This window comes from Dermacentor silvarum, chromosome 2 (genome assembly GCF_013339745.2).
Source record: "Dermacentor silvarum isolate Dsil-2018 chromosome 2, BIME_Dsil_1.4, whole genome shotgun sequence".
Taxonomy (NCBI): domain Eukaryota; kingdom Metazoa; phylum Arthropoda; class Arachnida; order Ixodida; family Ixodidae; genus Dermacentor; species Dermacentor silvarum.
The window spans coordinates 85,394,523-85,466,611 of record NC_051155.1 but is presented as its reverse complement, the minus strand read 5'-3'; the positions used below and the strand labels follow the sequence as shown (position 1 = coordinate 85,466,611).

Sequence of the window (72,089 nt, the reverse complement as noted above, 5' to 3'; positions counted from 1 at the left end):
CTGCCGCAAACTCAAGAAAGTAACGATTCCTGTACCAGATATTTCCCTACGCACGGCAAGCTCACAGCAAGTCAAGCCTTCGGCCGCATGCACCGCTTGTGTTATGATTCAGGATGAACTATATTTTGTAGAATTCGTCGTTCTATGCCGTGCTTCGCGTGACGTTATTCTGGGTTGGGACTTCCTTTCCGCACATCAGGCTGTTGTCGACTGCGCTCGCGCGCAGCTGGCTTTGTCTCCATTCCGTGACACTACCGTCGACCTCCCGAACCGTTCTCCTAAAGTGATCGTCACCGCTGACGTCATTATCGCTTCTTTTGCTGCCGCCTTGGTGCCCGTCTCTTGTGACTCTTAGAGCACTGCACGGGCCGATTTTTGCGGCCCGGGCCCGTTTTCACATTGGGCGGCCCACCCGAGCCCGATCAAAACTTTTATGGCAAGACCCGGGCCCGGAAATAATCTACGTTACCCGCCCGGCCCGCCTCGCCGCCCCTTTACGTTAAGCCCGAGCCCGGCCCGAGCCCGACTTGAAACCGGCCCGAACCCGGCCCGATACCGAAAAATACATGTTTTTCAGAGTTGAGAAGCCCGAGAATAACTCGCAGAAAGCCCGAGCCCGGCCCGGGCCCGCGTCAAAAAACCCGAGCCCGGCCCGGGCCCGGGTCAAAAAGCCCACGCCGTGCCCGAGCCGGTGAAAAAACTCCTCTACCCGGCCCGGCCCGGCCCACGGGCCGGGCCGGGCCCGGGCTTTCGGGTAAGCCCGAGCCCGTGCAGTGCTCTAGTGACTCTGCCCCCGCCACGACAGCTATTTTTACACCATCTGAAGATTGTGCGCGTCGACGGAACCTTCTACTCCCGTTTGCAGTCGTCACACTCACCGATGGTTCCGCTGCCATTTATGCGTGCAATCCATTTCCATGTCCTTCAACTCTCTTACACAGTGAATGTGTGGGGCGTCTAGACACTGTTGACGTCATTAGTCCATTTGACCTACCTTCCGATAAGTCGCCACTGCCTATCGGTGCCATCACTTCTGCTGCTGCACCAGCCTCGCGTTTCCCCTGATGTTTTCTTGCATACCATCGACGACGCGCTTACGCCCGCTCAACGCAGTGAAGTTGTTGAACTTCTTGAACCTTTTCGTGCTTCTTTCGACCTCGGCCAACCTTCCTTGGGGCGCACGACAGCGGTTGTTCACCGTATTGACACCGGTCACCATGCTCCGCTGCGCCAACGTCCATACCGTGTTTCCGCAGCCGAACGCCGTGTCATTGACGAACATGTTGACGACATGCTGAAACGAGGTGTGATCCAGCCCTCCCACAGTCCTTGGGCGTCTCCGGTCGTGCTGGTGCGGAAAAAGGATGGCTCAATCAGGTTTTGCGTCGATTACAGCCGACTCAACAAGATTACCCGCAAGGATGTTTATCCCCTACCACGCATCGACGACGTCCTAGATTGCCTACAGGGAGCTGAGTTCTTCTCTTCACTGGATCTGTGCTCCGGGTACTGGCAAGTGCCGATGGCTGAAGCCGACCGTCCAAAAACGGCTTTTGTAACTCCTGATGGATTATACGAGTTCAATGTAATGCCTTTCGGCCTTTGCAACGCGCCTGCAACTTTCGAGAGAATGATGGATGCTATTCTCAGGGGTCTTAAATGGCACACATGCCTTTGCTACTTAGACGACATTGTGGTCTTTTCTACGGATTTTGATACGCATCTCGCCCGCCTTGAGCAAGTTCTTGCCTGTCTCACGTCAGCTGGGTTGCAACTCAATTTGAAAAAATGTCATTTTGGTGCCCGTAAGCTTACGATCCTAGGCCACGTCGTCTCCAACGAGGGAATTCTGCCTGATCCTGCCAAACTTCGCGCCGTTGCTGAGTACCCCAAGCCCACTACTCTAAAGGAACTACGGAGCTTCATTGGTTTGTCTTCCTATTTCCGGCGTTTCATCCGTAATTTTGCCTCGATCATCGCTCCCTTGACGCAGCTTCTTAATGGCACGTCAGACCTGGCGGCTTGGAACTCGGAGTGTGACGAATCATTTATGAGGCTCCGCCGGCTCCTCACGTCCCCTCCAGTACTGCGCCACTTCGACCCCAATGCGCCTACTGAGATACATACGGATGCTAGCAGTGTCGGACTTGGCGCCATTCTCGTCCAACGAAAAGATGGCTTTGGCGAGTACGTTGTCGCATATGCCAGCCGCACCCTAACGAAGGCAGAATCAAACTATTCTGGGACGGAAAAAGAATGTTTGGCGACTGTTTGGGCAATCAGCAAATTTCGTACTTATCTTTACGGCCGTCAGTTTGACGTTGTCACTGATCACCATGCCTTATGCTGGTTATCGACCTTGAAAGATCCGAGTGGCCGCCTCGCTCGTTGGGCCTTACGGCTTCAAGAGTATGACATACGTGTCATTTATCGCTCTGGACGCCAACATTCAGATGCGGACGCCCTATCCCGTTCTCCGCTACCTCCTGCCTCTGTTTGCTCCTTAACTCCCTCCTGCGATTTGTCAGCTCATAGCTTCAACGACATACCGGCCGAGCAGCGTAAAGATCCCTGGATCTCTCTACTGCTGGACTTCCTGTCTCACCGCTCACCTGCGTCTCTCTCACGCGCCGTGCGTCGTCAAGCACACCACTTTGCCATCCGCGACGACCTTTTACCTCACCGACGGCCGTCGATGGCTGCTCGTTATTATCCGTCACCTGCACTCACACATCTGCACCGCTTTCCACGATGACCCCCAATGTGGCCACGCCGGCGTCTTCAAAACGTATTCCCGTCTTCGTCTTCGATTCTACTGGCGAGCCATGTACAGATTCGTTCGCCAGTAGGTCCGTTCATGTGCAACGTGTCAACGCCGCAAGACCCCTCCTCAGAGTTCTGCAGGTCCCCTGCAACCTTTACCCTGCCCTGCTCGACCATTCGACCGTGTTGGAATTCATCTTTACGGCCCCCTTCCAAGCACTCCGGACGGTAACCGGTGGATCATTGTTGCCGTAGACCACCTCACACGGTACGCTGAAACATCTGCGCTGCCGGCGTCCACCGCGACAGATGTCGCTTGCTTCCTTCTTCGCCACCTCATTCTGCGACATGGTGCTCCACGTGAATTATTAAGTGACCGTGGGCGCGTCTTTCTCTCCAATGTCATCGAGGCCCTGCTAAAGGAGTGCAACATCGTTCATCGCACCGCTTCCGCCTACCATCCACAAACTAACGGCATGACGGAACGTTTCAATCGTACGCTTGGCGACATGATTGCAAAGTATGTGTCTGGCGATCACTCCAATTGGAACCGGGTTCTTCCTTTTGTCACTTACGCCTATAACTCTGCCCCGCAAACTACCACCGGCTTCTCTCCTTTCTTTCTTCTCTATGGCCGAGAACCTCCCTGCCTCTTGGACACCATTCTCACCTACCGTCCTGACGCTTCTGAAGTGACACCTGTTTCAGAAGCAGCTGCTTATGCTGAAGAATGTCGCCAACTAGCCCGCTCGTTCACCTCCCAAGATCGGTGGCGCCAAAAATCCCGCCATGACGCATCCGTTCCTAGTGCCCGCTATTCTCCCGGAATGCTTGTTTGGCTTCGGGTCCCGGGTACTTCCCCCGGCCAATCCACTAAGTTTTTGTCCAACTACCACGGTCCCTACCGCGTACTGCAGCAAGCATCACCTGTGAACTATGTCATCGAGCCGCCCGCGCCGTCTTCTGATCGCCGTTGCCGAGGGCGCGAAATAGTTCATGTAGCATGGCTTAAACCGTGTTATGACCCGCCGATGCTGTCCTTTCCCTAGGTCGCCAGGATGGCTTCTTTCTGTGCGGGGGGTGATTGTACTGGAGATTATCGGTGCCGGCACGGTGAAGTGTGAAAGAGGAAGTCGACGAACTAGGAGTGCGCGCTCGATCGGTGTCCAGCTGAGACTGCTCCGTCTTCTTGTACTTCAGTCAGACGCCCTGTGGACTTGCAAGGACATCCCGTGACATTATATATATATATATATATATATATATATATATATATATAGGGATAGATAGATAGATAAATAGATAGATAGATAGATAGATAGTATCTACTTCTCTAACCATTTTCCGTCAAATTCGGTCACCCTGTAGCCCATAGTCAAATAGATATAGAATACGGCTGGTCGTGTTGAGGGCCACCCTCGCATATTGCGCGACTGTGTCCACAGCCTAGTCACCCCTGGTGGTCCAGATCGTGATGGCATTGTCTATCTAGCTCCATGGCTAGCTTTCTCATCCCCGCATAAAATATCAGTCCAGAGTACAGCTCCCTGACGGGTGCCTCTGTCGGGAGAGCTGAAGCTGTCGCACCTCGAGAAGCCTAGTCCGATTGTGGCCATGCGGTCACTAAGGAACCAGTTCACCTAGTTATAAATGTGTGCTCCGCAGTGTACCACTTCCAGTCCCTCCAAAATGGGAGATGGTGTCGAAGACCGTTCTGATGTCGAATGCCAAAACAAATTTTTCTTCCGACTCTCTGTTAGGGGACAGGACTTCGTAATTTAGTTGTTCGAAAACGTCCTGCACCGACACGTAGGGTCGGAAACCGAACATGTGGGATGGCAATATGTTCTTTAGTTCTATGTGGTTTCAGAGCGGCGCCTGAAGAAAGTTTTCAAAAAGCTTCCACGCCCACGACGTTAGGGAGATGTGTCCAAGCTTGCTAATGTCACACGGCTTGCCCGGTTTCAGAATGAGGATAGTTTTGGCTTCCCTCCATTCTTTGAGAAGGATGCCGTCGTCGGTCAAGACCATGTAGTTAAATATTTCGGTCAAGCTTCCTAGCGTCTTGTCACTTAGATTGCGAATCATTGCATTCGTGAACTGATATACCCCTGGAACCGCGTAAAACTCAAAGATTACGGCAGCGTCTAGCTCTGGTTGTTCCTGACTTCCGTAAACGGGCTTGGTGGCTTGCCCGGTCGAGACCATTCTTACGTATATCTGTTAAGCTTTATCTATCATGCACTGCCTTCAAACTCGTTTTCCGGCAGTTTTAGTGTGCGTGGCTGCTTTGGTTCCTGCCGAATAGATCATACATCGAAGAATGCGCCATTTTAGGATTGTAGTGAACGTGCCCCGAAGCGAGTCGCTGAACTGACACCAGTTGCTGTCGCTTAACGTTTCTGCGTATTCGTTAGCTTCTTGTACCTGCTGGGCTCTGCGAATCTGAAGTTTGCGATTAAGCCTTTTCTATGTTTTTGTGAGGCCTCTCCGGGCTTTCCAGAGTTACAAGAGGTGACCTCCCACGGCTGTAGCCTCCGTTTACGTTTTAATCATTTTCGTGACCCCAGCATGGATACCTTTGATTCACTCGGCTCAGTCTCCCATTTATGTTATACTTACGATCGTTTTCTCTTTTTCGTTGAAGTTGGTCCAGTCGGATAGTCTTGCCTTGCCAATAGCTCTTAGAATCCTGGCTCCATTAGCCGATTTGCTTAAAATATAGTGATTGCTCACTAGGTACTTTCCTAAGTTCGTCCATCGCGTCTCACTTTCATTGGTGGGGAACGTGAGGCCCGGCGACGTGTCCTTGAACACGCTGTTCGCGATCGCCCCTCCTCACTCCACCCCTCTTGACAGCGGTTTTTCGGCGCGTGGAATTTTTAGGCCGGTGCGGCGAACATTGCTGTCCGCGGCGAGTAAATCATCCCTCACTTTGACATCTTTGTTAGGTGCGATGCTGGCTAATGCAACCACCGCACTTGTGGAAGCGAGCTAATCGCTTGATTCCCTTCTCCTATTTATACCCTTGAGAGAGTAGAAGGTCGTTTAACTCCTTCCATACCGTGGGTAAAATGGGTCTTTTTTGTAGGTTATGTCAGACGTTTTTTTTTCTGAAGGAACTACTGCACTCAATATTCTATGTTATACATAAACAAAAAGCAGAATGAATGCGCTTTTTACGCCTGAAAGTTTTATAACAAGATGTATGTCATAACAAAGATATAAATATCCAGAATCAAGATTGGTGGATAAAAGTGAACAAAGTTTGTAAAGACACGTCATGTCTGGTATCGAGCACCCTAATGTAAGCATTAGTTCAACGAACACTTAGTCTGAATGCAACTTCTTCATGCCTAGAGCTGGAAGCTTTGCATTCAGTGCTGCACAGCACATTTTACATTTTTACTATGAGACAACGCTGTGTTTATTAGCCTAGTAAAAAGTAATACCAAGCATTTTGTTGACAAATGATGGCGAGTGACAATTAATAATCCATATCACCTGATGTTATCGTTTATTTTTCAGCCGGACATAAGGTTCTTGATCCACAACAGACTCGTCAAGACGTAGCGAACGTCTCGAAGGATGTAAAGCCGGGCGCAACTCTGAACAAAAAATATACCAGGTGCTTCTTTTTATCGTTAAGAGAAATTTGAAAGATCGCCCTGTGGCATATGACACAAATCGACTCCATGAGCTGAATTGTTCGGATAGCCCTATATTAATTATACGGGAAATCAAACTGAATCTTTAAATAACTAGCAAAATTGTACCAATCAACGTCTTAAATACTTACTTTAGCGCACCTGCTGCAACATATTGTCATTTTCGGTTTCAGGAGCTAAAGTTTCTCGGACACGTAGCCAGCCACCGCGGTGTTCGGCCATACCCCGAGAAGCTAGCTGCCGTCGCTGAATTCCCGCGTCCAACAGACAAGGCAGTTCAGCGATGCTTAGGTCTCTGCGCTTACTGCCGTCGTTTTGTCGAAGGATTTTAAAGGACCGCTGAACCATTAACGAGACTAACACGCCAGGATGTACCCTTCGAGTGGATGGAAGAACAACAGGAAGCCTTTACAGAATTGCGGAAGCGACTGCAAACAGCCCCCGTACTCGCGCATTTCGACGACAAGGCTGACACATAAATCCACACAGACGCCAGCAACGTGGGGCTCGGTGCTATTCTCGTTCAGTGGCAAGACGGCGCCGAACCAGTACTAGCCTACGCGAGCCGCAGTCTCACAAAGGCGGAGGGTCAACTATTCCACGACTGAAAAGGAGTGTCTAGCTGTCGTTTGGGCCATCGGCAAGTTCCGACCCTACATTTACGGCCGCCCTTTTCGCGTAGTAAGTGACCACTACTCACTGTGTTGGCTTGCGAGTCTTAGGGACCCTTCAGGCCACCTCTCTCCTTGGAGCCTCCGCCTTCAGGAGTACGACGTCACAGTGGTATATCGATCCGGACAAGAAGCACGGCGACGCTGACTGTCTCTCACGTGCACTGATACCTTGCAAGCCCAGTCACTTAGAACAAGATTTCCCATTTCTTGGTCTAGTAGACACTGTCGAGATGGCTGGCCTCCAACGTGCAGACAGTACATTGCTTCCCCTCATCAGATACCTTCAGGGAGCTGACGTTGTTGTTCCACGACCGATGTCACGAGGTCTGACTTCTTACTGCCTCCGGAACGACGTGCTCTACAAAAAAACTTCGAAAACAGTCAAGAAACGTTCCTTCTTGTCGTCCCAGTTTCACTGCGCGAAGTAGTACTGCAGGCGAGTCATGATGACCCGTGTGCCGGACACTTAGGCTTCGCCAGGACGTTAGCGCGCATACGCCAGAAGTATTACTGGCCACAACTGTTCTCGGCCGTTCAGCGCTACGTGAGAAGCGGCCGTGTTTGCCAACGACGCAAGGTTCCACCTTTGAAACCTGCTGGTCTTCTGCAACCCCTAGACCTTCCTGCAGCACCATTTCAAAATGTGGGCATGGGTCTCCTCGGTCCGTTCCCTACGCCATCCGCAGAAAACAAATGGATAGTCGTCGCAACGGACTACCTAACGCGGTACGCAGAAACCAAAGCTGTGCCCCGCGGAACCGCTACAGAAGTCGCGATGTTTTTTGTCTATGAAGTCGTGCTACGTCACGGGGCCCCTTCCATCTTAATAACCGATCGAAGAACTGCGTTTACTGCTGACTTAATGCAGGAGATCGTCACGCTGACCCACACCAACCATCGGAAAACCACGGCCTATCACCAACAAACTAATGGACTAACCGAGCGCCTCTACAGAACTATGGACGATATGATTTCGATGTACGTTGACCTAGGGCACAAGTCCTGGGACCAAATTCTACCTTACGTGACATTCGCATACAATACGGCTGTGCAGGAAACCACCTGATTCACAACATTTGAACCGGTTTATGGGCGCTGCGTAACAACACCTTTAGACGCCATGCTTCCGGTAGACAACGGAACAACAAGAAGTGACAATGCTGACGACATCGTCCAGAAAGCCGAAGAAGCTCGACAGCTTGCTCGCAACCGCAACCACAACCAGCAGAGTGTCGACGCCCGCCGTTACAACAGTGGCCGAAGGAACATTCAGTACGAACCCTGCGACTACGTTTGGGTGTGGACACCCGTCCGTCACCAGGGGCTGTCGCAAAAATTGCGCAGATACTTTGGCCCGTACAAGATCGTCCGCGGCTCAGCGACGTTAACTACGAGGTCATCCCTCCGAGTACTAATAGGAGCTCTAGCCGACGGCGGCCACAAGCCAAAATTGTTCACGTAGTACGGATGAAGCCGTACTACACCCGCGAAGAAGTGCCCCTCTGATCCACTCTCTCCCACGCCCTCTGTCGCTCTTTACTCTCTCCGACCGGTGACCGGGACGATCGCTTTTCACGTGGGGAGTACTGACGCGAAGTAAGCTGCCCACTACAGACACCGATCGTCAGAAGTCAGCTGCCCACTACAGGCACAATATCGCCAGAGAGAAGACGACGAAGGGCGCAGGCGTGCGCGCGTTCTCTTGAGTGTCGGCCATTATTAAAGAAAGCTGTTCTCGTTCAGCGAGCCCCGAATAATTATCTTCGTGACAATATGAATTGAAGCCAATAATTTCACAAAGCACATCTACTTCGAATCAACATTGAGACAAGCGCCAGTCTTCACATGAGCATTTTCAAACTGGCCATATAATTGTAGTGTTGTTCTGCTTACTGTCTTTAACAAGATGCTTTATTATGCATTTAACCTCAGAAAATGGTTGAAACACCAACGCATATTGTCGCAAACGTCGCAAGCGTATATCTCAAAAGGGGCCCAATCCACACAATTCTGTTAGCGTGGAAATGAGTTTCAAGGTCACCGGCTGCAATTGCAATACAGGTTTAAGTAAATAATTTCAGATAAATGGGGAAACTTAGGTAATTTGTCAATATTCTTTCTGATTCCTCGTCCAAATAAAATCTGCCTTTGAGAGTTTCAAAGTAGAAATGTTCTACATGCCACTGGTTATTTTTCAAATTTTGTTAACACTAAAAAGTAATAGCCTGTATTTTATTAGACGCATTTCATGAATTCTATTGCTTTTTATTCTGTCCTTTACCTAAACCTTCCAAAAACACATGTAGTGATGTAGGGACAATATCACATGGAGACATGATAATGTATATATATAATGTCAAGGTGTTTATTGACAGAATTGAGAGGTCGAACTCAGTGCAGCAGTCAGAACCCTGCGAGCAGTCAGGACAAGCCCCGTGCGTAAAAGCGCTGGTGATGCGCCTGACTGACCGGCACTTCTTCTTCGTCGTATTTCATACACCGGAGATGCACCTGGCTAACCGGCACTTCGTTACATTTTTCCCCCGGAGAAAAAGACGCCATCCTGGCGATCTAAGCAGACGCTAACACAGAGGGATCGTAGAAGGGCTTGAGCCTATCTAGGTGAACAGTTTCGCGACCGTGACGGCGCTCAATAACAGGAATCTGGGACATCGCCGAACAGCGCCTCTAGCGGCCGCCTCTGAAAACATGTGCGTTTTCTATGGGAGAGCGTCATTTTCCCCAAATAACTAATCATAGAAGCCATCTTTCAAAATATTACCGTGAAAATAGGCTCTAGGACCTTTGCCCAACATCTCATGCAAGCGGTAGCATACAAAACAATTTGCGATGAGCCTATTGCATCGATCGACGTATTACCGGGGATTTATCAACTTCAATGACTCAGCTTTCAGCTAGTTGCAGCAGCAGCTCTTGAAATGGCAAAAAAATCGTTCCGAAATCACAGTTTTCATAACGAGGTCCCAGAATTTATTGTTGTACGTATATAAACGTAGTTTTTGCCTCCAGCAACACGTGGAACCGATAGCAGAGCGTTCTGAGTGACCACAGATTAGGATCACTGACACCACGATTGTGAGTTCGCAGGTTCGAAGCCAGCGGCGCCGCTATTTTTTTATCTCTTTGTCGCTGCTAGTTTGGCGGTTTCCCGCCAGATGGCATATTCCGAAATGCAGGTCATTTAGTTACGGTTCTTGTTTCGTTTCCTTTACTGTACCAACGTCTTCGTAAAAAATAGCTGGCTGGTTTCGTGAACATGCTAACGTGCTGCCAAACTTCTTTTGCACTTTAGGTGTAATGTATTTTAGACAATAAACCCAGGTTACGTGTTTTCAAAGTTTCTTTCTTTCTTAAGGCAAACATTTATGAAGACATTACTAAGAAATATTTTTGGGCGTCTTCAGTTATGTCACGGAAAAGGCGTGTTTGTGCGATTCTTGTGCAGCTTCAAACGTACCACAAAAATAATAGTGTCCAGTGTGTGCAATTAAAAGACACAGAAGTAGAAAACTTGAATGCAGCGACAGACGTAGAATTTTTACAAAGGAATACACAAGCTATTTGACTGAGTATATCAACGCAGAATTTTTGCGTACCGGATCTTCGGTGCAAATGAAGGCTGTCCGAGTTATTTCACAAGCTTTTTTGCTTAGTACAAACCAATACCTCGAAACATAAACATTCTATCCTCAATATGCAGCGCACGTGTCTTATCGTTTGAGCCATTCCCATATACCTTCACGAAATTCCAGAAATACTGAAGGTCTTCATATCGTTTTACCACGACGCACGCAGAGGAGTATTCGAAATAATTTGAAAAGACACCGGGAGGTGTTAATGTAGTTTGTCGTGTAAAAATAGAGAACGATTCCAATCGCAGACCACACCCTTTTTGAGTTATACCCACAAAGTGCTGCAAGAAGACCTTGTTTTCGGCTAGAATCACCAAAGTTACTATGGCATTCTGCTGTTCTGTTCTTAACTAACTCTATTGCTGAATCAGATAGCAGCACCATCATATAATTACTGGTACAATTCTTCAGTAATTCTGTGATAATATTCTCCTACCCTAAATTTAACGTGTTTGAACAATTGAAGAAACATGAGCAAGGACCGTGAGGGTTTGCAGAAATGTTCCCTTATTAGAATCGTTTATGACCCATATCGGTACGGTGGCATTGTCAAGATTACGCCAGCGTCCACTGACACCATTTATCACTTTACTGCCTGTAAATAAAATACAAAAGTGTCGTTCCTTGTGTGTAAGTCGCATAATCGCAGCTGATCCTTTCATATGGGATCACTAAGCCCCACCTTCCATTTTCTGCCATGGTGCCACAAGAGATGTCAATTTCACCCTTGAATTTCTCCATTTCAGTTTCCTAGAAGGTATAGGGACGTACACAAGACGAACAGGCGAAGCTTTGAAGTAGTCCTGAGATTTTAGTAAAATTTCATAGGCAATGTTATTATCCTCTATTTGTTTACATATTTATTACACCTGATTGAATTAATGAAGGTCCTTTATTTAGAAATGGGGAGGCACAGGTCCTTGTGGGGTAAATGGGGCGTTAATGTCGTCACTCTTCAAATAATTCACTGTCTCAAGAAATAGGCATTCTGATGTAGAAGTATGCACCCGTACTGAGGCGGTGCGTGACCAGTGCTGTGGTGTGTCGGTCCCCCTAAACCACCCTGATCAGGTCGCTCCGGCTAGCATATGTTGCAAATAATAACTGCGTATCAGGATCCATGAGCAGTGCTTCACGGTAGCTAGTAAACTGTAATGGCTGTATGGCCATTCTGCCTTTGTCGAACGCGGAACATTGCCACAGCAAATGGTGAAGGTCTGCACGGTGAAGGTCTGCAGTGCGTGCACGTAACAGTCGTAATGCCGGGATGTCGCCATTTTGCCACAGAGTATGGTGTGTAGGCCTAGTTTGCGAATACCTTATTTACAAAAACCTCCTGACCGCGTGAAAGTGAAGACTTGCTCGAGAAACAGGCAGGCGGGGTAACCTGCTTGAGGCGTTGTTTGCTTGCACTCCGCAGGGACGTTCTTATATAGTGAATGGTGGTTACCGAGGGAGCCATTTGGCTTAGGAGGTCATACGGGTTCACCCTGAGGGGTGGGGGCTGAGAAAAATTGGTCGACCCACCTGCGGAAGCAGCAGCGGTGTGTGCCGCAGTATTGCCCCCGGGCACACCCGTACGCCCCGGCGTCCAGATGATTTCTATCGGACTATTTGCCTTCTCGTGCCTACGAAGGATAGCTTGAATAGCAGAAGCTGCAGCATCTTCCGAGGCTGGGCGAAATGTTTCAGAGTAGGCTGTGTGCGAATCCGTATAAACGCGAACAGATTTCCGGATGGTATATGGGAGGCTTGTGGTGGCTCCCCAGATGGCCAGGAGTTCAGCATGCGCTGGGGTACCACACGGGAGATGGCAGCTATAGGCTCCTGAGTAAGCGGTCGTCTGCGTGCAAACCCATGCCATGTAGGCCCGGTCATTTGAGATACCAGCATCAGTATAGATTTCGATTGTGTCCAAGCTCAATTCCTTGAGTTGACGTGTGGCAAGAAGTTGGCGAGCAGGAACGTTGTTCCGAGATATAGGACGGCGAATACGTCGAGAAGCAATCGGGGTTTCCTAAGGGGGTAAAGACATATTAAGAGGAGGTGCGTCGTCATGTTGCTGGCCATCCCAGGCCAGAAGGCGACGACCTTGCGGAGTATTTTCCATGCGAATATGGTGTCGGGTGTGGGCCTCACGGATGACGTCTTGCAGTGGAGGCAAGCCTGCAGCGCGTTCAAGTGCAGGTATCTTAGTGTGTTTGGGGAGCCCCGCGACAGTGCGCAGGGTGGCCCTGTGAAGGCGTTCCAGATTCCGGATGTCCATGTGAGAGAACGTGTATATGGGTGCACCGTACAAGATTTTACCCATTGCCACAGCCTTGGCGAGGGTACAACACGCCTGTTTTCGCGCTCCCCCATATTTGTTAGAGAGTCGACGTATCATGTGCAACATGGTTGGCCATGCCTGTCGGAGGCTACCTACCCACTACACCTGATTGGTGATAATAATGACGTACTACATAATAGTTCAGTTTTTCTACTTAATAAGTCATGTCTGAGATGGCTGTCCTGAAAATTAACCAGGTGTAAGCACTGCATGACGTTGGCTGGAAGGCCATTCATTAAAGAAAATTGTGTGCAGAATAAAGAAAATGCAGGTGTTCAATCGCATAGTGGCCGCCAAAAGTTTACGTGGCCGAGGTTCCGCGAATAAGTTCATTTTCAACGCAGCTACGCCCGCAGCCAGTAAAACTATGCAAAACTTTTGTTTTGTTTAATCTACACCAGTATACGCTGTAAATCCGAATACTACGATGCGTGACTAAGGCGTAGAAATATAAATATTTTTCACCTTCCGGGGTACGAAAGCTTTTGACGCTGACTATACGTTCTGAAGGCGAGGTTGCTTTTTAGCTTATTCGTGATGACAAGCGCGAACTCTTGATGATGGAATATTGGAGCGTAGAATTGTAGAACTTGTGCAAGCTCAGGCGACTTCACGACGCAAACATAGCGATGAGGGGACGTCTAGACTTGCCTCGCCGCTGCCTTACGGGCGTGCTGGGTCGCCCAGGTTTGGTCGTCGAGGACGGAGCTTTGCAGAGCCTCACGCAACCTCGACGAGAGGGTCGTGGTGTGAATGTGAGTGTACTGTGCTGGGCACTCCCACAGCTATGCGGAAGCGTAGCCGGGTGAGTGCCACAGCACCGGCAGTTGGGGGTACTGTAAACTTCAGGGAATATAAGGTGGAGGCGGGCGGGTGAAGGGTACGTATTTGTTTGTAGCAGACGCAGGGTGGTAGCCTGCGCCCAACTGAATTTGGGGTGAGGTAGGGGGAAAGATCGGCACAGCACGCGTTTTGTTTATTAACACTGATGATAAATAAATAGCCAAAGTAAATCAATGTTACCGTCCGATTCTGGACAGACTCGAGTGTAATGCATACGTTCTATATCACGGTAGGTTCCATACTAATTCCATACTACGCATTCCTATTCGAATTTTGGCCTCTCTTAACCCTAGCGAGTTTCAAGTAATCAAAATGGGTAGGCAATTGCTTCTTGGGATGTAGCCGAGGCCATTGGTAGATGTGATTAGTAATGTGGTATATGTGAGAAGACTGACTGGGATTACTACATGAAGTGCGCCAACATACCTACGTAAAGTCACGGTGGAAATTACAGAGCCCTTTATTGTATATATATTGAAGTCATCGGAGAGTGTCTCTGCTAAAAAGTAATAAGTTTAATAATATGAGGACTGATTAGCCTTCTGTTAAACTGTTAGGAAAAATACCATGTACGAAGATCTATTGTGGTTTAAATTACAACGTTATCAGAGCTTCCAAAAGAAAGTGACCTTCAAGTCCATCTTTCTCGGGCGTTAATGTCACCTAGGTACGACCGCCTGACACATGACCTTTATATTTTAAAATCTGCCCCGATGATGTAAGTTACGTTGCGGCAAAAAATAAATACTCTTTCTAAAGAATGAACCAAAACAGCTTCCGGACAAAGCGCCGTATGTTGGCGCAAGTCGTCATTTGTGATAACGATAAGAGCGACAGCCCATCGTTAAAAATGACTTGTCACTCCCCGGTTTTTCTTTTTTGCTCAAGGACTTGACTAACCCGTAGAAGGGTAATCCCTCCCTTCGCATGATGCTTGCGACCTTTCTGGTTCTGGACGAGCGCGTTGTTTGTGTATATTTCAGGCGCGCTTGGCATCGAAGGGCTTAAAGCTTTAAACAACGAAAGGCTGTCACAGTCACTTCGGTAGCTATACGAAAAGCGCAGATAATCAGTCCACTTTCAGCAAACGCGCTCTCAACCAAGAGCCCCTTTTTTGTGAGAAAGGGGCTCCTATATTACACATAGCGAGAAATGTATCCAGAAATTACACCTCATTATCACGATGTGTTTATGAGCCGCACTCTGCGGCCTGTATTCCGTATTATGACAAAAATATAGTTTGTGCAGTGTCAGTATAGCCTAAACATAAAACAGGAAATTGAAGTCATCACATGAACTATCATATATCATAAATTGAAAGAAATAAAACTGAAACTGTGCTTCATAATACTCGCACTGCAAATTTTGATGCATGTGATCCATTTCAATTTCTTATCTGTTCCAGGGTAGATATCTGCTGTTCAGTTGGTAAACACAGATTATTTTGCAAAATTTGATAAGAATTTTTGCCTCCAACATATGTTCCTATTGGTCATGCACATTTCTCTCTATCGAATAATATGGTCGAAACATCACAAAGTCGAATTGTCAATCATTTAATAGTTAAACTAGCTTCTCCACATAGGGGAAATGCCGGAGGAATTTGAGAATGTAATAATACACAATCATTTGGTTGCATAAAGTTCCTGGCTATAGGCATGTAATGAAAAGCTTAAATGTATTACACGGCTTTTTCTTTTCGCGGCGATTTCATCCACTGCATTTATAAAGCAACGTACGTTTTTTTTTTATTTTAGCGCGAGTCCAAAAACACATGGCAACTTATTTACCAAAGTGATATGAGTTTCAAGAGCTCGTTAATTAGGTTGTCATTTGAGCAAATAAGATGAGAGACTTTCATGCACAGATAAACTAAGCGGCTAAGAGGAACAACTGACTAGTTATTTCAGAAGAATAACGGAGTTTAGCTATGTAGTGGTAAACTATGTAGCTTTAAATAATGCACATAATTTATCCATCGCCGGATAGGGGTCATTGGACATCGCTGGGCGAGGCCTTCGTCCTGCCATGGACATACATATAGTCTGATGATGAAACATCGCCGGAGGTGACCACTCCTCATCCAAGAAATATTTTTACAGTTTAATAATATATTTATTTGCTCCGTCAGCACTCGAAGGCATTACGGAAGAAGTGGGTTGAGCAGGCTCAACAAATAATGCAACTATTAAAAAGTAACTTTCCAATGATATATTTGTAGCTGGTGGTACGTGGAAAAACTTCAGTGCGCACGACGAAGGCATGTTTACAATTATACCATATTACCTGACCTTACAAAGAATTTAAAAAGAACATAGTAAGTAATTAACAAATTCAGATTACACAACGTACGCTAGTTGATGTTGCATGAAACTTGCGTTTATTAGTACTCTTTAGGATTTCTTTGAGGAGGCGATACCATTAAAGGGCTGTGCGAGGCCAGAAAGAGCTGAAGGAAGGTAATGTGACTAAATCTGATACGTATATTGTACAGCTGAACAATACGATGCCATATATGTGGTGACGGAGATACAGTCGTACGCGGATATATCAAGCCAACCTATAACGAATTTTTCTGCATATCGAACAGCTGTAAAATCCCCTTGAAAATTCTATGCAAATGTATCGGGCTGGTGCACGCGTATAAAGAACGCTCGTTCACTAGCACATTCGATATATCGAACGCGGCGCCACGCAGAAGACCTCATAGTGCACTTCTTTGTACACTTTGAGGTATTCTGGCGCCCGGAGGTGGCGAAGAGATAGTGCATTCAGTTGAGCCCCGTCAGGCTGTTCGGCTAGCCCTCATGCTACCTCGGGCGTCAACATTCCTTCTATACGATTTTCGAGGCGTCGTCTTGTGGGTTGAGTGCCTATTCATTAGTTTATTTTCCGCAAGCGATGGCCGCTACAAGTGTAAAGAAAAGAATCAGCTTGAACTTTTCAATGAAGTTGAAAGTGAACCAGCAATTTTTTTTGCAGGTAAATAAAGTGTGCTTGCTCTTTTTCCCCGAGCTGCGTGCAGTAAATTAGCGGCTCTCGGATGCACTAATCGGTAAGCCACCGTTTACCTGAGCGCATATTATTTTATATATCGAATTACCTATATAACAAACTTTTTGTGATCCCCTTCACATTCGATATATCCGGGTTCGACTGTATCAGTTTATGGGTTCGAAATTCAAGTTTAGTTTTATTTGGGGTTAGAGTAGCTATTCGATCATAAGTTGAACATATAAAACGAGTGGAGTAATTTTGAGTTCTAATGAGGTAATAAATACAATAGAATTTCAGACATTGGATGTATACTCAAATTTTATTCCTATTAGTGTTTTCTATAGTAGTAACATGAGAGAGGATGGTGGCATTATAAGTGTACAGGAGCCAATAATCCAACGTTCGATCCGCATTGTTACTAATCTCGATATGCCAGGTAAGATTAGCCCTTCTATGAACATGTGAATACTTTTATGAATATACAGGCTGTAACTCCGTGTTGTTAAGTAAGTACGTCGAAGAGCTGTTTTTAATGGGAGTTGCTCAGATGATGTTACTGCTACGTCTGGTGTGCCACAAGGCTCCGTGTTGTGGCCGATTCCTTTTAATTTTTTTAATGCGAAAGCATTATATGCCCCATTACGCGAAAACCCGTAGTTGTAGTCGGTGACGCTACCAAAAATTGCCGACGGCAAAGAGTAAAAACGAGTAAAAAATGCTTGAATTGATGATAAATTAAGCAGGCAGGTTCATGTAAACAAAGTAAACTAATCCTTTTGAAATAAATAATAGGTGAATTTTCATCTGGGCGGGAATCGAAACCGCGCCTCCGGGGCGCGGAGGAGACCCGACTTCGTCCCCTACGACCGGATAAACTCATCCTAGCTCGACTCGCAACTCCCGCCCCACCACTTTCCTTCGGACCGTGAACAGCGTTGCGCTTCGCGATGCCATTCTGCAAGGAGCCCGCCTCGGACACCAAAAAGACAAGCCAGACACCGTAATCATCAACACCCTCCAAAACGTCGTCCTCATCAACACTCCCGACCCGCAACGCCGGCACCACTACCTCGCCATCAAGTCCGTACTCATCAATGACATTGCATACGACTACTCCTATCAAGCGGCCCCGGAAAACTGCGCCCGCGGTGCGGTTCACGGGTTTTTCTCGCCCAGTCTTACGAAGACATTCAGGATTGTCTCAATCGCGAGCAGAACCCTCCCATCCTCGACTTTATACGCATGGGCTCCACGGAGTCCATCATCATTCTTTTCGAACAAGACTGGGTGCCCAAGCACATCTACCTCTCCTCCGTACTCTATAGGTGCTCCCTCCTCAAAAAGAATATCGAGCACTGCCCTAACCGCGGCGCACTCGGCCACCGCATGGATGTGTGCCCGGCTCCCAAGCAACGCCGTTGCTCCGGCTGTGACCAAGTAGAGCCCCCCCCCCCCCCCCAAGGACCACGCCTGCACGCCGCTCTGCAAGATCTGCAGCAAAGCACACCTGATGGCGGACGGAACCTGCAAGGCCCGCTACCGCACCCCATACCTCGTCAAGAAGTGTACTGCGACGCCAGGTGGGCCGCCGAGGCAACCGCCAACCAGGCTCTCACCAATCAAGCTCCACCCCAATTTCGCAGCTGCTCCATGACCCGCAAGCCTCAGGCCCTGCAGCTCACCCTGGAATCCCTCCCGGTGCCGCAGCCTGCCGCACTGAAACAGCCCTCCAACCGTACCAAGCCCATGGCCTGATCCCACTCCTGGACCGGACTCAGGCAACCCCCACTTCCAGTCCCCCCAAAACCACCTGCACAGGAACCCGGCCGCCACACCAGTGAGGTGAGCTGGGCAGGCGTAGTCTCCCAGGACTCCGCCAACCCCCTCTATAAGGAAATGGTGCATGTCCGCACACAGCTGTCCCCTCCACACCACCAACGCCTTCAGTCACAGCTGCATGCCTTCCTGCAGGTCCACACCCCTACCCCGGTGACAATGATCTCGGCCGCTCATAAACTCCCCCCCCTACCACCTTCTCCTCCTACTGGCGAACCGCCGGCCAAGAAGAGGGCCGCAACTCCCACTACCCCCTCGGCCACACCAACATCGGCCGCGGCAACCCCGGCCCCCCCCCCCCCCCCAATTCGAACAACTCGTGGAGGCCAAAATTCAGGCCGCGGTGCAGACGGCCATCGAAGCCTTCACCCAACAATTCTCCAACCTCACTATCCGTCTAGACGAATTTGCTCACCAAATTGACGAGCGATTTAAGGAGCATGAGGCCCTCCACGCGACAGCCTGTGCTGCCGCGTGGTCGAAAAAGAAGGCCAAGCTCCACACCCTCTCCACCCCTCCGCTGCACACTATATCCTGAGTAATGGCTAGACCTCGCACTAGCCTCATCATCTGGAACTGAAACTGTCGATGCTTTGGCTCCAAGCGGGGGCTGGTTCACCAGTTCCTAGCTCTGGCAGACGGCCCCGACGTGATCGCGCTTCAAGAGCCCTCCAATCCTCTCACCCTACGAAGCTACGTGCCCACTATCCCCATTTCTCCTACGTCCCCTCGGGTCGCATTCCTCGTACGCCGTGCGCTCACTACCACCTGCCTCCCACTAGACGTCCCCGATATAGATAATCTCTTAATCAAACTCGTGCCGCTGTGCACTCGAGATACCCTCTTCATCCTTAACATATTGACCCTTTTCACCGAGCACTTTGTTTTACAGAAACGAGATGGCGCTCACGGCGGCGTGCCATAAGTCTCCTCAACGACCGCGCACGAATACGAAACCATTACCGCTTCTACCTTACTTCTGTGCGATCAGCTGTCGGAAATGCAACTGAGTTTTTGCTAACACACTGTGCTCCAATCATACTAGATTGAATCATGTGGACTGAAGACGTGTGCAGTAGCTGGCTGCAAAAATAGTGAGTGGCATGTTAAGGAATGGAATGAATCTGTGTGGCCAAGTTCGCGAACCACTGCTGCAACTGTCCGAACGTGTTACCGGCACTTCGGGATGTACCGCTTTCCTCGAGGATACAGAAATTTGCTCATCCGCCAGCCTTGTATTGCTAACCTTCAAAGAAAGGGCTTCATCCCCAGAACGTCGGCAAGAGTGAGTACCACTCGTTAAACAATGACAATGGGAGTAGCGCCGCTTCCTGCCATATTAAGTTTCGCGCACGTTATCTATACACATCTGACTCAAATGGCAGGAAAACTTACGCCCGCTCTATCGCCGACGTATCAAGAATAAGTGAATGGGCGCACACTTGAATATATGCGCGCTGTATACACACAATAAATGACGGACTACACTGATGGCGCACGAATGGTCGAAGCTGAATGTTCCGTGACGGTCCATAACGGTAAGCAAGTTACTAGCTGCCATATGTATTTGCTACAAGGTATTACAATGTACAAAACAGCTACGTTTCAAGCCTTGTGCGCAGCAAGAACAAATTTATCGGAACTGAGCACACCGACGAGCGATTAGGCAGAAAATAATTAGATAGTGGCCGCACCAAGAACTTCACTGAGTCAGAATTTGACAAGCCACTGCTTTAAAATATTTGCCGAATAAAGAACAAAGAGCAAAACACACTAACCCTGACTGAATTTATGAGCGGAATGTTTGGATAGCTTGGAATACATATTTAGCCCCGCTTTTAGAACAAGCACCATATACGCTGCTTGTGCCCTTTGGACATAGCTTAATCAGCTCCGAAAGCGCTTTTGCATGTTCTCTGAAGCTGTGATCAAAGCTTCGTGCCGTCGACCTGGTCACCGTCTACGATATCTTCAAAAACAGAGGTTTTCTAGGTCGCGGCGGCGTCATACATTTCCATTGTAAACAAGGAGGCAACGGAGGCAGTTGAGACAAGCAATGGACGCGTCACTACGTGATCAAACATGGCAGCGCCCACGGGATCGCCGCGAAAAGGGTCAATACAGCCACCCGAAGTGCCTGCGGCAACTACTTCGACCGACTCTTCACGCTCGCCAAGCGCGTCGCTCACAAGAGCCCCGGGTACGGCCCGGGGTAGCGCCGGGTACGGCCCGAAGCTCAGCAGGCCGGCTTCTCCCTTCTCACAAATCCCACCAACCCTACACGCACCGCAAACAGTGTCTGCGCAGACACTACTCCCTACCTCACATTTACCCACCGCATACCTCAAGCTGGTGGTCTAACACCCGGGAGAATCTGGGTAGTGATCATTACATTATTGAGATTCTCCTACAAGCAGGCCCAGCACGCAGACCCGCTCGTGGTGCTGCCATCACGAAGTGGGGCACGTTCCGCACTTTCCGAGCAGCCCGCACTCTACACACCATCTCAGACATAGCTACTTGGGCCGACCAGCTTTATTGCGACGTCCGCGCCGTGACTCGCCCCCTCCCAGAGGACTGCCCTGCGGACGCGATGGATTCCCATCTCCAGCAGCTCTGGAAAGCCAAGGTGGGAATCGAGCGGAGGCGGCAGCGCCAGCGCTGGAATGCAACATTCAGGCGCCGGCTGACCCAGCTCAACAAGGAGACTGAGACGCATGCTGCGATTCTCTCTCGCGAAAATTGGGGATACCTCTGTAACAGGCTGGAGCACAACATGAGCCTGCCCCAGACATGGAACCTATTCCGCCATCTCATTGATTCGACTCAGTCCAAGACACACCGGAAACAGATCATGACGAGGCTCATACACGCATCCGAAGCCTCCCCGCAGGAACTTCTCCAGACGCTTCGTGGTCTACACTTCCCCGCATATCCTCCCGGAGACCACCCACTATACAGGCTCCCCCAACGACCTCCTCGACAAAATCATCAGAGAGGCAAAAGTCAGGGCAGAACTTCAGCGCCTAAATACGTCCTCAGCTCCCGGTGCCGACGGAGTGCACAACAAGGCACTACGCAACCTCGATTCCCCCTCCATCACAGCCCTAATCGACTACTCCAATGAATGTTGGGCGCGCGGTGCCCTCCCAACCCCAAGTAAAGGACGCTAAGGTATAGTTTTCATTCCCAAATCAGGCAAACCACTTCGACCCGCTAATCTCCGTCCCATATTCCTTACGTCCTGTGTGGGCAAGCTTATGGAGCACGTTCTCCAGACCCGGCTGAGCCGGTGTCTGACAGATGCCAAAAGCTCCGTCTCCGTTTACGTGAAAAAAAAAATGACTATCTCCGTCATCTCCTCATGTTAGCTGCGGTAAAAACTGCATTTCATTGTTTAAACGCTGAGATGAAGATGGAACTACGTGTAGTACATTGCCATATTGCTGCCACGTACGGTATTTTCATGAAATCTCGGTGACTTCGAAATACGCCTCGAAGTCTTTCGGCCGTGTGGGACGACACAGAGGTCTAGACCAATTTATTGTCAAATTTCTCGAAAGCGGATGACAAGAATATGAGTAAACCACTTCTTTACAGTAGTTAGACATGCACCGTACTTCAAACCCAGAGTGAATATTTTGCGTAATCACTTCCGAGTGAATTTCGAAAAAAAAACTGGAAGGCAATGTGCAATGTATTGTACAAGGGGTTTAAATGTTTGCACAAGAAACCGCATCGAAAGGAACAATACTTAGGCGTTTAATTAATGCTGATTCAATATTGCAGCATGAGTTGAAGATGAGGAGGGGATCTAGTCAAACAAAAGGAGTCCGGAACATTAAATCAGTTTTAATTGATGAAGTATTCTTCCAATACAATTTGCTACTTAGTTTCGTGTTAATGAACTGAGTAATAAAAATGCAGGTCAATGTAATTATTATTTTGTTCCAATTTCGCTCCGGGGCTTGAGTGCCCGAAGTGTCTCTACTTCACGCGATGCCACATATTACAAATTATTTTTTGATATTTAAACCCCGTGGCTGAAAACTTGAGAATGCTTTAGTGCATTAAAAAATTTGGGTCGCGAAGACTGGGCAAACGGCGAAGCTGGTGGCCCTTCCCTAGCTTTAACTTTGCTTTCCTTTGCTTTCATTTGTTCTCATGGAGTGGGCGTCTCCCACGAAGGGAACCGGTAGGTTGAGTTTCCTGGCGGCGTCGTGGACCTGCTGGACGGCCCAGAGTTGGGGAGCAAGTTCCTCACTCGGGATTGCTTCTTCAATCTTGCGTTTGTCCGGTTCGGAATTTATGTGAGCTTGCGAGCAATGCCAGAGTAAATGACAGACGTTAAGTGATGTATTGCTTTTGGTGCAATAAGACTTGTCGTAGAGCTGAGGCATAGAGTGGTGTAGTCTGTTTTGCATGTGGTATGTGTCTGTTTGTAGCATTCTGAGTGTAACCGATTGAGCTCGAGTGAGCGTGCGGTGCGGCGTGCTATACTCTCTACGTTCTAGGCAGTATTGTTAAGTGTGGTTACCTCGCCGAGCGATGACGTAACACGTGTCGGGAGGGAGAGGAGGCCAAGCACACGCCGCTCCGCGAGGTGGTTCCTAGGCAACGCGCGGTGACATCTTCACCAGGCGCACTTTTTTGTTCGCACTACGCGGCCTAACCAAGAGCTTAAACAGCTCTGCTGTTAAAACAATTGGCTCATTTTCATCAACAAAGAATATAAGTAGGCGCGAACAGACGCCATACAATTATATGACGGCACGGTGCACTGAAGCAGGAAATGAAACGCTGTGTCTTCATTCGCCCGTTGCTTCTGTGTCTATTAACTCAGCCTCTTCTCACAGTAAAAGCTTGTCGTATTTTTGTATTTTACAAACGTAATGTGATGTGATAGCTAAAAGAATTTTCCATTTAGCGTCACTTTGACACTCCCATAGAAACATTTCAATATTAGCGCAAAAGACAACGTGAAAAAAACTAGATGTCTTTAGGCTACCGTAGTCATGCGCAGAGTGGCATATTTTCACAGAAGCCGCATTTGAGAAGCGTTTCAATGCTCCTTACCTTCGTCAAAGATGTTTCCTTACGCTAAGGACCCAACATATACATTGGTGTTACTACGTATCAGTCATATCCCTAACGTCCCAAATAAGAAGTTAGTCGACGCGCTCACCTGAGAAAATTGCCAAATGTATTATTGAGAACGGACGCGCCAGGCCAGCTACCGAGCTTCCCAATATGAGCATTCGCCCTTTAAGGAACACTTAGTCTGATTGCAAGTTCTTTCAAGCCCAATGCAGGAAGCTATGCAGTTCAGTGTTGGACAACGCATTTTAAATTCATAGTATGAGACAACTCCGCGTTTATGAGCCTAGTAAAAAAGTAATACCAAGCATTTTATTGATAAATGATGGCAAATGACACCCAATAATCCATATCACCTGATGCTGTCGTTGCTCTTTCAACCTGACATGAGGTCCTTCATCCACATAAATCCCGCCAAGAGGTAGCGAGAATCTTTAGGAAGGTAAGGCCGGGCGCACCTCTGCAAAAAAAAAAAAAAGATGCGCGGTTGTTTTTATTGTTGACACAATTTGGTAAAATCGCCCTGTGGCATACGGCACAAATAGCATCTTTGAGCTGGATTACTCGAAGAGGTGTGTAATTATATACGCTGGAAACCATAATGAATATTTGAATAATTCGGAAGCTTCTAGTAATCAACGCTTTTAATATTTACTCTGGGGCAGCTATTCCAATTTACGAATTCAAGCCTATCATTTCACAAAGAACACCCACTTCGAAAAAATTCGAAATTTGCGCCAGTCTTCAGATACGTGCTCGCAAACTGGCAGTATAATTGTACGGTTGTTCTATACTTACCTTTTCACCAAAATGGCTTTTTTTGCATTGAACCTCAAAAAATGTTTGAAACCCCAATGCCTATGGCCGCAAACTTCGGAAACGCATATCTCAAAAGTGGCGCCATCCTCAGAATTCGGTCTACGTTGATATGTTTTAAAGTCACTGGGTGCAATTGCAATAAAGGCTTAAGTAAATAGCCTAAAATGGATAGAGAAACGTAGTTCATTTGTCAAATATTCATGTTGATTCCTCTTGCAAATATTGCGTGCCTGAGGAGGTAATCTAGCCAAAGAAGCGAAATTGTGCTGCATCCCACGGGTTATATCTAAAATTCGTGAACGACAAAATGAAACACCCCGTAGATTAGCAGACGCATGTACTGAACTGTACTGCTTGGTCTACTGTCTTTTCTTTAAAACCTTGCACAAACACATAGTGATGTCAAGACAATATCACATGGATACATATTATATACATGAAGCATTAGCAAGTTATTCCAGTGTGGTCGGGGTTTCTGAATTTTTCTTACTTGTGCATTGGCTCTGCCTTGCTTCTGTGTACATATAACAATGAAAAACCCGAAAAGAACATAATTCCAATCCCTTCCTTATTTTTGAATAACGCTTCAATAACTTCCTTGGCAAAACGAAGAAAGAAAGAGAAAAACGAAGGAAGAAGAGGACGACGGACCTTTGGTGCGGAGCGCAGAACGAAACTCGTGCTGGAATGTATTCTTAGACTCTTATCCATCATCTGTAAGTAAACACGCCTCATCCTTAACAGTTTTGTGGTGGAGGTACTGGGTACTCAGGCAAGCAACACAATTCTGCAACCACCTGATCTACGCCGAAGGCGCCGCTGGAGGTATAGATGTCTCGCTATGAAGACGGAACCCAGAATGTACCAGTTCCTGCAGCTGCAGCCCCTGCCCTGGTTACAATGGCCCCTTCGGTACCAACTTGAGCCGCGGCTCGTCCCTGGTACCGTCAGTGCAGGATAGAGCCTCGCACGTTCGGATGCACATCTGGCGAGGACGTGGATGAAGGGCTCACACACTATCGAATGGGTGAAAAAATATTACAATTGGGAAGCGGCAACTGAAAAGAACTGAAACCTGAAAGGAACATAATTCCGATAACGTCCTTATTTTGTAAAACACTTGAATAACTTACTTGCCAAAATGGCTTAATATATATGTTCTGGGGCATTACTTTTAACCACCTGGGGGGATATTTCTCTTTGGCCAACTGGGGGGATATTTTCATGCTGCCTGCTCTGTGTGCCGACCTGACGCCAGACCGGTGCCGACAGCTGCGCCTCGCAGCGATCTCTATTCCCCTCCCAGATACCGCAACCCTATAGATTGGAGAACTCCGGACGACAAGCCACTCTGCTTCCGTTGTCTCCGAATTGGCCACGTCGCTCGCCACTGCCGCACGACCTGGACGCCCCCGTATTCGAGCTACTTTTCCCCGTCTCCTCGCCCATATGCCAACCCTCGCCGCTACTCGCCTCGCCGTATGCCTGTTACCTCTGACGTATCCGTCCATGACAGCGGTCCCGCTCACTCGCCGTCACCTCAGCGCTGTCGGTCCTCATCGCCCCAGCTACGACGCTATTCGTCGCCGACCAATTATGGCCCCTGCCGGACGGAAAACTAGACCATGCAGTTCCTAGGGGTAGTGCTGCATTATCTTCATCCTCGGTGCGGTCCATGCTGCAGCTGTACCGAACAGCGTTTCTGCACTTTTTACGATACAGCTTGCCGGTTTTAGCGAACACATGCAAAACAAATATTCGTACCCTCCAAAGTTTGCAAGGCCAGGCTCTGCGGACATGTCTTGGACTTCCACGATGCGCCTCGACTCATGCAACAATCGTGATTGCTAGAGACTACTTGATTCCAACATACATGACGGTTGACAACCTCACAGCACACATTCGACACCTGTGTCGCGTACCCAGTCATCACATTGCTGCTTTGCCAGCACAAAGACCTCAGGCCACGTTTTTGAGACTTGTTGCGACCCATAGAGGCTGCCTTCCATTGGGATTTACACCAGTAGCAAGACCACTGTCACCCCCGTGGTGTCTACGACAGCCACAAGTACACCTCACGATTCCGGGAATTACGAAAAAGCTCCGTCATTCCACGGTAGCTCTACGACAGTTGACGTTGTCATTACTTAACGATGCATATGAACTAAGAACGCAGATTTAACCGATGGATGTGTCTCAGCCACAAACTCCACAGGCACTTTTACCATCCCGACCTTACAAGTCACAAGGAAGTTCAAAGTGTCCAACATAAGGACTTCTGCGGCAACAGAACTGGCCGCTCTACGTGCTGCTGTTAATTACATCGCTAAAACACTACCTCGAAAGTGGGTGATTTTTTGTGACTCCAAGGCAGCTCTTCAGAGTCTGCAGTCAGCATTACGACGCAAGACACATGAACAACTGGTGTTTGAGACCGGAGAGGTTCTCCATCAAGCCCTCATAAACGGACATGACAGCATCTTTCAATGGCTGCCAGGGCACTGTGGCATCGTCGGTAATGACCTTGCTGATGATGCCGCCCGCTCAGCCCATAAGGAAACCCTAACTGTTCCTATACCCTTATCAAGGACAGACGCAGCGAGGGGCCTTCGTTTACTCGCTCAAACCGAGACAGAAACGTCATGGAGCAGCCCGATTTTTACGAACTGTCATCTCCACCGGATGGATCCTACACTGAAGCTACAAATTCCATCGAACTTACCCCGCCGTGATGTAACTTTACTTTGCCGCCTCTGGTTTGGGGTGGCTTTTACGAAAGCGTACTAATTCCTTCTGGGCATGTCCGACACACCAATCTGTGACTCGTGCAACTGTGAGGAAACGGTGGAACACGTGTTATGTTTTAGTCATCTTTATGAGACCGAACGCGACATTCTCCGGAGTGTGTTAAACAAATTAGACAGGAGACCGTTTTCAGAGACAAAGATTCTTGGACCGTGGCCCCACGCGTCGCAGGCTCACAAAGCGACACGGGCATTGTTAAAATTCATGAAGTCGACTGGCCTCAGTGACCGGCTGTGAAGTGTTGGACAACCGCACGTGTTTATACTGCGAGTACTTTCTTCCCTCTCTCTCCTTTCTTTTCATCCCTTTAATCCCCTTCCCCGTGTAGGGTGGCAAACCGGACGTGCGTCTAGTTGACCTCCCTGCCTTTCCTTTCTTCTTTTTCCTCCTCCTCCATCTTCATCCTGTAGAAATCCTCCTTTGACGCTTCCAACGAACCAGAACTTACTTGATACTCAAGTCGACGGTGTCCCTTTGACAGCGTTAATAGATACTGGAGCCTTGGTGTTCATAATGAGTTCGAGCCTCCGTCGTCGACTGAAAGAGGTTCTCACGGCTGCTGCTATACGAGCCGTACGCGTCGCTGATGGCAGCGCTGTTGCCATCACTGGAATGTGTACTTCCCTTATAAGTATCGCTGACCACCACGTTTCACTTCTTTTTACAGTGCTGACCAATTGTCCCCATGACCTAACGCTTGGACAAGAATTTCTCACGGAGCATTCAGCTTTAATCGACTGTTCTGCCGATACTCTTTGCTCGATCATCCTCTACTCGCGCATATTCCTGCCAAACTGCCTAACAACTTTCGTGCGACCGCCTTCGTCCGCCTGCCGCCTAAAGCCTTGACCTTCGTCGATTTACTACCATGTTTCCCTGTGCCCGTTGGTGATTACGTGGCCACACCTGTTCTTGATGTACTTTTGATGCGCAATATCACTGTGCCCCACTCCGTCGTAATCGTCGCCGATAACCGCACATGCCTCCCAGGTCATCAATTTTGGCCTGACAAAGCAAGTTCTACCCCAAGGCAAATCGTTTGCAACGCTGTGTGCTACAAGAAATGACCACATCACGGCGTTTTCCGTAGACGTCTGCTTCGATTCTTCATGTCCACAAGATGCTATTTGCCCTGACGCAACATTTAATTTCATGATTGCTGCGGACCTATTGCCTGAACAAGCGGCAGCTTTGTGTCGCCTTTTGGGTTCCCACATTCAAACTCAACAATCAACAATTAAGCGAGACTTCAATTGTTAAGAATTGTGATGAATGAAAGAAAACGACGCCGACGACGACGAAATGTGCACGCGCTCTTTCGCGAGTGGACCACACATGTGAGTGATCTCGCCAAATCAGCGATGGCCCAGTGGTATTCTGAAGATGCGTCGTGCCACGATTGGGCCACGTATGGCGAGCACGTGATGAAATGCTTCGTGGCGAGACACGCGCCTAGTCAGCGGGAGACGCAAGACAGCAGGCCGACGGGTCGGACGCCGACAATCAAGGCTCCAAGGAACGCGGCCGTCCCTGGAGCTGCCGCCCGACCGTTGCCCTTGGCCAAGGCGTTCGCCAGCTCGAGTAATGCAGCTCGGAGCGTGGCGTGGCCTGCTGTGATACCACTTGCCGTGAGCATTGCGGATCGCGGGCAAGGCGTCTCCTTGGTCAGCTGTTCGGCGGAGCATCGTTCGTGGCCTGGCTAATGGCCGCATTTGCGCCGAACACTGCGGCTCGAGCGCAAGCTGTCCGCTGGGCAGGCTGACCGTTCCTGCAGCGTGCATTGCGGCTCGGATGCAGGCTGGCTGCTGAGCGGTCGTCTCCAGTTCGTCAAGAGCCATCTCCTCACCGTCCAACATCCACGCGTGTCCGACGTCGTCACGTCATCGCCCCTCACTCCTGCAACCTGTCCACGTACTGTGAGCTGCTACATCTTTCGAACTGTGGGTTTTTTTTTGGACTCCCACCAGCTTTAGCTCTTTTAGCGTGTTATGTGTGTAATGTGCGTAACGTTTTGTCCGGGTGTACTTTGCCTTTTGTCATAAATGTAGTTTCCATTTTGCACCCCGAGTCAGGCTGGCTTTTCCTGCGTCCTTTTTCCTCATCGCGCGGCACGGCAAACGAGTGTGACGAACGTCTTTTCGTAATTATCTTTACAAGAATCACTTACATACTGGTGATGCAAGTCCTATTCATCACCGGCCATGTCGAGTTTCTGCTTCAGAGAGTAAGGTTATTCAAGATGAAGTGAACAAGATGCTTGCGAAAGGCATTGTTGAACACTCGTAGAGCCAGCCATTGGGTGTAGCGCGTTGTGCTTGTTAAAAATAAGGATGGCACGTGGCGCTTCTGTGTAGATTATCGTCATCTCAACCGAATCACTAAAAAAGACATGTACCCCTTTCATCGCATTGACGACGCCCTCGATTGTCTCCATGGTTCCAACTACTTTTCATCAATAGACCTTCAGCCTGGTTATTGGCAAATTTCTATGGATGAAAAGGACGAAGAGAAGACCGCATTCCTCACCCCTGATGGTCTGTATCAAGTCAAAGTTATGCCATTCGGTCTATGCAATGCCCCAGCCACGTTGGAACGTATGATGGACTGTTTCATTGAAATGTTCAAATGGTCTAAATGCCTTTGCTACATTGGCGACGTTCTCGTATTTTCGCCTACATTTGAGACACACCTTGAGCGTTTATTAGCTGTTCTTCAAGTCTTCCGCGAGGCTAGGCTTCAACTGAATTCCTCGAAGTGTCACTTTGATCGTCGGCAGATTACAGTGCTGGGCCACCTCGTCGACGCTTTCGGTATTCAACCAGACCCGGAGAAAATTCGTGCTTTCACGTCTTCTCGTGTACCTCAGTCTGTCAAAGACGTCCGAACTTTTGTAGGACTCTGCTCCTACTTCCGACGGTTCGTTAAAGACTTCGAATCGATTGCCGGACCACTGACTGATCTTCTTAAGAAGGACATGCCGTTTACGTGGGGCCCCGCTCAAACTGCTGCGTTTGCCCACCTAACCAACATTCTCACAACGCCACCTATACTGGCCCATTTTGACCCATCCTCTCCTACAGAGGTTCTTACCGATGCCAGTGGTCACGATATCGGAGCCGTCTTAGCCCAACGCCAACAGGGAAGTGATTGTGTTATCGCCTGCGCTAGCCACCTCCTCACAGCAACGGAGCGCAACTATTCGAATACAAATCGTGAATGCCTGGCTCTCGTCTGGGTGATTTCCAAATTCCGCCCGTATTTATATCGCACGCACTTCTCTGTAATCACAGACCACCACGTGCTCTGCTGGCTTTCTTCACTCATGGATCCTACCGGCCGGCTTAGTCGCTGGGCTCTGCGGCTACAAGATTATTCCTATGTATGAGTATACAAGTCGGGCCGCCTACATCCGGACGCAAACTGTTTGTCACGCTATCCAGTGGACGAACCACCCACCGACCCTGACACTGATGCCGACGGCTGCGTTTTCTCCGTTTCTCCGCTGTTACACGTCACCGAACAGCAACGCCGTGATGCCACCTTGCTCGCCATCATTGATCGCTTAGAATCTTCGCCCTCTGATTCGTCCCTTCACTTGTATGTTCTCCGGGATGGTGTGTTATACCGCCACAACGTACGCCCCTACAGTCCTGCACTACTGCTCGTCATTCCTAAGCACCTCCGTTCAGCTGTTCTCCAAGAACTTCATTACTTACCAATGGCAGGTCACCTCGGCGTCTCCCGCACCTACGACCGCATTCGCCGACGCTTCTTTTGGCCAGGCCTTGCCTACTGCTTCCGGAAATATGTTGCGGCGTGTAAGAAAAGCCAGCGCCTCAAAACATCATCGACGCTCCCTGCCGGGTGCTTTCAACCGCTCGAAATTCCTTCGGAGCCGTTCTTTCGCGTTGGTTTGGACTTACTTAGCCCTTTGCCTCTATAAATGTCTTGCAAAAATTGGGTGGCTGTGGCGACAGATTACGCCACGCGCTACGCCATCAACAGAGCGCTTTTAACAAGCTGCGCCACAGATGTCGCCGATGTTCTTTTAGGCGACATGATTCTGCAGCATGGAGCTCCACACCAACTGCTCACTGACCATGGTCAGACATGTAACGCTCGTGAAAGAGACGGAAGAAGCGCACATGGGATATCAAGAGAACAGAAGGGGTAGAAGTGGCGGCCAGATTAATGATGTTTGATTAAACAGAATGTTACATTTTGGCGCAGTCGCAGTTTTGAACCATGTGGGTGTCATTCACCATCGCTCGACATGAAGATAGTCGTCTACTGCACACTAAACAGAAAAACACCCAGATGGGCGTTTTTCACTTGTCCTCTAGCGCATTCCCATTTGTACATGTTTTTGCTCCCATAGAATGGGCGTACGATAAAACTCCCATTTAGGTGGGCATTCCTTCGGCATACTACGGGAGTACCGTAATATGCCCACTTTACCCCCATTTGACTGGGAGGTGTTGCAGGCCTCAATGGGAGTTTTATCATTTCCAAATGGGAGCATTTGCGATGAAATAAAGGCGGCATTTACGGCGTTTTTTGGTATTAATTAGAGAATTTATGGATGCAATTAAAGGCGTTTTAGTTTACGTGGGGCGACCACGAAGCGAAATGCTTGGTGGCGATGGGTCACGCGCTTACACAGCACCCAACGGATCACCACAGGCCAAAATGTCGGACGCCGCGGACACCAAGGCTCAAGGGAACGGGGCCGTCCGAGGAGCTGCCGCCCGAGCGTGCGTTTGGCCCGCACTACCGACGCTTGTAGCTATCGCCGGCGTCCGACACTTTAGCCTGCTGTATCCCGTCTGCCACTGCGTAAGCGCGGCGGCGTCCCGCCACGAAACATTTCGCCGCGTGCTCGCCACACGTGACACAATCGACGGCCCTGGGAATCGACGAAGTCACGCGCACACGTGGTCCAATGACGAATGAACCCATCGCTGCACTTCGACTTCCTTTTCCTTTCACTGATCGCAGAGCCCCTCTTGGCAAACCTTGTGCTGTCATGCAGTCGTCCTCGCGAAAATGCTAGTAATGGGCAGTGCCTCCGAGGTCAGCAGGGGCCTTCCGAGAGCAGAAGCTACTCGCTGAGAGGAAAAATACACGACACACACACTAAAGAGAACAACATTTATTATACACCAAATGTAACAAATATAATAAAATATGTTCTTTCTGCCAAATCAAAAGCATTCCTTGTACCATTAAAAAACTGTCTGGATTAAAAAAAAACTACATCGTAAACATGCCAGTCAATACTATTGTACACGTCCTAACACAATAAAATTAGTGAACGCAAGAAACGATAATTTAAGAAATCTTATTTCGTCCCATATTGAACCATAAATACAGAACCATTTGTTTGAACTGTTACTTTGAGCAGACATTCCACAATATTGCAGCCTATATATATGCTGAACTTGCATGACTAAGCCACCCAAAATTAACAGTGGACTGTAGAATGAGGCCGACCAGAGGTGGTATTTTGCATGAACTAGCACAAAACATACGATGATAAATACCTAATTACTAAATTAAGAAATTGGGACTCATCACGCAAACGAGCTAAAACATTTGGTTTAGTGATTGCGTTGCTTTTTTTAGCAGGTTACTAAAGATTAAAAATTTATTTATAGTGTTTTATGAGCCAAAACCATCATATGATTCTGAGACACGCCGTCGTTGGAAGGGACTCTGGATTAAGTTGGGCCACCTGGGATTCTTTAATGTACGTTTAAATATAGGTACACAGGTGTTCTTGTATTTCGCTCCCATCGAAATGTGGCCGCCATGGCCGGGATTTAATCCTTGGTCTTTTTGTTTATGACTAGATTTGTGAAAGTTCCAAACAGGGTCCCCTATATACAGGGTGATCATTTTTAAGTTTTACACAATTCTTAAAAATAACCTGTTGCAGATATCATAATTCTAGTCCTTAGCTGTATTTGTCAGAGATGCGGACATTACTTTCACGACTAATCGTAGCACATATTCACCTAATTAACAAAAATCCACTAATTATCTTTTGAATTAAACTTTACGGCCGATATTGCAATTTACGAATTGTAGCCGGTGAGTTTGCAAGGCATATCCACTTGGAATGAATTTCCATAATGACACCAGTTTGGAGATACATGCCATCAAACTTGCCCTAAAAATGCACTGTTTATCAACTTACATTTTTAACAAAATCCTATCTTCTCCATTGAAGCACAAAAGTAACTAGAACATTCATGTATTTCGTCCCACACTTTGGAAATAATATCTCGAAACTGGTGTCATCCTGGAAATCCATTTCAAGTAGATACGTCTTGCAAGCTCTCTGGCTACCATTTGTTAATGGCAATATGCGTTGTAAACTAATCAGTTAAGAAGTTAATTACTGAAATTTTCATTAACTAATTGATTATGTGTTTCGATTTCTTGTGCTAGTAATCCGGATCTTCAAATAGTCCAGCTCAAGGACAAGAATTATGCTGTCTGCCACAGGCAATTTTTAAAAATTCCATAAAACTTAGAAACGATCACCCTGCATATTTATTTTCTAATAGTGCATGAGTTGTGTTCTGCATGGACACTTTAGCATGGCTACCTTGTTTAGTTGAATATTGTGGAAGCAGTGGTTTTTCCATCTACCCAGTGCAATATATTAAGCCAGCATTGTAACATGTTGCAAATGGAGTCACGAATAAGTACCTTCCCTGATCATATCCAACAGTAGCAACTTTAGATGAAATAAGTCGTGCTTTCTCATGTTCAAGTGCCTTGTTCTAAGATATTGTCACAGTATGTAATGTAACAATATCAAATCCTCCTTCTCACATTGGCCTCCCATCGTGTGATCCCCCAAGCTGAGGTCATTTGAAATTGCATTTAATTGCACTTGAAACAGCATATCGCTCTTATTTAAGAAGCACATCCTATTGCAGTCACCATCCAGATATAAAATACTTGTCTGCATCAAGCTGTGAGGCAGCAGCACATTTTCTGAGGAAAAAGCCTACCTTTTCTATTGAATTGGGCTGCGTACTCAGAACACTACTATGCAGTTGCAGACAGGACTGGTAGTGTAGCAACCGTAACAGTGTGAACTTACATAAAGGAGCAAAACTGTGTGAACTTCAAATCATTATTCTCTCTTAGGAACCATGCTTTCCAATTATAGCATGGGAATAAAGTAACTGGCAAGCAAATCTGCATTTCATTCAAGTAAATACCATACTATTCATGCTACTTTGCAGGGTGCACACTACACTACAGGGTGCACACCACGTGAATTTACGACCTTGCCACGAGTTGCTAATTGTATTGGTGTATCATTGATCGAGAGTGGTAGAACGGGATATGTACGTCTCAGGCTAGAGCACATGTTTCGACAAGGAGACTTGGCTGGTCGAACAGGGAATGGCTCAGGCTAAATCCATTTGTTCCCTTGTAAAGATGTTGGCTTGAGCTTGTGACCTTCTTTGTTGGCCAACTCTTGAACACTAATGTCGCAACCTTCCTGTTTGCCCTCGTCTTGTTCAGCCTATTGCTGCACACAGAAGCTGCATTTTCTTTTAAACATTCAATGAAGTCAAGGGCTTTGTGCATGGCAGTGTCTGCAAACAACTTTTTTTCAATGAATGACAGTTTTGGTGCCTTTCTTGAGCATTCAATAGGGAACAACCAAAAATTAAGCTAACAGACTGGCTATGCCAACAAGTAAGCATGAAACAGGGGAAATCAAGCTCTCTATGGAAGTGGAGTGCCATTTCTTCATTTCACACCATGCTTGGGGTCAGCAGGACTTCCTAAAATTGAGAAAGTTTTTGTAATGAAATACATATTAAAAGCATTCTGTTTATAATCTAAAAAAAGTCTATTTAGAAATTCATATTTAGGTGGAACCAGCACCAAGTAAAAAGACTAAGTAAGGGCTTATAGAAAATGACACGCCGTGCTGAATGACAACTGATTTAATTTTACAACAGACAAACAGTCAAGTACTCTGGAATGCTTGATAAAAGCCATAAAAAACCTAAGAAGCAGGGAGCAGTTACACACAATAATGTATGTGCATGGAAAATGCACCTGTCATTGGTTTGCAAACAAGTATGCCATTTCCTTATCAGTTCACAAAACAGGTCCTACACTGAAACATTTTTCCTTCAATTTGGCAATTCTGTGGGCTTTGATTATTGCTTGGGTGAGTTGGTTGCTCTTCTTACTGCTATTCGAGTATGGTGAAGTGCAATAGATGGGACAAGGTGAGGCGAGACAGACGGGAGAAGCGCAACTGACAGCTGAACATTTATTGGAAAATTTCGCTGCAGCAGGACATGCGCCCACGACACCCCGAAACCAGGAACAAACAGAGCAGGCACAAAAAAGAAAGAAATATGGCAAAGATCGCTAACAACGCATTCACACTCTCTTATGAATGTGATGGTAATTGGGAAGAATGTGTACGCTGTCAACTGCGCATGACTGGCCCAAGAGGAATAAACAAGAAAACAGAAATAGAAGAACTAGCTGAGCTGTGGCTACCTATGAGTCGCACTTCTTTGGTTAAAGTGCCCCCAAAGCCACAATAACACACTTTTGCACTGCAAGGCAAGATCCCTCATTTCTCTTTATTTCAAACACCTAAAGTACTGTCGCAGCCTGTCACTCAGGCACTGGTCAGTCTGTCCCAAGTAAACATGACCACAGTTTAATGAATCCTGTACACGACAGAAATAGCGCATGGGACATCTGACACTCACGTTTCGTCATACAGTATTTCCTAATTTGACTACCCGCGACGCATTTGCACAGTTGTGCCGACTTGCATGGCACAGAAAACACAAGATCCACCCATACTTCCCTGCTACTTCCCTTAAGTTGTGTGAAACCTCAGCAACACATCCACCCCTTCAAGGGGGCAACACTTATGTGCGTAAGGTTTCACACAACTTGATGAAAGTCACAGGGAAGTATGGGGTGGTTCCTGTGTTTCCTGCACCATACAAGTTGGCACAACTGTGCAAACGCGTTATGGGTAGTCGAGTAAGGAAATACTGTACGAGGAAACACGAGTATCGGTATGTCTCATGCGCTACTTCTGTCATGTGCAGAATTCCTTCAAGCAGCGGTCGTGTTTACTTGGGACAAACTGGCCAGTACCTGAACGACAGGCTGTGACAGCACTTCAGTTGTTTGAAATAAGAAGAGGTTGGATCTTGCCTTGGACTGCAAATGTTGCGGTTGCTATATGTAGTTGAAGAATGTGGAAGTTGTAGGCCATGGAGAAACAAAATTAGAATGCGAGCTTTTTGCAGCAGTGTTAATTGAAAATTATTTTCAATTCTGGATCTGATACGTGAGTTAGCATGGCTTTGGTGGCACTTTAAACAAAGAAGCGCTATTCACAGGTAGCCACAGCTAAGCTAGTTCTACTTCTGTTTCATTTTTGATGTCTCTTGTGCCAGCTGTGCGCAGTTGACCAGCGTACACATGCTTCCCAATTATCACGTTTGAAGAAAAGTTCGTGCACATGTTGTTAGCAATTTTTGCCATATTTCCTTGTTTTTTTTGTGCCTGCTTTGTTTGTTGCTGGTTTCAGGTGTCTTGGGCACATGCGAGCATTGTCCTGGTGCAGCAAAATTTTCCAATAAACTTTCACAGTTGTCAGTAGAGCTTCGCCCGTCTGTCTCACCTCATATTGTCCCATCTATTGCACTTCACCGTACTCTAATATGCATCACCAACTGGCCCAAAGTTATACTTTCTGAAGTTTTTATTGCTACTTCGCACTTGTCAAAGTCAGGCCAACAGCCATACTGCATACAATGTAGAGCCATATGGACTGGCAGTTCATGTCATGGATTTATTCTGGCTTAATGGCATCACAGAAAGTAAACAAAGATGACAAGCAGGACACAAGTGCCTACTCTCAACTCTAGCTTTAATAACAAAACAGAAATCGCACATAACATGTGGTGATATGAAGTGACGTCATTCATTCAAAAACAATTTCTTCATCCAATGTAACTGAGAATGAGCGATGCATTTGTCCTTTGCATTGTGAATCTGCCAAAGCTTAATTATCTTATGTACCCTCTGGTCATAATTTCTGTTCAATGCAGAAGTTTGGGCTTGTTTGTGATAACGGAACTTGGACATCATAACAAGCAGGAAAGAATTCGAACACGAAGAGATATAGACTAGCGCCCATCCAGTCTGTGTCTCTTTGGGTCGGCATTCCATTGTGCTTGTTATGATGTCCAAGTTCCATAATTTTAGGCTATAACGAGTTTTGTGGAACACAAGAATAAACCAGCATTGTTTAGAGTATGTTGCAATGTGCGGATGAGATTTGTTAGGCACAAGCCTGATACACCCTAATCTGAAATTAATACAATATAGGCATAACAAGATTGCCATGGCCAACTGTAAACAACCTCTGTTGCACAGTGCATCACCTCCTTCAAATCGTGCCACACGCAACAACCAAATTGTTTTCCTGGCTGCAGTATTTTTTCTCACATCAGAGCAAATCTCTGTTCACAAGCTTCCTACAGAAAGAAAGGCATTTAGCCCATAGGGACCAAGTGCGCTTTTGCCCATGAAAAAGCACAAGAGCATACGAAACAACTGCGACCATTTTTTACTTGGCTCATCTCATTCATTATATTCCATCGTCATGCCTAATTCAGTTGTGCAAATCATATTTTCACAGGCCCTTGTTAGGACGGTTTTGTGCTGTGACAAAAAAAAAGGCAGAAGTAAAAAATAAAGAAGGATGGTTGTGGCTTACGGCATAATATGCATCCAGCAAACTAGGCCACAAGTGTTGTGTACAGTCTGGAATCCTCAAAAGGTTGTGCCTACATTGGACAGATGGGATGCTGTATTAATGCGTGTCAGGACTTGTTGCTGGGCTAGTTGGTTCATCGTATTCCGTAGTGTTTAGACGCAACCAAGGACGGAAAAAAGTCAGGACAGGAAAGAACGCTCTTTCCTGTCCTGACCTTTTTCCATCCTTGGTTGCGTCTAAACACTACGGAATTAATGCGTGATTGGGGGAGCATGACTCATCTGTGTGAAACAACCTGCCCTCATGCATTGTGAAACACTAACAAATGTGGCAGAAGTACTGTGTTCAACAAAACTCACATTGTAGCCACGCATCATGACCAGACAGCATGCCAGGCAATTGTGGCTTCTGAAACTTAAATAGAATGACAAATGCATCAGTCATCTATCAGTTGCACTGCACGAAAAATTTTAATAGATAACATCACATCATATCACCACTTGTTATTATATATTGTCTGTTTCTTGATTATAAAGCTTGAGGTGAGAGCTGAGGCTTGTGTCATGTGCGCACATCTTTGTTCACTTTTTGTGGTGTCATTACACCAGAATTGGGATAACCAAATGGCCACACGCTGCTTTTGTCACATTATAGTGGTGCTCGCAAAGCAGGAAGGCAATGCACATAATACCACGCCATGTCAGCATGCCCACTCTTTGCACACACAGCAGATTACCTCTAGAACAAGGTGCGCAGGCTGTATATGTGCTCATCTGCATCGACAGCCATGTGCAGCGATGGCTGCGCTAGAAAAGAGGACGTGCACACCAACTGCCCCCTTGGGCCCCTTTCAGGGCCCTCTTAAAAGCTAAGTTTGTAATTTCTTGTTTCAGTTATAGGCTAGTGGAAACAAATGAATTTGTCTTATTCCCATTAGGAAATCTTGTAGATTAGGTAGACAATTTATGAAAGCATAGATTTATTACTTTTCACCTTTCTGTCGGAATATCGTACAAATGCATAAGCAGTACTTATCACCTTGTTTCATGTAAGATTTTTTCCATGCTGAAAGAAAGGCATACATTTAAAAAATAAGCTTGGTTGCAACGTGTGAAGGAATTGTGTGAAGTCACATAATGGGTTGCTGAAATAAAATATAGTCGTGACCTTCCTGTGACTGACTTTATCTAACACACTGAAAAGGAAAATGACCTTTTAAACAACAGACTCAAAAAGAAGAAAAAAACCCACAGCACATTATTACAAGACCTGCAGCGCAATAACACCCAAGGACGACACAAAGAAACGACCAGGACGAGCGCTGCACTTACAATAGGTTTTATTGTAGCCAATTTCACATATATTTCATTACACAAACGTCATTAGCTGCACATGCGTAGAAAGACCATCTCTTTATCTGTGAGTTGTATCGATGGCATGCTAACACACCTTTCCCCCCCCCCCCCTAGCTGGGAAATATGTTCTGCTTCAATAATTTCTCGAGTGAAGCGCGATTTGCTTTTCATAATGACAGACGTGTTATGTAGGTCAGGTGAACAATCCTTACATGTTAAACAACGACAAGCCAGGAAACCTTTAAAGTCTTTCCCTTCATGCACGTTTTTCACGTAGTTTCCATGCTCCCTAACACTTAAGCTAACGTTGACACATCTCCCAGATTGGCCAACATACACCTTTCCGCATCTTAGAGGGATTTCGTAGACTACACCTTCTGCACAATCAAAAAAGGGTGGAGGGTGCCTATGTGTTGTGCCGCAGGCTTGCTGCTTTCTTACCTCTGGGTGGGTCATTGTGCAGAGCTTGGACAGCCTGTTAGGTGCGGTGAATACAACTTTTACATTGTACCGCTGGGTCACCTTTTTCAGGTTGTGTGAAAGCTTGTGAACATACAGTATCACCATGCAGGCAGAAGGTAGCTGTGATACCGTATGTACACAAGCTTTCAGGCAACCTGAAAAAGGTGACCCAGCGGTACGACGTAAAAGTCATATTCACCGCACCTAACAGGCTGTCCAAGCTCTGCACAATGACCGACCCATAGGTAAGAAAGGAGCAAGCCTGAGGCACAACGCATAGGCACCCTCCACCCTTTGTTGATTGTGCAGAAGGTGTAGTCTACGAAATCCCTCTAATATGCTGAAAGGTGTAGGTTCGCAAAACTGGGAGATGCGTCAATCTTAGGATAGGTGTTGGGGAGCATGCAAACTATGTGAAAAACACGCATGAAGGGAAAGAGAAGGTTTCCTGGCTCATCAATGTTTAACATGTAAGGATTGTTCACCTGACATACATAATACGTCTGTCATTATGAAGAGCAAATCGCACTTCACTCGAGAAATTGTTGAAGCAGAACGTATTGCCCGGCTAGAGGAAAGGTGTGTTAGCGTGCCATCGATACAACTCTCAGATAAAGAGATGGTATTTCTACGCATGTGCAGATAATGACATCTTTGTTGGATAGTGCATATATATGTGAAATTCGCTACAATAAAACCTGTTGCAAGTTCACCGCTTGTCCTGGTCGTTTCTTTGTGTCGTCCTTGTGTTTTATTGCGCTGAAATTCTCGTAATAATGTACCAATGTGCCCAACTCGCCACACATTATTCATGTTTTAAGCGTTGTATGTAGGCGTCTTGGTTGCAAAATAACCTAAATCTTGCCTCCTAGTCTGGTGCGTAAGGCATAAAAGGCTCTTAGCGGAGTCACCTGATGCTTTTATATAGGTTATTCAGTTTGCATGATCTTCCACAGAAGTAGCTGTAGGCACTTTTGCCGCAATGACAGTACTGTTCACAGTATTCGTCGCGGGGAGCGCGGCTTGCCACTTGTAGCGGTGACAGATATTGATCGCCGACTGTGCCAAAATATGCAGCGGTCTGAGTAAAATCACTAACCAAAAGAAAAAGACATCCCTTGGGTTCAAGAAACAAGACAGAGTAACCCGAGAAATAGTTCAAGGCTCCAATACACAAACTGTCGCTCTTAAGAAATGGTGTTTCTCATAACATTTTAATACAGTCCCTAATTTAGTACAAGTTTTCGTATGATGTTTTGGTTTCTTCTACACTACAATGATGTTGCTTGTTAGACACTGGTGTTTTGATGTGCACATTCTTTTGTATTGCTATAAAGACAACTGTGAAAAAAGATTTGCCTTTGTAACTAAAGTTTGGAGACAGTGCCTGTCAGCTAATATTTTAATCTGTTTTTCATTTCATCTGTGCAATTACACCAAATGTAAACTACAAAAATACCCGTAGTCAGAATCACAAAGGTACACACCTGTGTAATGATTCTGCTGAGATCCTAGGAGTGGTCAGCCACACAATGCAGCACAGGTAGAATGGCATCCTGAGTTAAAACAAAATAATAAGAATTGTAAGATGCATATCAAAAATTTTATGCTGTGAGGCATTTTGCATGTATACTAATCCCCACATTTGCATGCAAAACAGTTTTGCAGAATAGTTAAGCAAGGTAAATCAATGTCTGGTCACGGGACTGTCAGCCAGTGCTACTCATGGCAATGGTGGCGTATATAGCATATCGTTTCAAGTGCAGCTTTTGCAGGGTACATGAATTTAAGAAAACTTAGGTTCACATAATACATGAGACCTACAATTAGAAGGATGTGTTACATCCAGCACCAAGGCCACGAGTGTTACTGCCTAACGCTTCCAGGGCCATACTTAGTACGCACGCAGAAATTTGCAACAAAGTGAACAAGAGGAAGAGCTGTTGCTTTAACTCAATAAAAGATTGCATGCTTCATGCAGATGTGAATACAGCTCCTATCAGCAACGAGTTGTCCTTTGGTCCACTTCACTTCTGTTCTTTTTTTCTTTCCTTGTCTTCATTGTTGGTTGGTGCCATATGGTTGTGACGAGCAGCTCAGTTCCTATTCTTGTTTTACTACATGGTGTAAAATCATCCAAACGTGCTTAAGCTTCTTAAGAGTAAACTTCAACCATTTTGTTTGAACAATATTTTTCTCTTTGTGTCACACCCTAATGTACTGCTAAAAAATGCTAAACAATGCTATACAGAAGAACCTACATCCACACAATCACACATCTGAATAAAACTGCACAGTCTATGACTTAAAGATGTATACATACACATTTTATACATGTCTACAATGGAAATATATGTTACTGTTCTAATATGCACACTTGGCATACTGCATAACAGTCAACTGGTTCCAAAATGTTTTTTTTTGTTATCACACATACAATGGCTCCAATTACAAATTTAATTCTGGCAGTGACTGAAGACACTCCCAAAAACTTTCTGATGCAATCAACGAGAATTTTCAAATTTAGAGCAGTTGGACAGAAATAAGGCAAATAGTTTTATAATCCTAAATAACGAACTGTTATTGTATATGACGGTAAAAGGCCATGCTCCTGAAACATCAGCACTGTTTATCATATAAGCACATTATTATATTTTTACTTACTTTCCTAAGGATTGCGCTGAGTGATCTGCTCATGTGAAAATGTTTATGCATAGCTGTGTCGTGTTACCACTTGTGTTTTCACATTTGTATTAATGCTACTTTATGTGCATGCAAGCGTGCCCATACTACCTTAAGCTGAAGGCCAAACACTATGCTTACACAGTACATGCATTTCATAATACTAAGCAGTGGACTTAGAGAATGAGCAACTGTATTAAGAAGTGTGGTTCTTTGGACACACATCAAATGACATTTGCCTGGAAAACAAACATTTTGCTAAAATCATGACTTAATCCAATTGGTACTAAGCATAAAGCATCAATCAAGAAACTTGCATTTACCAGACACCACTATAGACACTGGGACCTCTTTGGCTTCTTCACAATCTGGCACAATGTTCTTAAGCTGCCTGTAAACCCTGGAAAGTGTTCATGATACTTTTTTTAAATAGATGGGAAAACTTGAGAAGGACCTAAAATTAGGGTCGGTGAAGCAAAGCAACTTTTTAAGAATTCCACGCTGTTTATATGCATATGTTCTATGCATATGATGGTGAAGGCAAATGATGTACTTGAACTGTGTTTTTAACACGCAATACTAGAGAGCGCAGTTTTGCAATAATGCGATAGAGAACAAAACAACCTAGTGAATATTTTTAAAAACTAATTGCACAAGGTTTTCGTCGTTATTCTGATGCACACATCTGCACACTGTGCACCAAGTCTTGTCGGTTTTATTTTTGTCACATAGTAATTTACATGATACATTTGTCCTCAAATACGTCATGTTGGGCTCCTTCAGTATTTTTATTTTCTTACTGGAACACACATGCCTATATATGTCTTCTGCCCCATGGAACAGGTGTCACAGCATTCCCTCTAACTGAAGCCACAAAACTAGCCATTGCAGGTAAAAGATACACGGTAAAAAAAATTAGGTAAGAGCCTACCTATGCCTCTGTTGCTGAAAAGGGGAACTTGGAAGGCGTCTGATGTCCGGCTATGAAGCTGCTTCATCCTTACAGCTGGCAATGAAACGGCTGCAGTCTTGAAACACAAGTGAAAAATTAGACACAGCAATGTTACATAGAGCCCACAACAGCATGGCCGCAAGTTGATATGGGATTACTTCCGCTGCTACGCTGAGTTTTGTATGCTGTTCAGCTTACATTATTGGTAAACTATGCTTGCCAAAATTTTATATTTTAACAGGCTTTACTCTTTACAACAAAAGCCGTTACCCAACTCATGCCCCTATGCGCTTAAGCCATGAAATGTTTACTGATCACATAAACTGAATGGCTTCCAAGACAAATTATTTCGGTCAAGAGGATGCATAATTAATGAGTGTCACTGACATTGAATACCAAGGTAGTATCTCTTTTTACAATAGACAATGGTGGACCTAAAGCACATTTTTGTCAGATTTGGGTTGATCAGCCAGCCATTCTTTTTTTTACCAGCAGCAGGAATTGAGTCAATATTACTCGTGCACAGTACGATCACACTGTCAAGTGTGATAAGATCCTGAGTTTGAAAGGGCGACATTGTATGAATTTGGTATGTAGAAATCAAAACTGAATATCTGTACGCAATGGTGCAGCAGCAAAACAAACATTAAACAAGTCAAGGCATCCAGTGCACTGAGCGGGCAGTCGAATAATAACATTGTAAAATCGCCGACTATATAGATATTGCATAGTGCTTGCATGGGAGGCGTAGTCACTGCATCAGCAAATAACACAGCCACCGCGCTACGTTCCCGTGATCTATCACCGCCAACGCTGTCGCGTAAATTGTTTGGTCAAGCCAACCGCATCGTTTTCTGCTCGCGAAGGGTGGAAAGACGGCGTATCCGGTAATGTGAACGGTAATCTAAAGACCAAAGTCGACGGGTGCTGGCTCCCCAAGCTGCGCGGCTAGGCGCAGCAATCGCGCACTGCCTGCACAATCAGCGGCGTGGGCGCAAAGAGACAGACGCCGGCCCGGAGCATACCGGCAAATCTACATAGTGCACGCTTAGTAAGCGACCTACTGCACACAACCGTACGTGGGGATTGGCGCCACGTAAGCGGCAGCTAGCAGATACCGCGCACAAAGAAGCGCCGAAACCCGCACACACGCGCGTCGCAGTAACGAGTTGACACATTTTAAGGCCGCGGTTAGGCGGCGAAGCTTGGCGGCTTAGCTCACCCCGCACTGCACGGAACTTCTCTGGTAGTGGCTTGCGCTTGGGGAAACATCACGAACGCTCACAGCCATCCTATTAACAGACCTCGAAGATATCGCAAAGTTCCTCATCATCTAAAATCATGTTTTCTAACTACTCTCGCTCCACTCTAAGCACTCGCTTCGAATACGACAAAGCTCGCACAAACACGGTGATCGTGCAAGTCAGTTTGCAAAATGGTTCGGGACGGCCAACTGTTGCACTGAGGCCTTCAATAACTCGTATCAGCGCCTCTGAACACATATGCATTCACAGAACGTGCAGCGGTCGTTGAAAATCACTTACCGTGGAGTCTTGGCTGTTCGAAACTGCGGGAGACACCAACGACGGCAGAACAATGCGCCGACGCTGGTGGTAATGGCTGCCGCTTGGTCGCTTCGAGCGCGCGCACTCCGAAGACCCGTCGGCGCGGCGTTTCGAAAGTTTCGGTACGGTGGCGTAGTTTCGGGTTTGGCGCGGCATTCTCTGCAGCGCCTGCAGCGCTAGCGCGGCTACTCCAAACAGAAAAACAACGCGGACGCACATTGCGCGGGATATTTCGAATCTGAGTGCAGAAATTCTACTGAAATTGTCGCTCGGGGTGACAGCCATGTTGGTCATGGCAGGCGGCACCTGGCGGCTGAGTTGTTCTTTAGCTGTTTGGCTCGGGTTAGATATGGGCGTATTCAGCACTCCCTATCTACCCAACGCCAGTTATTTTCTGAGAACCCCCATTTTACTACCGCAACATCCCCTTAATGTTCATCTGAATGAGGTCGAGGGTAAAATAAAGGTTCTAGCTTGTTTTACTCCATCTCGTGGGCGTAACTGTTTTGAGCTTGGGAGGAAAAAGGGCATGTCAGCTGTTAAAACGCCCATATGGGCTAATTTGTGTTTACAGTGTGGTGAGGAACTACCCGGAAGATGGAGACAATGCCGTCGAGTTACCTGAAAAGGTCAGCACACTGGACTTCATGGCCTTCTTAGCCAATAGAGCCAATTCATCGCTTTAGAATCTCGAATCCATTGGCTGAGTCAGAGTGCATATGCGTGTCACTGACTTCCAACGCTGGATTGACAGTTCGAGTAGACCAACGGTAGTTAGAAGCGAAACTCTATCTGCCGACCATTTCATATAACACCTTTTGAAAAATCAGGAAGGTCAAGCGCAGCAACAGCGAGAGCTTCTGACCATATTGTCATCAACACTCCTATCAACAAAGCAGGCGGCAAAAGCACTTATCAAGCCAGAACCTTTTGATGGGACATCGTTAAGCCCGTCAACATGGCTTCACTTTTATGAATATGCATGTTCGCAGAACAATTGGACCACGGACTGTGACGGCGTCTATAATATGCGCCATTTACTTTTGGGAAATGCGAAGAAGTGGTTCGAATTGCGCGTACCCATCAACACAGATGTACCATGGGTTGAATGGCGAGCTAGCTTTTTGCGATACTTCGCTTTGAATCCAATAGAATGCTGGGGAAAGGCCATTGCATACAAGCAGCGAGAAGGATCGGTTATCGACTACTTTTACGAGAAACGTTTGCTTCTGAAACGCGCCGACCCCGACCTGCGGAAATCATCAATCGTGCCACTGGTTATTCTGGGCATGACAAAGGATTATCAGCGCCTGATCATGATGAGACAACCTGCCACAATGGATGAACTCCTACAGTCACTGAAAGACGTTCCCGACGACCTTTTACTAACCAATAACCAAGAGAGCAACATCAGTAGCCGAAGCTCTACCATCGGATCACCGGAAGACCAGGCGTCCTATGGCCAAAACACTATAGTGAATTGTGCTGAAATTGACTCAGCCAAAGAGAGGACTCCTTACCCGAAACAAGTAAAACAACTGGTAAGCCCGGATTTTTCCTTCTCTTTGGAGACACCAAATGAAAGCGTCTACTTGGCGAAGTCTGCGGCAGGCCTACTGTACGCACAGATGAGCGTCAATGGAAACATGATTGAAGTATTAATTGACACTGGAGCATCAGTTAGGATAGTTAATTCGCTACTGATTCCGCAAGATCAAATATTCAGTGGAAAGGTTGTCAAAGTACACAGTTACGATGGAAGTTCTCGAGTGCTAGACAAGTGGGCAAGCGTGTGTGTAGAGTTTCAAACAAGCAAAACAACTGTAGAAGCACTGGTTGTTCATGATGCCGCATTTAATTTTATACTGGCACGCCCTCACATGAAGAAATTAAAAATAAACATCTCATGGCGCGATGAAGTCGTTGTTGACATTCCGGTTTAGACATCCCAGTTGAAGGTGTGTGCAGACTCTGAAACACGTCTCAAATTGGTCAGAGAGAGTTCGGATGTACCGTCACAGTTCCCGGAGCTGATATGCATCGCAGTTTACCCTCCTGCAGCAAAAGTAACTGAAGTTCCATTCAAGCTCAGCGACACGACACCTGTTAAAAGAAAGCCCTATGGGATGTCCTATGAAAAATAGAAATGGCTAAAAGAGGAGTTACAAGGCTTGCTAGTTGCTGCAATTATTCGACCTTCAACATCTAACTTTGCATCTCCGATTACAATTGTGCGCAAGGATGATGGCTCTTTCACGATGTGCACTGATTACAGACTTGTAAACCGTCAGACTGATTTGTTCCCATACCCGATGCCAAGGATCGACGATATTATTGACGAGACAGGCGGATGTACATGGTTTTCCCGCATCAACCTTTGTAAAGGATATTGGCAGATTCCGCTGCAAGAACAATACAAACCATTCACGGCATTTGTTACTCCTTTCAACATTTTTAAATACAACCGACTCCCTTCGGTTGAAAAAATTTCTGGTGCATAGTTTCAGAAGATCATGAACAGCGTACTTAGCCAATTTACCGGAATTTTCTGCAACGTGTATGTGGATGACATCATAATTTATTCGAAGACTCGTGATGACCACTGCTCGCATCTGTCCCAGGTGCTAGAAGCACTTAGCAAAGCTGGGCTAAAAATTAACTTGAAGAAGAGCGAATTCTTCAAGAACACCGTTGTCTTCCTAGGGAGAATATTTGACGGACAAACACAAAGCACGAAAGAAGAGTCCGTCAAGCCCATCTCCCAGCTGACAAAACCATACGATTTGCACTCTCTTCGGGTGTTCCTGGGTCTCGCTGGACATTTTAGGGCTTTTATAAAAGACTACGCCCTAAATACCAAATGCCTAACGTTGCTGACACATAAAGATATTCCATTTGTGTGTAGTAATGAGTGCGAAGAGAAATATCAGCACTTGTAAAAATTATATCATCTGACCCCGTGCTGACAATACCGGATTTCTCGAAGCTGTTCGAGCTAAACACCGACGCTTCCCATGATGGTACTGGCGCTGTACTATACCAGCCGGATCAGAGCATCCGAAGCGACAGCTCAAAGTGATCGACTATTATTCATACACATTCACCAAGGCAGAAGTTAACTACCGAACGACGGAAAAAGAAGCATTGGCTGTCTGAATGGCCTTTCGTTATTTCAGGACGTACCTGGAAGGCATACACTTCAGCCTATTCATCGACAACCAAGCACTGACATACATTCTTAATCTCTCCCAACCTAAAGGAACACTGGCCAGGTAGGTGAACGAAATACAACAGTTTGCTTTCGATGTCACTCACAGGCCAGGGAAAAAATTACCAGTTGCTGACGCCTTGTCAAGACTGCTAATTAGGAACCAAGATGACGACAAGTATGTGCTCCTTATGTTGTGGAACGGCACGGAAGAGATGACTCTCAAAAATGGTAGGCTACACGTACCTACAACGAGTGTAGGAAAAATCTTAAGCCTGTATCATGATACTCCGGAATCCGGTGGCCATGACGCTTTTTGGAGGACCTAATGAAAGATTAAAGAAAGATTTTACTGGAAGACGATGAAACAAGATATTTCGAAATATGTAAAGACGTGCCATCAGTGCCAGCTCTGCAAAGCGAAGTTCCAGCCCCGTGGAAGCGCAATGATTATCCAAAAACACTTAGAAAAGCCATTCGAGACTATACACCTTGACTTGGCGGAGCTCAGCAAAAAGGGGGAGGGAGTAGGAACTACGCAAGCTTTCCTACTGGCCATTCATGAGTGCACACGCATGGTGGCATGCAAGCCCGGAAAAGAAGATTCCAAAAGCGTTAGCTCACTGTTTAATCGAGATATGTTAAAACACGCCAAAGTAATCACTGACAATGGTCCAGCTTTTAGAGGTGATCGCTTGAAACGTTAAGCTGACGAGAGGAACATAGAGCTTCGTTTCGCTGCACCATACCATCCAGAAGCAAGTGGGCTCGCCGAGAGAGCGATACGGGATGTCAAACAGTTCATCACGCTCTACCCGGGATTTCCAGGCGGTTGGTAATGTGCCCTTGAAGTTGCTGTGAACCACCAGAATCACTCACACACGGCTGGCTTGGAGTGTACACCGTACTTCGCGTACCATGGCGAATCGAAATGGCTTCCCGCAGACCACCTGCTGGGGATATCGAATCTTTTGGTGCTGAGAGAACGAAAGAAGTCTGAAGATCAACGTGCTATATACAAGACAGCAACGAAAAGAAATTACGACCGCTGACACTCAGTCCAATCTCCGGACATACAAGTGGGAGACTACGTGCTTGTTCGGAGGGGTCTGCAAGGATCAAAGATTCCTTTTACAGGACCCTACAAGGTTGTGAAGACCGCCTATCAGCAAGGCATTTTAAAGACTCTGTGCTACAGTGGACCACAAGGCATTATTGAAACATAATCTGTGAACAACGTGGGACCATATCAACCCAGGAGGGTTGACGACAGAGGGGAGGCCCGTGTAGCGCTTGTGAAAGAGAAAGAACAAGCACACATGGGAGATCAAGAGAAGAGAATAGGTAGAAGTGGCGGCCAGATTAATGATGTTTGATTAAACCGAATGTTACAAGACATTCTTTTCTAAAGTCATCGCCGACATCCTGCACTCCTGCTCAACCAGGCACAAGCTGACTACGGCTTACCATCCACAGACTAATGGTCTCACGGAGTGTCTTAATCGAACCCTGACACACATGCTTCCAAAGTATGTCCCGTGCGACCATACTGATTAGGACCTTGCCCTACCCGATGTCACATTTGCTTACAATTCTTCGCGTCACGACACTGCCGGTTATTCCACGTCCTTTCTGTTGTTCGGTCGAGAACCCACATTGCCACTGGACACATTCCTTCCATCCACCGTAATAGAGACCACCGAATATGCACTTGACGCAATCACCAGGGCAGCCCAAGCACGCTAAATTGCACACGCTCACCTCCTGACCTCCCAAGAGAACCAACGGCGTTTGTACGATCGCTGACACAGAGACGCCCACTTTTTGCGTGGAACTCTGGTACTCCTGTGGTCCGGTACTCGTCACGCTGGCCTGTCAGAAAAACTCCTGTCCCGGTACACAGGCTCATATCGAGTGCTGCGTGCCGTGACTCCAGTTACTTATGAAGTCGCCCCAGTCAGTACTAGTGCCTCATCTGCCCCGAATTGCTTTGACGGTGTGCATGCCGCACGCCTAAAACCGTACTACTCTCCTATTACCCCCGAAACTTAGACGCACCGGGACGGTGCTTCTGCCGCCGGGGATAATGCTACATCCATATTGCGTGTTTTTTGTGGACTATGCGTGCGGACGCTCCGACGAAGAAGACGAACTGCTCCTTGCTCGCGAGCTGTCGGCTGAACTGGTCAGTACTACATTAGCTTTTTGTATATATACATTGTAAATAGTCTCGAGTGCACAACGATGTGTTCGCGTAACAATAACATCCTAGGAAATAGCAAAAAGTCGTTCCCCAAGGTGGCGCCAGCAGGAAGATTCTCGAAGACTGGTACAGCAGGGAGAGACCTGCTGCCAGCAGCTGTCCGTATCGTTGTCTGTCGTGTCGACTGGTAGCACCTTGTCTCCGATAGAGTGATTACGGACTGCATCCAAGGTTGATGTTGGCATGGAGCATGGCACCGAAGTATTGTAGACCACTCAGCTCCTGTGTCCAGAAAAGCACAAAGGTCACCGTTTCCAGTAGCATCAAGTTGTAGCAAGGGAAACGAGTCTTTTCATTGTTGTTGCGAACGCATGCAGTCGATGTAGGTGCGAGGGTGACTGTCTCAGAAGAAGCTGACAAGTCTTAGTTTGTAAACTTGCGACGAAACAACTGCCGGCGCAGCGGCAGTCAGACGGTGACTTACCGCTGCACTCTAGCTCTGTGGCTTTAAGGGCAAAAGCGTCTGATATTGCTTCCACAGGGTGGGATGCCAAGATGGCAACATAATCAGAATCCAGTAATCCATCCGCGACGTATTGCCTAGGAGCTGGAGAGGACGATGTTGGGACGTATTCATCTGGGGGTCTCAGTTTGTCGTAAACGTGCGTAGTTACGTCTTCCTGGTTGGAATTGAGGCCGAGATCACATTCGTGCGGAGTGATGGTCATAGTTGGTAGGAAAGCCGCTGAAGGCACTTACGAGAGCTGCACTGCATTTTCCCCACGAACCGTTAGTTTTACGTTCGTACAGACGCGAAGCTTTGGCGGCATACCGCAGTCTCCGTTCCGCAATCAATATTTAGACTCACCTAAGGAGTCAACGGTCCGTTTCGACAACGTAGGGTTCTCTGGAGGCGACCGAGCGTCCCCTCCCATCCACCACTGCAATCACGAAGACTTCGTTGTCCTTACACTCTGCGACGTCTACATAGACTGCCCCGTTGTACTTCCTGTACTTAACAAGGAAAGCTCTTGCCCTTGCCTTCCTGTGTTCCTCATGATGTGTCCAATGCATATTCTCGGTCAAAGGCCTAGTGCATTTTCCGCCGCACCTAAGTTTTCATGTCCCTGGCTGGAGCCTCAACCCCAATGCTGATCCTGGGAATTGGGGTTCCGTTTTCGAAAACCTAGCGAGCTGCCTGACCAAGTGCGCTTCCCGTACTCTTTCAAGGATTATATGCCGCTAATCTAAGCAGTCTTACGGTAGACATATTGTTAGCGAGCCCAAGGACCACCTTATATGCCTGCCTAATCATACCCTCCACCTTGACTTTACCGTCGCATCCAACTTCATTTAAGGCGTCGCATCTACTAAGCACAAACGGCTGTACCAGCTTACACAACAGCTTAGAGATCGCATAGGTAATGTCCCCAGCGTTGCCCAAATTGAAATCCATAATGGAAGCCTGGATGCCAAGCATACCGTTCACCTAAGGAGTCAGCGACCCGTATCGACAACGAAAGTCTGTCCTGGAAACCATGCAGTTCGGGAACTCTTGTCTGCACAGGGGTTGTAATAGTTGGATGACCGACGGCTGAACTAAAACAGCTGGCTATATATTGCAGCTGTATTGAGAGCTGAGAGATCGCTTGGAAAATGTGCCCAGCGATGCCCAAACCGAAATGGGCCGTGGAGGAGTGGATGGCATCCTCGGACGCTGTGGTGGGTTTGAGTAGTGCAGCAATCGTAGCCGCACAGTAGCCAGACAGTAGCGTCCATCTGGGAATCTATTGCCAGGACAGCCAGTACTAATAGCAGTGGTGGAACCACGGTGTGGTTCCTGAAGTCTTTGTGCTGGAGTAGGGAGTCCTTGCACTGGAGTACCAAGTATCGCCTTCGTAGCGACAAGCTATCCAGAGAGAAGTTAACAAAGTGGTTGCCACGGGAATTATTGTACACTCTTCCAGCCCGTGTGCTTCCTCTGTTGTTCTGATCAAAGAGAAAGATGACAGCTGGTGATTCTGCGAGGACTATCGTCATGTACAGAAGCTCACCGAGATGTCTACCCACTGCCGCGCATTGGAAACGCTCTAAATTGCCTTGCCGGTGCGACTTAATTTTTACCAGTAGATCTTAGCTCCGGATATTGGGAAATTTCCATTGATAAGCAGGACCATCAGAAGGCCACACTCGTGGCAACCCACGGCCTGCATCAGTTTAGGTTAATGCCTTTTTTTGTGATAGCAATTATATGGACACTTCAACTGCATTTTTTCCGTCGCCGTCCGCGTCGCCGTCGTTGTCGCCGCCGCCGTGAGATTCCGTGTAAAGTCAAACGGCGATGTAAAGTCCAACGTCGCCGCACGCCGTGTGCGTGAGTGCCAACGTGCGAGGGTGAGCCGGCCACTACAACCTTATCCCGCGCACGCGAGAGGAAAACGCGGCCGGGAGCATGTCTGCTTTCGCGCGCGAGGCACGGGGAGGAGGCGACGAAGACGGGCGGGGGGAAAGGGCATTCTGCTCTTGCGGCTGCTTCTCAGGGATCTTGAAAACAATCTGCGATGTGGTCGAAGGGTGCGCCGGGGGGGCCTCATCTTCAAAGCGATCTGCGATGGGAACAGTGCATTCGCCGAGTTCCGGTAGCTTCGTATGCGCTGCGCTTTCGACGTTTAGTTCGCGTTGAGACGAGAGCCAGCGCGAAGGTAAACTTGCTTGCTGCCGCTGGCGCGCTTTCTCACTCCAGCGTTTTGACGAGCTCCCGCGGTCATCGAGCGAGATGTGTTCAAGTTTACCTGTGTGCGAGTGACACTCTGCTTGTTTATTTACTTAGTAGGCGAACTATTTAGAACTTTATACGGCCGATAAATCTACTATCCTTATTTTCTATAGCTGCCTACTAATTTGCTATCGGAATCGATGCTTCGGCTTTCGGGCGAAACTGCAACCTTTTTGTTGTGGAGTCACCAGCGACCTTTGAACGGATGAATAGATGTTATGAAATTCATAAATTATGGGGTTTGATATGCCAAAACCACAATTTGATTGCGATGCACGCCGTAGTGGGAACCTGGAATAATTTTGACCACCTGGGGTTCTTTAACGCGAACCTAAACTAAGTGCACGGATGTTTTCGGATTTCGCCTATATCGAAATGGGGCCGCCGTGGCCGACATTCGATCCCGGGACCTCATGCTTAGCAGCCCAACATAGCCAATAAGCAACCACGGCGGATATGCCGAAATTAAATGATGGTCTGATGGTCTATTGCGATAGCGATTATATGTACACTCTAAACGCATTTCCGCCGTCGCCGTGATGTTCTGTGTAAAGTTCAAACACGATAACACCGATGCCAAGCGAGTATGCGAGTAAAAACTTCGGAAGGTCAGCCGACGAGCACGGCACACTATCGCGCACGGGAGGCATGGTGGGAGGCGAGGAAGGGAGGGGAGTGGGGCGTTCTACTCCAGCAGCGCCTGCTGCTTACAGCACGGCTGCACGGGCGCCATATCTTGACAGTGATCTGCGATGTCCACAAAGTGCCCGCCCACGTGGGCCTCATCTTCAAATTGACCTGCAATGTGGGCAAAGTACTGGCCAGTGCCAGTAGCTTCGTATGCACTGTGCTTCCGACGTTTAGTTAGCGTTTACACGTGACAGTACAAAGGCCAATATGCTTGCTGCTACTGCAGCGCTTCCCGACTGCAGCGTTTTGATCGCGAGATTGCGCGGTCATCGAGCGAGATGTGTTCATGTTTACCTGTGCATGTGTGACACAGTGCTTGTTAACTTAATTAGTATGCGAATGTTTGCAATTTTACACGGCCGAAATAAGCTAATATTCTTACTTCGTATAGCTGTGAACTAATTCGCAATCGCAATCAATGCTTGGCCTTTCGGCTGAACGGCGACTTTTTTATTGCGTAAGCATCTTTGGCGAGTACCACAGCCCCATCACGCGTAAAGTGTAATACCTTGTACCTGCACAAAAACGCGCATTGGCAAAGTTGAGCCATATGTACATTATTGGTAGCTTTATAACCATAAGGAATAAATTAAAGAAAAAAATTTATCGGAGAGAATACCCATAAGGAAACGTAGGGCTCCATAGGAAATCCATGGGGAAACTTAAAGTAGGGGTGTGCAAACGGAAATTTGGGAGTGGGTCAACTTTAAAATTGGGGTTGCGTTAACATACATGAAATTTGGGGTGAGCCAATTTAATTTGGGGGTGGGTCAACTTACATTTGTTTGTGGGCCTACTTGAAATTTGGACAAAGGCCAACTTACAATTTGGGTGTTGACCAACTTAAATTTGGACGTGGGTCAACTGAAATTTGGGGTGGGCCAAAGTGAAGTTGGAGCTGGGTCAACTTACACTTCGAGGTGGCCTAACTTGAAATGTGGATGTTAGCCAACTAAAATTTGGGCTTGGGCCAACTTGAAATTTGGATGTGGGCCAACCTAAATTTGGGAGTAGGCCTACTGTAGATTCCCAGGTGGCACAACTAAAATTTTGTGGTGGACCAATTTATATTTCGGGGCCGCCTAACTTAAATTTGGGCATGGGCTAACTTCAAATTTGGGGGTGGGTGAACTGAAGTATTGAGGTGGGCAAAATTAAATTTAGGGGAAGGCCAACATAAAATGTTGGGCCGGGGCAACTAAATTTGTGGGTTGGTCAACTTGAAATGTGGGGGTGGCCCAACTGAAACTTCGGGACAACCTTACGCATAGTTAGACAACTCCAGTGGAGTTTCTGTATTCTTTTGTTTTGCTTTTTATGTGCACGTACACTTTTTCTAATATATATATATATATATATATATATATATATGTTGTTTTGTTAAAACTGTCACTATACTCATTTTTTTCATCTAGAGCATTCTTCGCTATGATTTTGTTGTAGCGGGGCTTTAGGCACTGAAACTTCGTAAGTTGCACTTAAGGACTGCACACAGTATAGGCGTTGTATTGTGATATCAATTGTATGGACACAGCAAGCAAATGTCTGCCACCATCGTCGCCATCGCTGTGATGTTCCGTGCCAAGTCCAAGTTCGATGACATTGTGGCCACGCGTCGTATTCTGTAGGTGCAAGGGTAAGCCTGAGAGGGTGACCGAGAATGATGGTGACTTGGGGCGGCGCCTGTTTCCGTTTCGTCAACGACGTAGACCCGCGAAATGCACGCCGGGCTTTCCTGCCTCTCGTGCCAATGCATGAGTGGCGAGAGAAAATGTGAGGACTGCGTTTAGGTGCTACTGACGCGACAGCGCCTAAATTTATTACCCGCAACTCAGACGTGCGCTCCAGTGTGTGGAAAATTCGGCGCAGATCTCGCGAGTCTGCGTTGGATTGCACCGTTGACAAAATGAAAATGTGCGGCGGCGGTGTCTTCTGACGCCCGCAAAGCAGACACTACGCATGCGCAAGGGGGGTGGGAGTGGACAGGGTAGCACACGTCTTATCTTGGAGGCACTCTGCCGTGGGTTGGAAGGCTAACCGACCCAAAGTAGTTGATGGCTTCGTGTGCACGGTGAGTGGCTTCATTGAACATCGTCGTTGCCAAAGTGGCATCGACGATGTTCAATGAAGGAGGTCCACGCATACCCAGTTACCCAAAATGGTCCAACGGTTTCTCTCGAACATGGTTCCTGCAAAACAGCAGTGCAAGACTGTACCCTATGACCCATGTGAGCCGGAAAGAAATACACCAGAGAGTGCGTGAATTAACGTCAACGTGCTAAACGCACCATAATAAATTTTGAAGCTTTACTGCGGCGAAAGCACGCTATGATTATAAGGCATGCTATATTGGGGGGCCATGGCTTTAATTCGAACACCGGCGGTCTAGAACGTGCGCTTTAGTCTTTGTGAGCAATCTCTTTTCCATTCGGCTGCCAGACAAATACTGCTGCCACAGCCGGGCTCGGGCGTGTGATGTCAAGCTCAATATTGCATCGCCCTTGCAATGGAGCTACCACCGCGAGTAAAACGCTTCGTTGCTAGGGTTGCCTCACAAAGTTTCTTATATGTGGCACATCAAACGTAGTTGTGAAATCAACCGTGTGCAAACAGCTTTGAAATGCGTTAGCTTTTTCCGTCCGTTCTTTCCGTTGCTCCGATTGCAGTCGCTGCCAGGCTGCCGCCTCAACGTCAGCTGCACCCTGGCTGCATGATAAAAATATTACGGCAGAACTCATCTCACGATGACTGTCGATCGTAATGCGAATAGCATTGGATCGCTGCAGTGAGATAGCGTATTCCGGAAGCTACGTTTAGTTAACACGTGTAGTGGCAATTCTGAGACTTTCGTTGCTTCGGCTATATGCCACATACTTTGGTATCATCCCACTGTGCTATGGCTTTCGCTTGTCAAGGTCACCCATGAGCATAACAGCATTACGATGACTTTATGAAGCCGATGATGTGAGGGAGAAGGAATGATATTGCAGGGAGACAAATGCGTTATAACGACGAAGGCATTACGACAATGAGATCTATATTCCTAAGTTATGACGACGGTATAACAACAGCGTGGCAATGGCGGCAGGACGAGAATGAGACGACAACGACGACTGCATAGCGAAAATGGCGTAGCAACGACGATATGACAACATGTGTATTAAAGCGTCTGTCGTGGCAACGGCGCAGAATCATGATTGCAATAGGATGACGAATGCGCAATGACTTCGATGGAACGACGGAGGTGGGATTACAAGGACTGGATTACCGAAATAGCCTGATGTTACAGAAGTGATGACGAGTTTTTTGAAACTGCAGTAGGACGATGATGGCATGGTCACGACGATATCATGCCGACTGTGGGACGAAGTTGGCTCACGACGACGGCATGACGAGAGTCGGTTGTCGGAGTTATAATGATGGCAATATAATGACCGCTCCGCCATCACGACGACTGTATGCCAACGAATGCGTGACAATGACGCAATGATGGCGACCGCGGGACACCGGCATGACGAGAATGGGATTATGGCGGTTACGCCATGACGACAATGGCGTAACGATGACTGGATTATGATGACGTTGGCTTGACGGTGACGGCATAACGAGAGACGGTTGCGAAGCTGGTGTAGAGGCATCACCACGACAGCATGACAACAACGCTCTGGTAACTGTTGCGTGATAGCGACTATTCGAGCATGATGGTATGACAAGGGCGTCATAATCACCATTTAAGGACGACACTATGATTACGATAAAATGATAAAGATTGACTTCGTTGTAGTGACGAACGCAGCGTGATGACATCGACATGATGACCATGGAATGACCATGCCAATGATAACACGACAGCGTGGCCACGACGGCATGAAAACGATGGCGTGATGACGACCGCATGACGAGAGTCGGATCAGAAAGCTGCAATGACGATGCGTTGATGACGACGGCATGACGACTACGAACGCATACCCATTGGTCGAAGCAATTAGACAACTTGGACCACTGAGTCGGAGTAGAAGGATGACGATAGTCAAATCACGGAGCTGGAATGACAACTATTGAATGACCAAGACCACCTCCCAATGGCGTGTGACAAGGAACGCATGACGACTGTATTTGGGCGATGTCGTGACGACGACGGCAGCACAAGAGTCGAATGACAAAGCTGGAATGACGATGATTGACGACAAGGCTGGAACGACGGCATCACCATCATGAGCGCATACTTAATGGCCCAAGCTTTTAGACCGTTTGGCCAAGTGGGTGCGGTGCAAAAGGCGTGATGACGACGTCATGACGAGAGTAAGATCACGAAACTGTAATGGCGACGATGAAAGAACCACGACGGCATCACGACCAGGAGCACATACCTTGTGGCCCAAGCAAGTAGAGAACATGGGCCACTGGGCCGTCTAGGAGGATAGATGGATGGATGAATGGATGGAAAGATAGATAGATAATACGGTTATTGATGTCCGTTTCAGTGCAATAATAAACAGGCCTGCCTCATAATGCGAGATAATGTTTAAAAAAATGAAGCTTTGCGAGCAACCTGCAGTGGACTCAATCGCTCATGTGCCATTTAGTGATATACCTCACCGTGTTCGTGATGAATAATTTCTCCATTATTTTGTGGCATATGTGCACATATTTATGATACCGAAACCGACAATACCAATTTGTACAAGGGCTCTGTACGCATTAAAAAGGTTTCCCGTGTGAAAGGCGGCTGCTGCTGCTTCGGTGATTGCTAGCCTCCGATACTAAAGAAACGATTCAGTGGCCTTAGCCGTGAAGTTTTAGTTGGACATTGTATAAATTTTGCTGCGATCAGTACTCTTCACCTACTTCAGCATTACTGTGTCTATCTATCTAAGCTCTTTACGCCGACCTTGAATGGTGATGGTAAAATGTATTTATTGACGTATAAAAATAAAAACTTTAACGTCTCTCCTGTTCTGTGCGGATCGAATTCCGGCGACACGCGGATAAGAGAGAGACTGAAGCGCACCAGCCCGACGCTCTAGCTCTGCGCCACGAATTCCCGCCAGCAGCGAAGTGTAGATTCTAAGCGTAAGCAAGACCGCGGAGCCACCGATGCAGTTGCGGAGGCCGCGAAACATAAGTAGTGCCATTTCTTCGCGCCCGCCGCGAACTGGTGCCGCGTGTCCAGACAGAAGCCTGAGAGAGGAGCCTGGCATGCAGCAGATGAAACATGGATTACGCTGCGCTGGGGACAATAAGGTGTGTCACTACACTTATTCAATGCTCGTCACATTAACGCCGACAACCATCGCGAGATGAGTTCTGCCGGAATATATCTATTCGATAGAGTTTAAGGATTATCAAATTATTGCAGCACAGCGTCAGCATAAAACGAGCGCGGCTGGTGTAGTGCGGTGAAGCAAGCATACGTACCTTGAACGATGTAATGACTGCAGTCTGGTTGTAGTTGTACTTAGTAATCCAATCCTGCAACATACATATGTTTGCAACTAATAAGCACTCAATAGACGCAAGCCATTGAACAATAATCCAACTTTCCCAAACTGCATCTGGCCTTCGAATCCGCGTATGTCCATCACGCGTGCGCAATTTAAGTGTACACTGATGCAAAACCACGTGAGTCGTCACTTACCCTCGATAGCAGCGCAAAGAAAATAGACACAAAGAAAGAGAGAGACAGATCTAGCACTGTCTAAGGGATTTTTTAATAGAGCCTGACATATATGTATTGTTCTGTTTCCAATAAAGTTTGAGTAGTCGCGCATTTCTAAGTCATTGTTTGCTGTGTCGGATCAATATGGATATCAATCGGAGCACCAGACGAAATCTTGGATTTTGTTTAAATGCTTTTCAAATGCGTAAGCATTACAATGGTTACCCAACGAGAAAACTGTCCGATCGTCCGTCCGTGCTTCTCGTATGAGGATCGCCAACCGTGGAAGACGACGACGATGACGAATGCGCGAGCACTGGACGAGCGAGAGGGCCAGTAGGGGAAATCTCCAATTTCCCCTCAACTTCCTTTCTGACTTCCGCAAAGTTCAGGAGGACTACTTCAAAGGGTATGCGGAGTACTCAGGAATAGACATCCGTTTTCTTGGACGGTATGTAGCTTTTGGCATTTGAAATTGATGGTACATCTTTCCGTAGTCAAATCCGTGATCCAACGTATTATAAACACTTGCAAACATTTTCGCGAACCACACGCTGAAAACACGAATATACGTCCGCACTAAGAATATACCACCTGTACTTAATTTATTTTCTCTTACTAGAAAGTTACATTTCCGCCTACAAGACATAGACAGAGCTCTAGATTACACCTGAATGACCAGTGGGATGGTTGGCGTGCGAATCTTGCGGAGACGGAGAGAAAGGCAAGCGTTCATGACGGGTAATTGCGCCCCATTGTCTTTCGGCGCCGGGACAGGCAAGCCCTCCATTTCTGCGTCCAAAAGCTTTTGACGGGTAACCAGGGTAAACAGAGGATACCGGGTCAATTGGTCAATCCAGCATTGCCTCTGGAAGTTGCAATGGTCAGATTTTCAAAGACTCGTGACATCGTTATGCTGACGGCGAGCGACAGAGCAACGGTGAGTGAGAACGTCGGTTCCTCGGGGACGGCGAGCGGCCGTAGAGTAGAGCCGAGGCAGAAACATGAAGCATGAAGCGACGGGGACTGACTGTCTTTCCGATAGCGACCTCCGCGAGCGACAATGCCGGTCAATATGGCATATTCCTCTGCACTTGAGACAGGTTTGCTGGTCATCATGCGAGAGAAACTGCTTTGGATGACAGTATCCGGGATAAATCGATTGTGGACAGGAAGTTCAAAAAAAAGATTGCTCACTTAAGGGCGACATACGGCTCAGATGGCCGACATCACAGCGTTCTCCAACCCTTGGCTTAAGACGCCTTGAATCAATGTTGCTGCCGGGCGGTACTCGTCGTCAGAACGGGCCGAGAGAACAGACGAATAAGCCGCGTCGATATCACGCCGTACAGGACGCAGCAAGTTTTCGGTAGCAGGCGCCTGGGTGTCCCTACAAGATGACGTGGCACCAGTGTTCGGCAGTCACACAAATTGGTGCTTGACACATCGGCTCTTCGCCTCTTCAAAGCATCGATACTTTTTTATTCTCTCGTCGATCGTCGAGCAGTCCTTGTATATATGTACATAAAGGCGTCATCCGCGGTGAATAAATAACGTGGCTGACTGTCACCTTCAGGCACTTTGTCGTCAACCGTCCGACACACAGCTAATACATCCTGAATGTATACGACGTACGGTTCAGATGATGTTTGGGCAAGGCACAAAAGTCACTCAGCAGCTGTCTTGCGCTCGACTGGCTTCCTGAAGACCTCCTGTAGTTTTTAACTGTAGGTGTCCCAACTGGTCAGTTCCTCCGGGTGTGAAGGGAAACAAACAGGAGCTGTTCCGTTCACGTAGTAGGTTACGTTAGCCAGCATGGGGGTTGGGTTACACCTGCTGTTCTTGTTGGCTCGCACGAAATCGGTTAAACAGTCTTCGACGTCTAAGGCGTAAGTACCGTAAACGTTGCCAGGATCTCGAACTTGCGTCTGGAGAATCAATGGTGTGGTAGCCGGGGCTGTGTCTGCTGGCCCCCCAGTCTAACTGGTCCAATGGCCCACAATATGTCCACTGCGAAGTTGCGTGGTGCCCTTCGAATGTACCCCGTGCATCTACCATAAATGAGGCGTGGAAATGGTAATAAAAGGCTTTCTGTGCCATATTTACACAGAGATGGCGAGTGGCACCACGACAACAAAGATAGTTGCTGTTGTTGTAGCCTTCAACGTATGGCGGACAGTGAAAGAGCTTGTTCTCTTTCGCGTCTGGTATACTGCAACTTCATCGTTTTCGCTCGCAGGATAGACGGCTCCTCAAAACAATAATAGGAAATACAGATACCACTGCGCGAAGTTAATCTGATGTATTGCGCATTTTTTGATTACTTCTATATACAGGATGTTCGCAGGCACAACCCTGCTGCTGTTATGGCTACAGTCAGTCGCAATATTCTCTCGTGTGAGCTCATTATTGTTTTTGCAATGGTACTGAAAACTTTCACCGACATTTTGAAGGCACTTGAAACATTTCGCTGGTAAAGTGAAACTGGTGAGGTGAAATAAGGGAGAGTTTTAACGCAGAATATTTCTTTGTTGCTTCATTGTCAAAGAAGAATAAATTCAAATAGGCTGTCGGCTTGGCTGCCAGGATGCGAGCATCCTTTCGTTGAAAACTGTCTCGCTTTGTTTCGACTAGTGTCCACAAGCGGCATTCCTACTTTGTTGTTCTCCCGTACCGGAATCGAATGATCGAGCGTCGCGCCTACGTCAAAGGCTAAGACTGCTTTTTTTTTCTCTCTAGTAGTGGACGTGAAACGGCTTTCAGTTCTGTCAGCGCAGAAGCATGCTTACTAAAACTACATCTAACAAACGTATGTATTAATATTATTGCTAATATATTAGCAACCGTACCACCGATGCACATTGCTTGAGTATGGGTCTGTAGAGGAAAGAAGCCATTACTCGATCATGCATGGGTTGTGTGCTCAGTAGGCGCCATTGCCATGCCATTCGTGACGCAAAAGGAACTTAATTTAGCAATTGCTAGGCGTCCAAAGAGGCCTAGCTCGGCAGCAGATTTGTCAATTCGAGCAGGAGTGACCGAGTTTCAAAACTAGCAGAGCCATAGCAGGTATATTTCATCAAGCTCAAACCTGTGCTCATCAGAAGTAAAGCTATATGTATTAAAAATGTGGCACTAGTTGTTGCAGACTTCTCACAGTTGCTTGGACACATCGCATCCCCGCGTTCGACACGAATGGTTCATAAATGGCGCAAACAGACTCGGCCAGTTAGATAGATGGATGATTCGCACCCACCACGTTTGATCATCGCGGGTCTACTAAGAATAGAGCAAGCAAGATTGAAAGATTAGAACGTATTGCCAATAGTAGCTGCGTCAGAATTTAGGCTTGTAAGATTTGTAATGCCTTAATAAATGTCACTTGTTTATTTTATTACGTACATTCTGTACCCTATTGCCTAAACACCTTGTTGTTGCTATGCGGCGAACTGCCAGCGGTGGTTTACGCGTTTTGTGCCGGAAGATGTTACCGAATTCAAATACCACGATTGTCGACGTTACAGGCAGTTCGCTAGACGTGAATGCGTTTATGTGCGTGACGTTGATTCACTAACAGGAAGGCGAACTTCGTCAAAACGAAGAGAGCGCTGTCTTTTGTTTGAAATTTCAGCTGTTTTACCGCCGTGCAGCGCTTTGATACTCTGGTAATGTCATCGTCACCGTGTGATCTACACAGCATGCTTATCCCATTGCGATGCTATATACTGCTGAGTATGCCCTTTAAAATGCGTTCAAGGAAAACAACGGCAAGGGTTTTATTTTGTAGCAAGCTTCTCCCAAATTTGTTGAAAACCCCCTTTTTTGTCCCATATGACCATGCATGACCACATGACGGGTTATTCTCAGCCCAATCAACGGATCTGCTACTGGCTTTTAACCAATCAACTAATGAGAAAAGTGATGAAAAGTTTCAGTATTCGATGTTCGTTAGTATCTTCAAAAGTATCGACTGCTTTTGCGCGCTAATCATGTTTTTCTAGTTTTGAACCATGCAAGAAAAAAGCGTCACTAGATCTATTTGTAGATTGTACCTATTTCTTTTTGTCTACAAGTAGTTCCCGCACTGCAATTGTTTTGGTGGTTGTATTGCGCTTTTTTATATGGACTTATATATACAACTTTTTAACATTTTTTATCAATACCGATCTGTTCTATAATAGGCAAAGTTTGGTTCAGATCCTTTAAAGTCGTCTTATGTTCTCACTTGTTATATATCACTTCACCTCTAAGAATACAGTGTCATCATCATCATCAGCCTATATTTTATGTCCACTGCAGGACGAAGGCCTCTCCCTGCGATCTCCAATTACCCTTGTCTTGCGCTAGCGTATTCCAGCTTGCGCCTGCAAATTTCCTAACTTCATCATCCCATCTGGTTTTCTGCCGACCTAGACTGCGCTTCCCTTCTCTTGGTATCCATTCTGTAACCCTAATGGTCCACCGGTTATCCATCCTACGCATTACATGGCCTGCCCAGCTCCATTTCTTCCGCCTAATGTCAACTAGAATATCGGCTATCCCCGTTTGTTCTCTGATTCACACCGCTCTCTTCCTGTCTCTTAACGTTAGTCCTAAGATTTTTCGTTCCATCGCTCTTTGTGCGGTCCTTAACTTGCTCTCGAGCTTCTTTGTTAACCTCCAAGTTTCTGCCCCATATGTTAGCACCGGTAGAATGCAATGATTGTACGCTTTTCGTTTCAACGACAGTGGTAAGCTCCCAGTCAGGATTTGGTAATGCCTGCCGTACGCACTCCAACCCAGTTTTATTCTTCTGGAAATTTCTTTCTCGTGATCAGGGTACCCTGTGAGTAATTGACCTAGATAAACGTACTCCTTTACAGACTCTAGAGGCTGAATGGCGATCCTGAATTCTTGTTCCCTTGCCAGGCTATTGAACTTTATCTTTGTCTTCTGCATATTCATCTTCAACCCAATTGTTACACTTTCTCGATTAAGGTCCTCAATCATTTGTTGTAATTCGTCTCCATTGTTGCTGAATAGGACAATGTCATCTGCAAAACAAAGGTTGCTGAGATATTCGCCGTCGATCCTCACTCCTAAGCATTCCCAGTCTAAGAGCTTGAATACTTGTTCTAAGCATGCAGTGAATAGCATTGGAGAGATTGTGTCTCCTTGCCTGACCCCTTTCGTGATAGGTAACTTTCTACTTTTCTTGTGGAGAACCAAGGTAGCTGTGAATTCCTTGTAGATATTTGCTAAGATATTCACGTATGCCTCCTGTACTCCTTGATTACGCAATGCCTCTATGACTGCTGGTATCTCTACTGAATCAAATGCCTTTTCATAATCTATGAAAGCCATGTAGAGAGGTTGATTGTACTCCGCAGATTTCTCGATTACCTGATTTGTGACATGGATATGATCCATCGTAGAATATCCGTTCCTGAAGCCAGCCTGTTCTCTTGGTTGGCTGAAGTCAAGTGTTGCCCTGATTCCATTGGAGATCATCTTGGTGAATATTTTATATAATACTGAAAGTAGGCTTATGGGCCTGTAATTCTTCAATTCTTTAACGTCTCCCTTCTTATGGATAAGTATAATGTTGGCGTGCTTCCAGCTCTGTGGTACACTTGAAGTTGTGAGGCATTGCGTATAAAGGGCCTCAAGTTTTTCAAGCATGATATCTCCTCCATCTTTGATTAAATATACTGTTATTCCATCTTCTCCAGCCGCTTTTCCCCTGGTCATGTCTTTCAAGACCCTTCTAACTTCATCGCTAGTTATAGAAGGAGCTTCTGTATCTCGTTCATCACTCTTTCGAATGAAAGTAGCTTGGCTGTTTTGGGAACTGTACAGGTCAGTATAGAATTCTTCCGCTGCTTTTACTATGTAATCTAAATTGCTGATGATATTACCATGCTTAGCTTTCAGTGCATACATCTTGCCTTGTCCTATGCCAAGCTTTCTTCTTACTGATTTAATGCTGCGTCCATATTTTACGGCTTCCTCAATCTTCAATCTTCAATCAATCAATCAAGAATACAGTGTACTACTTACTTAATACTTATTATTTTTTTGATAGTGATCTTGTACCAGCACATGTCGGTAGCAAGAAGTGCGCGTCCCCCATGAAACGTCCAAAGTCGGCCGATTATCAGGCAGATCGCTGTTCAGACACCGATTAGCGTTTCATTAGGATAATAGTGTCGCAGCTGTAGTAGTGATCTGATTATCGCGAAAATCTACGTAAAATGACCGTGCTAAGGATGCGCTGTTTCCTTTTCTTAATGCGCGCATAGCATAAACGGTGTGTTTCAGTTGCCAAGCACGGTAAGCAGAACCTGAAACAATCGAAAAAGACCTGCAACATTGTGCTCCCACCGCTTTGATTGTAATTTCCGCTTGAGCAAGCTTGACCATGCAGTCGATAATTGCAGTGGTCCTCCCATCGAAGTCCTGGAACACATTGCAGAAGCATATTAGTAATAGTAAAACATTAACGGTAGCGGTATCGCAGCTTATGCGCACAGGATATGACCTTATAATTTGTGAATGAAAGCTGAGTGTAAGCTGGAACCTATGTTGTTGAGCAGTATAACGTGTCTTTGCCAGAAGTAAGTTTTGCGTTGCCTAGCATCATGAGATCGTGACTAAAAGTTGCGGTATTTTTGTAGTTCGCGAATAGGTGCAGGTAGGTCAGGTTACACCTGATCGCTTGCCGTCCCATTACTCAAAATGCGGTGCAGTTGAGCCTTCAACGCAAGCAATGACATCGCATCTGCTTCCTTATCAGGGGCCAGATTCACAAAGCTTTGCTCTCGAAAGTTCGCTTTGCGACTGGCTGGCCGCCTTCGGCCAGCCAGTGGCATATTTTCTTTCTCCACCCACGACGATCTCACCATCGCCGAGACTCTGTGTCTCGCTGAAGAAGCTCGACGCTTGACCCGCATACGTACTCTAGCTTCGCAAGAGCGGTCAAAAGCACGGTACGACAGGTACCATCGGGATGTCACCTATTCTCCAGGGGATCTAGTCTGGCTATGGTGTCCAGTGCGCAAACGTGGCATGTGTCAGAAACTTCTTGCCAACTATACTGGCCCGTACGTTATTGTTGACCAACTCAGTGAAGTGAATTATCGACTGGCGCGTCTCACCGCAACTGGACGGCGCTCCGCCAAGACTGAGGTTGTGCATGTCGCTCGTCTAAAGCCCTTCACACCGAGAACTTAGCTGACTTGCCCGGCGGGCTTCGTCTAGGAGGGGAGGAATATTACAGTCAATGTAGCCGCATTAGTAGAAGAGGAGGAGTGTTAGCGGAGAAGAGGAAGAAGACAACTCTTCTTGCTCGTCGGAGGCTCGCCCTGAGGCCTGTTCAATAAACACCGTTTGTCGCGCGTCGTAACAATATGTCTCGCATCCAGATTGTCTAAGATTCTTTCTGAATAAAAATTCTAGCTTAAGAAGTTTCTGTGAATTCGGGCCCAGATTACCGACCTACATATTTCTCTAGGATATATTGTCTGCTCATGTTCTGGCTATTTTCTTTGTGATAACGATAAGAATGTAATTATTATGATCACCACGCGCTCCGTAACGGTGGCCCACACCCTAACAGTTACGGAGCGTTGCCCATACCGAAACTTTGGAAAGGCTACAAGTCGGGTTGCTGAAAAAGGAATAGGTTAGCAAAGGGTCTTAAATAGAAATAAAGCCTACATAACTACTAAATACCGATAATAAGTTTGCCACAAGTTATAAAGTGAAATACGGAGAAAAAAATGGATTACGTCCAGCAATAAGATATAGCGAGAGAAAAGAAAATAGGACTGGGCAGTTAGACAGCAAGTTCAATGTAACATTTGTAATCGCCATATAAACGCTCCTGTAATTGTGATGAAGATTGGCGGCATAATCGAAGCCACAAAGGTTAATTGATGCTCCCCCACTACACATTTAGTATTTATACCCTTCTTCGTCTAAAGTGCTCTGCCAATTTGCCTAGCATCATTTTAATCAGTTTTATTTGGATGAGTTCAACTTGCTAATGTTGAATTTTCATACCTGAAAGCAGCATGTACAGAATTATCATTGTTAGGGGCCGGGGTTTGGTGAACCTTCAACATCGTCTGCTTGGAGCTCGAACCAGGTTGACCATCGGAGAGGCTCCGGCAGGGAAGATGAGGCGGCGCAAAAACAAATTACAGAAGTTTAATGCATCGTTGCGGGTGAGCGGTGTGCTCCAAAGAAACCATCCATGATCCGCGCAGCGTGCGTGCTTCTGCACGCGAGCCCACGCAAAAGTGTTCTGCACGTGGCGGCTTGCTCACTTTCTAATACCTTCCACCCTCCGGGCATTCTCCTTCTTTGGCGCCCCCGCTGGAGGACAGGGCAAACAGGAGAAAGCAGTGAGGGTGGGTGACCGTAGCGGGGTGAACGTCCCCAGCGGGGTTGAGCTGGTCGCAAGGCGGCACGGCTGGTTTCGCACATTCCTCGGACCCACACAACGGACATGTCTGTTCATGTTGACGAGCGAGATCGTTAGGCACGCCGTTTCCCATGTGTTTGCACGCGTTCTGGGCATAACCGCTCAAAGTGAATCGTAACACACTGCCCCGCCGCCGAAGGAGATCCCGATGGGCAGGGGACGGCATCCGCTGGCCAGAGGGATGGCTCAGGTCGATGCTTGCAGTCGTCGTCGGTTGCCGCACTGCCCACTTGAGCTCGTAACACTGTGGCTATTTTCCAACGTAGCTCAACGTCCCGGTCAGAGTCTAGATAGCTGAAAACGGTCAGAAGAAGTTTCGCATTCACAGTAGCGTCGGCCGAACTACATCGATACTCAGCCGCTCAGCCAGCAAGCGCAAGAGAAATCTTTCCTTAGCTCTGCCAGGCTTATTTTGCCGCTCAAAAGTGACAGTTATACTAACTGACAGCAGCGCCCAATACATACATCAGCTCGTTATATGCTCTACAAAACATGAATTAACCCAACTGAGTAAACAAAAACAAAACCTGTCCAATCCTACGTCAGGAAAAAAAAAACACGATTTTCATGAAACGATCGAGGCTGATTCTTGATCTAGGGGCGTCGACATAAGCCGTCGGCATTGCTATTGAGAGTTCTCTTTTTATAGCGTACCTCGAAAGAGTATTGCTCCAAAGCGAGACTCCAACGCAGGAGGCAGCCATTTTTGAAGACGTTGTCTGCAACCATCTGACAGGACAATGATCTGTTTCGATGACGAACCTCAAGCCCGCAAGATAACAAGACAGTTTTTGAACAGCCCATACTACCCATGCACAGTCTTTTTCAGTAGCGCTGTATGCCTGTTTTCAACAAGTGAGTTTCTGACTTGCGTACAGGACGGGGTGTTCCTCCTTGCTCTCTGCCTTTTGGCACAGTACAGCGCCCGTATGTCGCTCGCTGGCATCACACTGAACCACACGTCCCTTCGTCTACTCCAGCGATCTTAGCACACGCTGACTCGTCAGGGCGCTAGCGCTGAAAGCTGATTCGTTTTTTTTTTTCGTCCCAGAGGACGCTCTCTGGCTCAGTTTTTTGAAGAGCATCAGTCAGAGCGCTAGCTAGTTCAGAATACCTCGGGATGAACCGCTGATAGTAACCTTCGATTACTAAGCAAGATCGGACATGGGTTCTTGTACGGGGCTGTGGGAAATCTCGTATCACATCCACCTATAGCTCAGAGGGACTGCGAAATCCCTGTCTGATTACGTGACCGAGATAGATAACTTCCGCTTGTGCCATTTCACATTTTGGTGCCTTGACAGTTAAGCTGGCTTACGCAAGCGGGCCAACACTGCATTAAGATGTTGCATATGCTCCGACCAGGATGCGGAATATTGGGCTACTGAGCGCAAGGTCGCGGGATCAAGTCCCGGCCACGGCGGCCCCATTTCGATGGAGGCGAAATGCACCCCCTCTACTTAAATTTAGGTGTACGTTAAAGAACCTCTGGTGGTCCAAATTTCCGGAGTCCCTCACTATGGCGTGCCTCATAATCAGATCGTGGTTTTGGACACGTTTAAAAAACCCATAATAATTTTTTTTTCGATGCGGAATATATCGCGACATCATCTAAGTACGGCAAGGCGAACTCTTCCTGTTCACTCAACACTTTGTTCATAAGGCTTGAAAAGCAGTAAGGGGCATTTTTCAAACAGAAGCTTAGGACCTTAGGGCGGAACGTTCCCAACGGCGATATAAAGGTGGCATATCTACTAGCCTGCTGAGTGAGCAGAACCTGCCAGTAGCCTCGAGCTAGATCCAGTGTGGAAATAAATCGGGCGTTACAAACCTTCTCGATGCGCTCTTTGATGTTTGGTATAGAATAAATATGATCTTAAGTGATCGCGTTTAGCCAGCGGTAATCTGCGCAAGAACGCGGGTTCTTGCCCGGCACCTCAACTGAGACCAGAATCGAGGTTTAATCACACTCGCAAGGATTGATCACACCTCGAGTCAACATTTTTTTTTTCACTTCAACGCCCATAATCTCACGTTGGCGCGGTAACACTCGATAAGCTTTTGAACGTACCGGCTCCGAAGAAGTGAGCTCGATGCCATGCGTAAGAACCGATGTCCTTTCTGGCCTATCTACAAATAAATCCTGAAATTCTTGGCGGACTTCATGCAACTCCGTCATGTGTTCAGGCTCCTGCTGCGCTTTCGATACTAGTTCCTTGATTAGTTGTTAGCTAGCCTCTCCGTTAGTGGCTGACACGAGCCTCGTGAGCTCTACCGGAGTCTCTTCGGGAACGTTTACCATCATGCATACAACTGCTTCCCGTTGTCTAATCAAGGCTGAACTGTATGTCTACATTTTGAGTACTACATCTTGAGTACTACATTTTATTACAGGCTCGTTCTGTCTATTTCCGGGCCCCAGCTTAGGCCTGCCGAACCTGAATTTAAGATCGCCGTTTAAACCGTCGCTGACTTTGGGAGCCCGACGTGTCACAAATTCCTCGGCTAGTTCAGTGGTTCTGGCTAAAGTGCTAACTTCTAGCCTAAATTAAAGCCAGTACCTCAAGTTCCCAGGTAACCCTTTAAGAAATTGTACAAGTGCATAGCACTGAACAAGCTTCGCGTGATCACCATAGGCTTTTAGTTTCTTGAGTCATTCCATGTTTGACATAAGCTTATATGGAAACTCTGATATGACTCATTTCTATCCTATTCCATTTCACGGAACTTCCGCCGGAACGCTTACGCTGACAGCCTATACTTTCTGAGCAAACTGCACTTTACCTTATCATAATCCTCAGCTTCCGTTGCCTAGCCCGGTAACAGTGTGAGCAGATGCTGTGGCCACGATTCGCGTGAGAACCCTTACTTCTCGCATGTTCGCTCGAAGTTTAGCAAGAACAAACCAATGTCCACTCCGAGCTTATAAGACTGCATTAGCTCTGTCATCTTTAATGATGCGCACTCTCCTGCACTGTTTCCATCGCCCCTCTGCCCTTTTGCTTGAGCTCGTTCCATTTCAATCTCGAGTCGCTTCAATTCTAGTGTGTGTTCCCTTTCCTCATGCTATTTACGTTCCTCACGTTCTTTCTCTTCCTTACGTTCTTCCTGTTCTTTACGTTCCCGTTCTTCCCACTCTTTCTGTTCTTTACGTTCCCGTCGTTCACGCTCTTCTGCTTGACTTTTTGCAGTCTCCCTCTCTCTAATCATCTCTTGGCATTCCGTAAGTACATCATCCTCAGCTTTTAGAGCAAAAATAGCCTCAATCAACTCTGTTTTTTGGAGTGCGTCAGTGAAATCCAGGCGCAACTCCTTCGCTAGCTCCAACAACTCCGGCTTACGCAACGACTTCAAATTCATGGCTGTTTTCAGTGCTGCTCTCTCTACTGTACACAAAAACCTTGCCGCAGCCTAACTAGGCGACAACAATAGCTCGACAGACCCCTTCTGTTCTAAGGCTTCAACAAAACTTGGGAAAACTTATCAAAGAAAGTCCCACACTCACCACAATGCAACCAAGAATCCGACGTAGACCACCGCAAACATTTCATTCAGTAGTTACTTGGTTGACGCGGCTCGTAGACGACGCTTTCACCGCTTGCCATCCAGTTGCGCACTGGGTCGGGATTTGATGGATCTCTCCGCTGCCATATAGTTGCACAGCAGGTCGGAATTTTATGGATCTCACCACTGCCATACAGTTGTGACGGGCCGGGGTTTGGTGAACCTTCAACAACGTCTGCTTGGAGCCCGAACCAGGTTAAACATCGGAGAGGGTCCGTCAG

The 72,089-nt window shown here is 46.9% G+C and overlaps 1 long non-coding RNA gene across 2 annotated transcripts; it reads right to left on the bottom strand.

Moving 5' to 3' along the window:
- Positions 1 to 35,247: 35,247 nt before the first annotated feature.
- Positions 35,248 to 45,609, bottom strand: LOC119441008 (uncharacterized). 2 transcript variants are annotated; one of them, XR_005189728.2, is made up of 5 exons: positions 45,281 to 45,608; positions 43,716 to 43,812; positions 41,590 to 41,658; positions 38,645 to 38,699; positions 35,248 to 35,298 (listed from the first exon to the last, which is right to left on the bottom strand). It is a non-coding gene; the product is annotated as an uncharacterized LOC119441008 (long non-coding RNA). The 2 variants fall into 2 exon arrangements; XR_007465533.1 differs by lacking the exon at positions 35,248 to 35,298 and adding an exon at positions 38,008 to 38,355 and having other exon boundaries at positions 45,281 to 45,609.
- Positions 45,610 to 72,089: the final 26,480 nt, after the last annotated feature.